Here is a 71,769-nt window from a genome sequence, read left to right as displayed (position 1 = left end):
GTGTGCTGCACCTTTCTCTGCAAACACAGAGCGACTCTGAAAGGCCTGCGAGGCTGGATTTTGCATACAGGGCCCAGAGCACCGTGGGGGTACAGAGTCTCCTGAAATCGAAACGGTTGCTGACACGAGGTGGCAAGGACAACGGTAAAGACTGTTCCCCGTAAACTGACACAGAACAGCAACTTAGGGCTCACGGAGCTGTTGCACTCTTTCACTTAGGCAAGGCAAGTCAAGCTCTTCCTTCGAGGCTATTGCTCACATTGAGCTTCACATTTGCTATAGAGCAGAGCAGGATGAGCTTGCAACTAGGAAGTGCAAGCACAATGCTTCTTTCCACAAAACTAACTCATGGTCTACGCTGAGTCATGCTGGCATATACTGCAAGAGCTGCCCTTACAATTCTTTTCAGGTAGCTTTCATGCCTTATGAACGGAGCTTTCAAAATTGGCAAAAAAGCCTTTGGGATCACACTCTCGTTTCGCTGTTGACTTCCAGCCTTAGTACAAGCTGAGTCTAGCAAGTGCAAAGAGACACAATTAACCCACTGGGCCCTTCGCTGATTCACGTTTTTCTATACCCGCTATTCTGGGTATAGCGAACTGCCTAAAGGAAGGACGCTGGAGGATGTCCAAGAGGCCTCTGCGTCGTCCTTAGGCCTGCCGTTTTACACCATGAACTGTGCTTCTGTGGAATTTGGCACGCACGCTGATAATCTCCTAGGGGAATTTCTTACCTCACATAAGAGGTGTTGGAAGGAAATAGAAACAGAGTGCTTTGTTCTGTTGAGCTTACCTAGGGCAAGGGCGACCACGTCCTTGGCGAGTTAGGGATTCTTTAACTGTTTTCCCGAAGCAGTTTAGAGGTCGGAAAATCAAACCGTCCCAAGGAAAAGTGCCGTGTGCTGCACATTTCTCTGCAAGCACAGAGCGACTCTGAAAGGCCTGCGATGCTGGATTTTGCATACAGGGCCCAGAGCACCGTGGGGGTACAGAGTGTCCTGAAAACGAAATGGTTGCTGACACGAGGTGGCAAGGAGAACGGTAAAGCCTCTTCCCCGTCAACTGACACAGAACAGCAATTTAGGGCTCACGGAGCTGTTGCACTCTTTCACTTAGGCAAGGCAAGTCAAGCTCTTCCTTCGAGGCTAGTGCTCACATTGAGCTTCACATTTGCTATAGAGCAGAGCAGGATGAGCTTGCAACTAGGAAGTGCAAGCACAATGCTTCTTTCCACAAAACTAACTCATGGTCTACGCTGAGTCATGCTGGCATATACTGCAAGAGCTGCCCTTACAATGCTTTTCAGGTAGCTTTCATGCCTTATGAACGGAGCTTTCAAAATTGGCAAAAAAGCCTTTGGGATCACACTCCCGTTTCGCTGTTGACTTCCAGCCTTAGTACAGGCTGAGTCTAGCAAGTCCAAAGAGTCACAACTAAAACACTGGGCCCTTCGCTGATTCACGTTTTTCTATACCCGCTATTCTGGGTATAGCGAACTGCCTAAAGGAAGGACGCTGGAGTATGTCCAAGAGGCCTCTGCATCTTCCTTAGGCCTGCCGTTTTACACCATGAACTGTGCTTCTGTGGAATTTGGAACGCACGCTGATAATCTCCTAAGGGAATTTCTTACCTCACATAAGATGTGTTGGAAGGAAATAGAAACAGAGTGCTTTGATCTGTTGAGCTTACCTAAGGCAAGGGCGACCACGTCCTTGGCGAGTTAGGGATTCTTGAACTGTGTTCCCGAAGCTGTTTAGAGGTCGGAAAATCAAACCGTCCCAAGGAAAAGTGCCGTGTGCTGCACCTTTCTCTGCAAACACAGAGTGACTCTGAAAGGCCTGAGCTGCTGGATTTTGCATACAGGGCCCAGAGCACCGTGGGGGTACAGAGTGTTCTGAAACCGAAACGGTTGCTGACACGAGGTGGCAAGCAGAACGGTAAAGCCTCTTCCCCGTCAACTGACACAGAACAGCAATTTAGGGCTCACGGAGCTGTTGTGCACTCTTTCACTTAGGCAAGGCAAGTCAAGCTCTTCCTTCGAGGCTAGTGCTCACATTGAGCTTCACATTTGCTATAGAGCAGAGCAGGATGAGCTTGCAACTAGGAAGTGCAAGCACAATGCTTCTTTCCACAAAACTAACTCATGGTCTACGCTGAGTCATGCTGGCATATACTGAAAGAGCTGCCCTTACAATGCTTTTCAGGTAGCTTTCACGCCTTATGAACGGAGCTTTCAAAATTGGCAAAAAAGCCTTTGGGATCACACTCCCGTTTCGCTGTTGACTTCCAGTCTTAGTACAGGCTGAGTCTAGCAAGTCCAAAGAGACACAGTTAACCCACTGGGCCCTTCGCTGATTCACGTTTTTCTATACCCGCTATTCTGGGTATAGCGAACTGCCTAAAGGAAGGACGCTGGAGGATGTCCAAGAGGCCTCTGCATCTTCCGTACGCCTGTCGTTTTACACCATGAACTGTGCTTCTGTGGAATTTGGAACGCACGCTGATAATCTCCTAGGGGAATTTCTTACCTCACATAAGAGGTGTTGGAAGGAAATAGAAACAGAGTGCTTTGTTCTGTTGAGCTTACCTAGGGCAAGGGCGACCACGTCCTTGGCGAGTTAGGGATTCTTGAACTGTGTTCCCGAAGCTGTTTAGAGGTCGGAAAATCAAACCGTCCCAAGGAAAAGTGCCGTGTGCTGCACATTTCTCTGCAAACACAGAGCGACTCTGAAAGACCTGCGATGCTGAATTTTGCATACAGGGCCCAGAGCACCGTGGGGGTACAGAGTGTTCTTAAACCGAAACGGTTGCTGACACGAGGTGCCAAGGACAACGGTAAAGACTCTTCCCCGTAAACTGACACAGAACAGCAACTTAGGGCTCACGGAGCTGTTGCACTCTTTCACTTAGGCAAGGCAAGTCAAGCTCTTCCTTCGAGGCTAGTGCTCACATTGAGCTTCACATTTGCTATAGAGCAGAGCAGGATGAGCTTGCAACTAGGAAGTGCAAGCACAATGCTTCTTTCCACAAAACTAACTCATGGTCTACGCTGAGTCATGCTGGCATATACTGAAAGAGCTGCCCTTACAATGCTTTTCAGGTAGCTTTCACGACTTATGAACGGAGCTTTCAAAATTGACAAAAAAGCCTTTGGGATCACACTCCCGTTTCACTGTTGACTTCCAGCCTTAGTACAAGCTGAGTCTAGCAAGTGCAAAGAGACACAATTAACCCACTGGGCTCTTCGCTGATTCAGGTTTTTCTATACCCGCTGTTCTGGGTATAGCGAACTGCCTAAAGGAAGGACGCTGGAGGATGTCCAAGAGGCCTCTGCATCTTCCGTACGCCTGTCGTTTTACACCATGAACTGTGCTTCTGTGGAATTTGGAACGCACGCAGATAATCTCCTAGGGGAATTTCTTACCTCACATAAGAGGTGTTGGAAGGAAATAGAAACAGAGTGCTTTGTTCTGTTGAGCTTACCTAGGGCAAGGGCGACCACGTCTTGGTGAGTTAGGGATTCTTGAACTGTGTTCCCGAAGCTGTTTAGAGGTCGGAAAATCAAACCGTCCCAAGGAAAAGTGCCGTGTGCTGCACCTTTCTCTGCAAACACAGAGCGACTCTGAAAGGCCTGCGCTGCTGGATTTTGCATACAGGGCCCAGAGCACCGTGGGGGTACAGAGTGTTCTGAAACCGAAACGGTTGCTGACACGAGGTGGCAAGCAGAACGGTAAAGCCTCTTCCCCGTCAACTGAAACAGAACAGCAATTTAGGGCTCACGGAGCTGTTGCACTCTTTCACTTAGGCAAGGCAAGTCAAGCTATTCCTTCGAGGCTAGTGCTCACATTGAGCTTCACATTTGCTATAGAGCAGAGCAGGATGAGCTTGCAACTAGCAAGTGCAAGCACAGTGCTTCTTTCCACAAAACTAACTCATGGTCTACGCTGAGTCATGCTGGCATATACTGCAAGAGCTGCCCTTACAATGCTTTTCAGGTTGCTTTCACGCCTTATGAACGGAGCTTTCAAAATTGGCAAAAAAGCCTTTGGGATCACACTCCCGTTTCGCTGTTGACTTCCAGTCTTAGTACAGCCTGAGTCTAGCAAGTCCAAAGAGACACAATTAAACCCACTAGGCCCTTCGCTGATTCACGTTTTTCTATACCCGCTATTCTGGGTATAGCGAACTGCCTAAAGGAAGGACGCTGGAGGATATCCAAGAGGCCTATGCATCTTCCGTACGCCTGTCGTTTTACACCATGAACTGTGCTTCTGTGGAATTTGCAACGAACGCTGATAATCTCCTAGGGGAATTTCTTACCTCACATAAGAGGTGTTGGAAGGAAATAGAAACAGAGTGCTTTGTTCTGTTGAGCTTACCTAGGGCAAGGGCGACCACGTCCTTGGCGAGTTAGGGATTCTTGAACTGTGTTCCCGAAGCTGTTTAGAGGTCGGAAAATCAAACCGTACCAAGGAAAAGTGCCGTGTGCTGCACCTTTCTCTGCAAACACAGAGCGACTCTGAAAGGCCTGCGATGCTGGATTTTGCATACAGGGCCCAGAGCACCGTGGGGGTACAGAGTGTTCTGAAACCGAAACGGTTGCTGACACGAGGTGGCAAGGAGAACGGTAAAGACTCTTCCCCGTAAACTGACACAGAACAGCAACTTAGGGCTCACGGAGCTGTTGCACTCTTTCACTTAGGCAAGGCAAGTCAAGCTCTTCCTTCGAGGCTAGTGCTCACATTGAGCTTCACATTTGCTATAGAGCAGAGCAGGATGAGCTTGCAACTAGGAAGTGCAAGCACAATGCTTCTTTCCACAAAACTAACTCATGGTCTACGCTGAGTCATGCTGGCATATACTGCAAGAGCTGCCCTTACAATGCTTTTCAGGTTGCTTTCACGCCTTATGAACGGAGCTTTCAAAATTGGCAAAAAAGCCTTTGGGATCACACTCCCGTTTCGCTGTTGACTTCCAGCCTTAGTACAGGCTGAGTCTAGCAAGTCCAAAGAGTCACAACTAAAACACTGGGCCCTTCGCTGATTCACGTTTTTCTATACCCGCTATTCTGGGTATAGCGAACTGCCTAAAGGAAGGACGCTGGATTATGTCCAAGAGGCCTCTGCATCTTCCTTAGGCCTGCCGTTTTACACCATGAACTGTGCTTCTGTGGAATTTGGAACGCACGCTGATAATCTCCTAGGGGAATTTCTTACCTCACATAAGAGGTGTTGGAAGGAAATAGAAACAGAGTGCTTTGATCTGTTGAGCTTACCTAAGGCAAGGGCGACCACGTCCTTGCCGAGTTAGGGATTCTTGAACTGTGTTCCCGAAGCTGTTTAGAGGTCGGAAAATCAAACCGTCCCAAGGAAAAGTGCCGTGTGCTGCACCTTTCTCTGCAAACACAGAGCGACTCTGAAAGGCCTGAGCTGCTGGATTTTGCATACAGGGCCCAGAGCACCGTGGGGGTACAGAGTGTTCTGAAACCGAAACGGTTGCTGACACGAGGTGGCAAGCAGAACGGTAAAGCCTCTTCCCCGTCAACTGACACAGAACAGCAATTTAGGGCTCACGGAGCTGTTGTGCACTCTTTCACTTAGGCAAGGCAAGTCAAGCTTTTCCTTCGAGGCTAGTGCTCACATTGAGCTTCACATTTGCTATAGAGCAGAGCAGGATGAGCTTGCAACTAGGAAGTGCAAGCACAATGCTTCTTTCCACAAAACTAACTCATGGTCTACGCTGAGTCATGCTGGCATATACTGAAAGAGCTGCCCTTACAATGCTTTTCAGGTAGCTTTCACGCCTTATGAACGGAGCTTTCAAAATTGGCAAAAAAGCCTTTGGGATCACACTCCCATTTCACTGTTGACTTCCAGTCTTAGTACAGGCTGAGTCTAGCAAGTCCAAAGAGGCACAATTAACCCACTGGGCCCTTCGCTGATTCACGTTTTTCTATACCCGCTATTCTGGGTATAGCGAACTGCCTAAAGGAAGGACGCTGGAGGATGTCCAAGAGGCCTCTGCATCTTCCGTACGCCTGTCGTTTTACACCATGAACTGTGCTTCTGTGGAATTTGGAACGCACGCTGATAGTCTCCTAGGGGAATTTCTTACCTCACATAAGAGGTGTTGGAAGGAAATAGAAACAGAGTGCTTTGTTCTGTTGAGCTTACCTAGGGCAAGGGCGACCACGTCCTTGGCGAGTTAGGGATTCTTGAACTGTGTTCCCGAAGCTGTTTAGAGGTCGGAAAATCAAACCGTCCCAAGGAAAAGTGCCGTGTGCTGCACCTTTCTCTGCAAACACAGAGCGACTCTGAAAGGCCTGCGATGCTGGATTTTGCATACAGGGCCCAGAGCACCGTTGGGGTACAGAGTCTCCTGAAATCGAAACGGTTGCTGACACGAGGTGGCAAGCAGAACGGTAAAGCCTCTTACCCGTCAACTGACACAGAACAGCAACTTAGGGCTCACGGAGCTGTTGCACTCTTTCACTTAGGCAAGGCAAGTCAAGCTCTTCCTTCGAGGCTATTGCTCACATTGAGCTTCACATTTGCTATAGAGCAGAGCAGGATGAGCTTGCAACTAGGAAGTGCAAGCACAATGCTTCTTTCCACAAAACTAACTCATGGTCTACGCTGAGTCATGCTGGCATATACTGCAAGAGCTGCCCTTACAATGCTTTTCAGGTAGCTTTCACGCCTTATGAACGGAGCTTTCAAAATTGGCAAAAAAGCCTTTGGGATCACACTCTCGTTTCGCTGTTGACTTCCAGCCTTAGTACAAGCTGAGTCTAGCAAGTGCAAAGAGACACAATTAACCCACTGGGCCCTTCGCTGATTCACGTTTTTCTATACCCGCTATTCTGGGTATAGCGAACTGCCTAAAGGAAGGACGCTGGAGGATGTCCAAGAGGCCTCTGCATCTTCCGTACGCCTGTCGTTTTACACCATGAACTGTGCTTCTGTGGAATTTGGAACGCACGCAGATAATCTCCTAGGGGAATTTCTTACCTCACATAAGAGGTGTTGGAAGGAAATAGAAACAGAGTGCTTTGTTCTGTTGAGCTTACCTAGGGCAAGGGCGACCACGTCTTGGTGAGTTAGGGATTCTTGAACTGTGTTCCCGAAGCTGTTTAGAGGTCGGAAAATCAAACCGTCCCAAGGAAAAGTGCCGTGTGCTGCACCTTTCTCTGCAAACACAGAGCGACTCTGAAAGGCCTGCGCTGCTGGATTTTGCATACAGGGCCCAGAGCACCGTGGGGGTACAGAGTGTTCTGAAACCGAAACGGTTGCTGACACGAGGTGGCAAGCAGAACGGTAAAGCCTCTTCCCCGTCAACAGAAACAGAACAGCAATTTAGGGCTCACGGAGCTGTTGCACTCTTTCACTTAGGCAAGGCAAGTCAAGCTCTTCCTTCGAGGCTAGTGCTCACATTGAGCTTCACATTTGCTATAGAGCAGAGCAGGATGAGCTTGCAACTAGCAAGTGCAAGCACAGTGCTTCTTTCCACAAAACTAACTCATGGTCTACGCTGAGTCATGCTGGCATATACTGCAAGAGCTGCCCTTACAATGCTTTTCAGGTTGCTTTCACGCCTTATGAACGGAGCTTTCAAAATTGGCAAAAAAGCCTTTGGGATCACACTCCCGTTTCGCTGTTGACTTCCAGTCTTAGTACAGCCTGAGTCTAGCAAGTCCAAAGAGACACAATTAACCCACTAGGCCCTTCGCTGATTCACGTTTTTCTATACCCGCTATTCTGGGTATAGCGAACTGCCTAAAGGAAGGACGCTGGAGGATGTCCAAGAGGCCTCTGCGTCTTCCTTAGGCCTGCCGTTTTACACCATGAACTGTGCTTCTGTGGAATTTGGAACGCACGCTGATAATCTCCTAGGGGAATTTCTTACCTCACATAAGAGGTGTTGGAAGGAAATAGAAACAGAGTGCTTTGTTCTGTTGAGCTTACCTAGGGCAAGGGCGACCACGTCCTTGGCGAGTTAGGGATTCTTGAACTGTTTTCCCGAAGCTGTTTAGAGGTCGGAAAATCAAACCGTCCCAAGGAAAAGTGCCGTGTGCTGCACCTTTCTCTGCAACACAGAGCGACTCTGAAAGGCCTGCGATGCTGGATTTTGCATACAGGGCCCAGAGCACCGTGGGGGTACAGAGTGTCCTGAAAACGAAATGGTTGCTGACACGAGGTGGCAAGGAGAACGGTAAAGCCTCTTCCCCGTCAACTGACACAGAACAGCAATTTAGGGCTCACGGAGCTGTTGCACTCTTTCACTTAGGCAAGGCAAGTCAAGCTCTTCCTTCGAGGCTAGTGCTCACATTGAGCTTCACATTTGCTATAGAGCAGAGCAGGATGAGCTTGCAACTAGGAAGTGCAAGCACAATGCTTCTTTCCACAAAACTAACTCATGGTCTACGCTGAGTCATGCTGGCATATACTGCAAGAGCTGCCCTTACAATGCTTTTCAGGTAGCTTTCATGCCTTATGAACGGAGCTTTCAAAATTGGCAAAAAAGCCTTTGGGATCACACTCCCGTTTTGCTGTTGACTTCCAGCCTTAGTACAGGCTGAGTCTAGCAAGTCCAAAGAGTCACAAATAAAACACTGGGCCCTTCGCTGATTCACGTTTTTCTATACCCGCTATTCTGGGTATAGCGAACTGCCTAAAGGAAGGACGCTGGAGTATGTCCAAGAGGCCTCTGCATCTTCCTTAGGCCTGCCGTTTTACACCATGAACTGTGCTTCTGTGGAATTTGGAACGCACGCTGATAATCTCCTAGGGGAATTTCTTACCTCACATAAGAGGTGTTGGAAGGAAATAGAAACAGAGTGCTTTGATCTGTTGAGCTTACCTAAGGCAAGGGCGACCACGTCCTTGGCGAGTTAGGGATTCTTGAACTGTGTTCCCGAAGCTGTTTAGAGGTGGGAAAATCAAACCGTCCCAAGGAAAAGTGCCGTGTGCTGCACCTTTCTCTGCAAACACAGAGCGACTCTGAAAGGCCTGCGCTGCTGGATTTTGCATACGGGGCCCAGAGCACCGTGGGGGTACAGAGTGTTCTGAAACCGAAACGGTTGCTGACACGAGGTGGCAAGCAGAACGGTAAAGCCTCTTCCCCGTCAACAGAAACAGAACAGCAATTTAGGGCTCACGGAGCTGTTGCACTCTTTCACTTAGGCAAGGCAAGTCAAGCTCTTCCTTCGAGGCTAGTGCTCACATTGAGCTTCACATTTGCTATAGAGCAGAGCAGGATGAGCTTGCAACTAGCAAGTGCAAGCACAGTGCTTCTTTCCACAAAACTAACTCATGGTCTACGCTGAGTCATGCTGGCATATACTGCAAGAGCTGCCCTTACAATGCTTTTCAGGTTGCTTTCACGCCTTATGAACGGAGCTTTCAAAATTGGCAAAAAAGCCTTTGGGATCACACTCCCGTTTCGCTGTTGACTTCCAGTCTTAGTACAGCCTGAGTCTAGCAAGTCCAAAGAGACACAATTAACCCACTAGGCCCTTCGCTGATTCACGTTTTTCTATACCCGCTATTCTGGGTATAGCGAACTGCCTAAAGGAAGGACGCTGGAGGATGTCCAAGAGGCCTCTGCGTCGTCCTTAGGCCTGCCGTTTTACACCATGAACTGTGCTTCTGTGGAATTTGGAACGCACGCTGATAATCTCCTAGGGGAATTTCTTACCTCACATAAGAGGTGTTGGAAGGAAATAGAAACAGAGTGCTTTGTTCTGTTGAGCTTACCTAGGGCAAGGGCGACCACGTCCTTGGCGAGTTAGGGATTCTTGAACTGTTTTCCCGAAGCTGTTTAGAGGTCGGAAAATCAAACCGTCCCAAGGAAAAGTGCCGTGTGCTGCACCTTTCTCTGCAACACAGAGCGACTCTGAAAGGCCTGCGATGCTGGATTTTGCATACAGGGCCCAGAGCACCGTGGGGGTACAGAGTGTCCTGAAAACGAAATGGTTGCTGACACGAGGTGGCAAGGAGAACGGTAAAGCCTCTTCCCCGTCAACTGACACAGAACAGCAATTTAGGGCTCACGGAGCTGTTGCACTCTTTCACTTAGGCAAGGCAAGTCAAGCTCTTCCTTCGAGGCTAGTGCTCACATTGAGCTTCACATTTGCTATAGAGCAGAGCAGGATGAGCTTGCAACTAGGAAGTGCAAGCACAATGCTTCTTTCCACAAAACTAACTCATGGTCTACGCTGAGTCATGCTGGCATATACTGCAAGAGCTGCCCTTACAATGCTTTTCAGGTAGCTTTCATGCCTTATGAACGGAGCTTTCAAAATTGGCAAAAAAGCCTTTGGGATCACACTCCCGTTTTGCTGTTGACTTCCAGCCTTAGTACAGGCTGAGTCTAGCAAGTCCAAAGAGTCACAAATAAAACACTGGGCCCTTCGCTGATTCACGTTTTTCTATACCCGCTATTCTGGGTATAGCGAACTGCCTAAAGGAAGGACGCTGGAGTATGTCCAAGAGGCCTCTGCATCTTCCTTAGGCCTGCCGTTTCACACCATGAACTGTGCTTCTGTGGAATTTGGAACGCACGCTGATAATCTCCTAGGGGAATTTCTTACCTCACATAAGAGGTGTTGGAAGGAAATAGAAACAGAGTGCTTTGATCTGTTGAGCTTACCTAAGGCAAGGGCGACCACGTCCTTGGCGAGTTAGGGATTCTTGAACTGTGTTCCCGAAGCTGTTTAGAGGTGGGAAAATCAAACCGTCCCAAGGAAAAGTGCCGTGTGCTGCACCTTTCTCTGCAAACACAGAGCGACTCTGAAAGGCCTGAGCTGCTGGATTTTGCATACAGGGCCCAGAGCACCGTGGGGGTACAGAGTGTTCTGAAACCGAAACGGTTGCTGACACGAGGTGGCAAGCAGAACGGTAAAGCCTCTTCCCCGTCAACTGACACAGAACAGCAATTTAGGGCTCACGGAGCTGTTGTGCACTCTTTCACTTAGGCAAGGCAAGTCAAGCTCTTCCTTCGAGGCTAGTGCTCACATTGAGCTTCACATTTGCTATAGAGCAGAGCAGGATGAGCTTGAAACTAGGAAGTGCAAGCACAATGCTTCTTTCCACAAAACTAACTCATGGTCTACGCTGAGTCATGCTGGCATATACTGAAAGAGCTGCCCTTACAATGCTTTTCAGGTAGCTTTCACGCCTTATGAACGGAGCTTTCAAAATTGGCAAAAAAGCCTTTGGGATCACACTCCCGTTTCGCTGTTGACTTCCAGTCTTAGTACAGGCTGAGTCTAGCAAGTCCAAAGAGACACAGTTAACCCACTGGGCCCTTCGCTGATTCACGTTTTTCTATACCCGCTATTCTGGGTATAGCGAACTGCCTAAAGGAAGGACGCTGGAGGATGTCCAAGAGGCCTCTGCATCTTCCGTACGCCTGTCGTTTTACACCATGAACTGTGCTTCTGTGGAATTTGGAACGCACGCTGATAATCTCCTAGGGGAATTTCTTACCTCACATAAGAGGTGTTGGAAGGAAATAGAAACAGAGTGCTTTGTTCTGTTGAGCTTACCTAGGGCAAGGGCGACCACGTCCTTGGCGAGTTAGGGATTCTTGAACTGTGTTCCCGAAGCTGTTTAGAGGTCGGAAAATCAAACCGTCCCAAGGAAAAGTGCCGTGTGCTGCACCTTTCTCTGCAAACACAGAGCGACTCTGAAAGGCCTGCGATGCTGGATTTTGCATACAGGGCCCAGAGCACCGTGGGGGTACAGAGTGTTCTGAAACCGAAACGGTTGCTGACACGAGGTGGCAAGGACAACGGTAAAGACTCTTCCCCGTAAACTGACACAGAACAGCAACTTAGGGCTCACGGAGCTGTTGCACTCTTTCACTTAGGCAAGGCAAGTCAAGCTCTTCCTTCGAGGCTAGTGCTCACATTGAGCTTCACATTTGCTATAGAGCAGAGCAGGATGAGCTTGCAACTAGGAAGTGCAAGCACAATGCTTCTTTCCACAAAACTAACTCATGGTCTACGCTGAGTCATGCTGGCATATACTGAAAGAGCTGCCCTTACAATGCTTTTCAGGTAGCTTTCACGACTTATGAACGGAGCTTTCAAAATTGACAAAAAAGCCTTTGGGATCACACTCCCGTTTCGCTGTTGACTTCCAGCCTTAGTACAAGCTGAGTCTAGCAAGTGCAAAGAGACACAATTAACCCACTGGGCTCTTCGCTGATTCAGGTTTTTCTATACCCGCTATTCTGCGTATAGCGAACTGCCTAAAGGAAGGACGCTGGAGGATGTCCAAGAGGCCTCTGCATCTTCCGTACGCCTGTCGTTTTACACCATGAACTGTGCTTCTGTGGAATTTGGAACGCACGCAGATAATCTCCTAGGGGAATTTCTTACCTCACATAAGAGGTGTTGGAAGGAAATAGAAACAGAGTGCTTTGATATGTTGAGCTTACCTAAGGCAAGGGCGACCACGTCCTTGGCGAGTTAGGGATTCTTGAACTGTGTTCCCGAAGCTGTTTAGAGGTCGGAAAATCAAACCGTCCCAAGGAAAAGTGCCGTGTGCTGCACCTTTCTCTGCAAACACAGAGCGACTCTGAAAGGCCTGAGCTGCTGGATTTTGCATACAGGGCCCAGAGCACCGTGGGGGTACAGAGTGTTCTGAAACCGAAACGGTTGCTGACACGAGGTGGCAAGCAGAACGGTAAAGCCTCTTCCCCGTCAACTGACACAGAACAGCAATTTAGGGCTCACGGAGCTGTTGTGCACTCTTTCACTTAGGCAAGGCAAGTCAAGCTCTTCCTTCGAGGCTAGTGCTCACATTGAACTTCACATTTGCTATAGAGCAGAGCAGGATGAGCTTGCAACTAGGAAGTGCAAGCACAATGCTTCTTTCCACAAAACTAACTCATGGTCTACGCTGAGTCATGCTGGCATATACTGCAAGAGCTGCCCTTACAATGCTTTTCAGGTAGCTTTCACGCCTTATGAACGGAGCTTTCAAAATTGGCAAAAAAGCCTTTGGGATCACACTCCCGTTTCGCTGTTGACTTCCAGTCTTAGTACAGGCTGAGTCTAGCAAGTCCAAAGAGACACAGTTAACCCACTGGGCCCTTCGCTGATTCACGTTTTTCTATACCCGCTATTCTGGGTATAGCGAACTGCCTAAAGGAAGGACGCTGGAGGATGTCCAAGAGGCCTCTGCATCTTCCGTACGCCTGTCGTTTTACACCATGAACTGTGCTTCTGTGGAATTTGGAACGCACGCTGATAATCTCCTAGGGGAATTTCTTACCTCACATAAGAGGTGTTGGAAGGAAATAGAAACAGAGTGCTTTGTTCTGTTGAGCTTACCTAGGGCAAGGGCGACCACGTCTTGGTGAGTTAGGGATTCTTGAACTGTGTTCCCGAAGCTGTTTAGAGGTCGGAAAATCAAACCGTCCCAAGGAAAAGTGCCGTGTGCTGCACCTTTCTCTGCAAACACAGAGCGACTCTGAAAGGCCTGCGATGCTGGATTTTGCATACAGGGCCCAGAGCACCGTGGGGGTACAGAGTGTCCTGAAACCGAAACGGTTGCTGACACGAGGTGGCAAGCAGAACGGTAAAGCCTCTTCCCCGTCAACAGAAACAGAACAGCAATTTAGGGCTCACGGAGCTGTTGCACTCTTTCACTTAGGCAAGGCAAGTCAAGCTCTTCCTTCGAGGCTAGTGCTCACATTGAGCTTCACATTTGCTATACAGCAGAGCAGGATGAGCTTGCAACTAGCAAGTGCAAGCACAGTGCTTCTTTCCACAAAACTAACTCATGGTCTACGGTGAGTCATGCTGGCATATACTGCAAGAGCTGCCCTTACAATGCTTTTCAGGTTGCTTTCACGCCTTATGAACGGAGCTTTCAAAATTGGCAAAAAAGCCTTTGGGATCACACTCCCGTTTCGCTGTTGACTTCCAGTCTTAGTACAGCCTGAGTCTAGCAAGTCCAAAGAGACACAATTAACCCACTAGGCCCTTCGCTGATTCACGTTTTTCTATACCCGCTATTCTGGGTATAGCGAACTGCCTAAAGGAAGGACGCTGGAGGATATCCAAGAGGCCTATGCATCTTCCGTACGCCTGTCGTTTTACACCATGAACTGTGCTTCTGTGGAATTTGGAACGCACCCTGATAATCTCCTAGGGGAATTTCTTACCTCACATAAGAGGTGTTGGAAGGAAATAGAAACAGAGTGCTTTGTTCTGTTGAGCTTACCTAGGGCAAGGGCGACCACGTCCTTGGCGAGTTAGGGATTCTTGAACTGTGTTCCCGAAGCTGTTTAGAGGTCGGAAAATCAAACCGTACCAAGGAAAAGTGCCGTGTGCTGCACCTTTCTCTGCAAACACAGAGCGACTCTGAAAGGCCTGCGATGCTGGATTTTGCATACAGGGCCCAGAGCACCGTGGGGGTACAGAGTGTTCTGAAACCGAAACGGTTGCTGACACGAGGTGGCAAGGAGAACGGTAAAGACTCTTCCCCGTAAACTGACACAGAACAGCAACTTAGGGCTCACGGAGCTGTTGCACTCTTTCACTTAGGCAAGGCAAGTCAAGCTCTTCCTTCGAGGCTAGTGCTCACATTGAGCTTCACATTTGCTATAGAGCAGAGCAGGATGAGCTTGAAACTACGAAGTGCAAGCACAATGCTTCTTTCCACAAAACTAACTCATGGTCTACGCTGAGTCATGCTGGCATATACTGCAAGAGCTGCCCTTACAATGCTTTTCAGGTTGCTTTCACGCCTTATGAACGGAGCTTTCAAAATTGGCAAAAAAGCCTTTGGGATCACACTCCCGTTTCGCTGTTGACTTCCAGCCTTAGTACAGGCTGAGTCTAGCAAGTCCAAAGAGTCACAACTAAAACACTGGGCCCTTCGCTGATTCACGTTTTTCTATACCCGCTATTCTGGGTATAGCGAACTGCCTAAAGGAAGGACGCTGGATTATGTCTAAGAGACCTCTGCATCTTCCTTAGGCCTGCCGTTTTACACCATGAACTGTGCTTCTGTGGAATTTGGAACGCACGCTGATAATCTCCTAGGGGAATTTCTTACCTCACATAAGAGGTGTTGGAAGGAAATAGAAACAGAGTGCTTTGATCTGTTGAGCTTACCTAAGGCAAGGGCGACCACGTCCTTGGCGAGTTAGGGATTCTTGAACTGTGTTCCCGAAGCTGTTTAGAGGTCGGAAAATCAAACCGTCCCAAGGAAAAGTGCCGTGTGCTGCACCTTTCTCTGCAAACACAGAGCGACTCTGAAAGGCCTGCGATGCTGGATTTTGCATACAGGGCCCAGAGCACCGTGGGGGTACAGAGTGTTCTGAAACCGAAACGGTTGCTGACACGAGGTGGCAAGCAGAACGGTAAAGCCTCTTCCCCGTCAACTGACACAGAATAGCAATTTAGGGCTCACGGAGCTGTTGTGCACTCTTTCACTTAGGCAAGGCAAGTCAAGCTCTTCCTTGGAGGCTAGTGCTCACATTGAGCTTCACATTTGCTATAGAGCAGAGCAGGATGAGCTTGAAACTAGGAAGTGCAAGCACAATGCTTCTTTCCACAAAACTAACTCATGGTCTACGCTGAGTCATGCTGGCATATACTGAAAGAGCTGCCCTTACAATGCTTTTCAGGTAGCTTTCACGCCTTATGAACGGAGCTTTCAAAATTGGCAAAAAAGCCTTTGAGATCACACTCCCATTTCGCTGTTGACTTCCAGTCTTAGTACAGGCTGAGTCTAGCAAGTCCAAAGAGACACAGTTAACCCACTGGGCCCTTCGCTGATTCACGTTTTTCTATACCCGCTATTCTGGGTATAGCGAACTGCCTAAAGGAAGGACGCTGGAGGATGTCCAAGAGGCCTCTGCATCTTCCGTACGCCTGTCGTTTTACACCATGAACTGTGCTTCTGTGGAATTTGGAACGCACGCTGATAGTCTCCTAGGGGAATTTCTTACCTCACATAAGAGGTGTTGGAAGGAAATAGAAACAGAGTGCTTTGATCTGTTGAGCTTACCTAAGGCAAGGGCGACCACGTCCTTGGCGAGTTAGGGATTCTTGAACTGTGTTCCCGAAGCTGTTTAGAGGTCGGAAAATCAAACCGTCCCAAGGAAAAGTGCCGTGTGCTGCACCTTTCTCTGCAAACACAGAGCGACTCTGAAAGGCCTGCGATGCTGGATTTTGCATACAGGGCCCAGAGCACCGTGGGGGTACAGAGTCTCCTGAAATCGAAACGGTTGCTGACACGAGGTGGCAAGGACAACGGTAAAGACTGTTCCCCGTAAACTGACACAGAACAGCAACTTAGGGCTCACGGAGCTGTTGCACTCTTTCACTTAGGCAAGGCAAGTCAAGCTCTTCCTTCGAGGTTATTGCTCACATTTAGCTTCACATTTGCTATAGAGCAGAGCAGGATGAGCTTGCAACTAGGAAGTGCAAGCACAATGCTTCTTTCCACAAAACTAACTCATGGTCTACGCTGAGTCATGCTGGCATATACTGCAAGAGCTGCCCTTACAATGCTTTTCAGGTAGCTTTCACGCCTTATGAACGGAGTTTTCAAAATTGGCAAAAAAGCCTTTGGGATCACACTCTCGTTTCGCTGTTGACTTCCAGCCTTAGTACAAGCTGAGTCTAGCAAGTGCAAAGAGACACAATTAACCCACTGGGCCGTTCGCTGATTCACGTTTTTCTATACCCGCTATTCTGGGTATAGCGAACTGCCTAAAGGAAGGACGCTGGAGGATGTCCAAGAGGCCTCTGCATCTTCCGTACGCCTGTCGTTTTACACCATGAACTGTGCTTCTGTGGAATTTGGAACGCACGCTGATAATCTCCTAGGGGAATTTCTTACCTCACATAAGAGGTGTTGGAAGGAAATAGAAACAGAGTGCTTTGTTCTGTTGAGCTTACCTAGGGCAAGGGCGACCACGTCTTGGTGAGTTAGGGATTCTTGAACTGTGTTCCCGAAGCTGTTTAGAGGTCGGAAAATCAAACCGTCCCAAGGAAAAGTGCCGTGTGCTGCACCTTTCTCTGCAAACACAGAGCGACTCTGAAAGGCCTGCGCTGCTGGATTTTCCATACAGGGCCCAGAGCACCGTGGGGGTACAGAGTGTTCTGAAACCGAAACGGTTGCTGACACGAGGTGGCAAGCAGAACGGTAAAGCCTCTTCCCCGTCAACAGAAACAGAACAGCAATTTAGGGCTCACGGAGCTGTTGCACTCTTTCACTTAGGCAAGGCAAGTCAAGCTCTTCCTTCGAGGCTAGTGCTCACATTGAGCTTCACATTTGCTATAGAGCAGAGCAGGATGAGCTTGCAACTAGGAAGTGCAAGCACAGTGCTTCTTTCCACAAAACTAACTCATGGTTTACGCTGAGTCATGCTGGCATATACTGAAAGAGCTGCCCTTACAATGCTTTTCAGGTAGCTTTCACGCCTTATGAACGGAGCTTTCAAAATTGGCAAAAAAGCCTTTGGGATCACACTCCCGTTTCGCTGTTGACTTCCAGTCTTAGTACAGCCTGAGTCTAGCAAGTCCAAAGAGACACAATTAACCCACTTGGCCCTTCGCAGATTCACGTTTTTCTATACCCGCTATTCTGGGTATAGCGAACTGCCTAAAGGAAGGACGCTGGAGGATGTCCAAAAGGCCTATGCATCTTCCGTACGCCTGTCGTTTTACACCACGAACTGTGCTTCTGTGGAATTTGGAACGCACGCTGATAATCTCCTAGGGGAATTTCTTACCTCACATAAGAGGTGTTGGAAGGAAATAGAAATAGAGTGCTTTGTTCTGTTGAGCTTACCTAGGGCAAGGGCGACCACGTCCTTGGCGAGTTAGGGATTCTTGAACTGTTTTCCCGAAGCTGTTTAGAGCCGGAAAATCAAACCGTCCCAAGGAAAAGTGCCGTGTGCTGCACCTTTCTCTGCAAACACAGAGCGACTCTGAAAGGCCTGCGCTGCTGGATTTTGCATACAGGGCCCAGAGCACCGTGGGGGTACAGAGTGTCCTGAAAACGAAATGGTTGCTGACACGAGGTGGCAAGGAGAACGGTAAAGCCTCTTCCCCGTCAACTGACACAGAGCAGCAATTTAGGGCTCACGGAGCTGTTGCACTCTTTCACTTAGGCAAGGCAAGTCAAGCTCTTCCTTCGAGGCTAGTGCTCACATTGAGCTTCACATTTGCTATAGAGCAGAGCAGGATGAGCTTGCAACTAGGAAGTGCAAGCACAATGCTTCTTTCCACAAAACTAACTCATGGTCTACGCTGAGTCATGCTGGCTTATACTGCAAGAGCTGCCCTTACAATGCATTTCAGGTAGCTTAAATGCCTTATGAACGGAGCTTTCAAAATTGGCAAAAAAGCCTTTGGGATCACACTCCCGTTTCGCTGTTGACTTCCAGCCTTAGTACAGGCTGAGTCTAGCAAGTCCAAAGAGTCACAACTAAAACCCTGGGCCCTTCGCTGATTTACGTTTTTCTATACCCGCTATTCTGGGTATAGAGAACTGCCTAAAGGAAGGACGCTGGATTATGTCCAAGAGGCCTCTGCATCTTCCTTAGGCCTGCCGTTTTACACCATGAACTGTGCTTCTGTGGAATTTGGAACGCACGCTGATAATCTCCTAGGGGAATTTCTTACCTCACATAAGAGGTGTTGGAAGGAAATAGAAACAGAGTGCTTTGATCTGTTGAGCTTACCTAAGGCAAGGGCGACCACGTCCTTGGCGAGTTAGGGATTCTTGAACTGTGTTCCCGAAGCTGTTTAGAGGTCGGAAAATCAAACCGTCCCAAGGAAAAGTGCCGTGTGCTACACCTTTCTCTGCAAACACAGAGCGACTCTGAAAGGCCTGAGCTGCTGGATTTTGCATACAGGGCCCAGAGCACCGTGGGGGTACAGAGTGTCCTGAAACCGAAACGGTTGCTGACACGAGGTGGCAAGCAGAACGGTAAAGCCTCTTCCCCGTCAACTGACACAGAACAGCAATTTAGGGCTCACGGAGCTGTTGTGCACTCTTTCACTTAGGCAAGGCAAGTCAAGCTTTTCCTTCGAGGCTAGTGCTCACATTGAGCTTCACATTTGCTATAGAGCAGAGCAGGATGAGCTTGAAACTAGGAAGTGCAAGCACAATGCTTCTTTCCACAAAACTAACTCATGGTCTACGCTGAGTCATGCTGGCATATACTGCAAGAGCTGCCCTTACAATGCTTTTCAGGTAGCTTTCACGCCTTATGAACGGAGCTTTCAAAATTGGCAAAAAAGCCTTTGGGATCACACTCTCGTTTCGCTGTTGACTTCCAGCCTTAGTACAAGCTGAGTCTAGCAAGTGCAAAGAGACACAATTAACCCACTGGGCCCTTCGCTGATTCACGTTTTTCTATACCCGCTATTCTGGGTATAGCGGACTGCCTAAAGGAAGGACGCTGGAGGATGTCCAAGAGGCCTCTGCGTCTTCCTTAGGCCTGCCGTTTTACACCATGAACTGTGCTTCTGTGGAATTTGGAACGCACGCTGATAATCTCCTAGGGGAATTTCTTACCTCACATAAGAGGTGTTGGAAGGAAATAGAAACAGAGTGCTTTGATCTGTTGAGCTTACCTAGAGCAAGGGCGACCACGTCCTTGGCGAGTTAGGGATTCTTGAACTGTTTTCCCGAAGCTGTTTAGAGGTCGGAAAATCAAACCGTCCCAAGGAAAAGTGCCGTGTGCTGCACTTTTCTCTGCAAACACAGAGCGACTCTGAAAGGCCTGCGATGCTGGATTTTGCATACAGGGCCCAGAGCACCGTGGGGGTACAGAGTGTCCTGAAAACGAAATGGTTGCTGACACGAGGTGGCAAGGAGAACGGTAAAGCCTCTTCCCCGTCAACTGACACAGAACAGCAATTTAGGGCTCACGGAGCTGTTGCACTCTTTCACTTAGGCAAGGCAAGTCAAGCTCTTCCTTCGAGGCTAGTGCTCACATTGAGCTTCACATTTGCTATAGAGCAGAGCAGGATGAGCTTGCAACTAGGAAGTGCAAGCACAATGCTTCTTTCCACAAAACTAACTCATGGTCTACGCTGAGTCATGCTGGCATATACTGAAAGAGCTGCCCTTACAATGCTTTTCAGGTAGCTTTCATGCCTTATGAACGGAGCTTTCAAAATTGGCAAAAAAGCCTTTGGGATCACACTCCCGTTTCGCTGTTGACTTCCAGCCTTAGTACAGGCTGAGTCTAGCAAGTCCAAAGAGTCACAACTAAAACACTGGGCCCTTCGCTGATTCACGTTTTTCTATACCCGCTATTATGGGTATAGCGAACTGCCTAAAGGAAGGACGCTGGAGTATGTCCAAGAGGCCTCTGCATCTTCCTTAGGCCTGCCGTTTTACACCATGAACTGTGCTTCTGTGGAATTTGGAACGCACGCTGATAATCTCCTAGGGGAATTTCTTACCTCACATAAGAGGTGTTGGAAGGAAATAGAAACAGAGTGCTTTGATCTGTTGAGCTTACCTAAGGCAAGTGCGACCACGTCCTTGGCGAGTTAGGGATTCTTGAACTGTGTTCCCGAAGCTGTTTAGAGGTCGGAAAATCAAACCGTCCCAAGGAAAAGTGCCGTGTGCTGCACCTTTCTCTGCAAACACAGAGCGACTCTGAAAGGCCTGCGATGCTGAATTTTGCATACAGGGCCCAGAGCACCGTGGGGGTACAGAGTCTTCTGAAATCGAAACGGTTGCTGACATGAGGTGGCAAGGACCACTGTAAAGACTGTTCCCCGTAAACTGACACAGAACAGCAACTTAGGGCTCACGGAGCTGTTGCACTCTTTCACTTAGGCAAGGCAAGTCAAGCTCTTCCTTCGAGGCTATTGCTCACATTGAGCTTCACATTTGCTATAGAGCAGAGCAGGATGAGCTTGCAACTAGGAAGTGCAAGCACAATGCTTCTTTCCACAAAATTAACTCATGGTCTACGCTGAGTCATGCTGGCATATACTGAAGGAGCTGCCCTTACAATGCTTTTCAGGTAGCTTTCACGCCTTATGAACGGAGCTTTCAAAATTGGCAAAAAAGCCTTTGGGATCACACTCCCGTTTCGCTGTTGACTTCCAGCCTTAGTAGAAGCTGAGTCTAGCAAGTCCAAAGACACACAATTAACCCACTGGGCCCTTCGCTGATTCACGTTTTTCTATACCCGCTATTCTGGGTATAGCGAACTGGCTAAAGGAAGGACGCTGGAGGATGTCCAAGAGGCCTCTGCATCTTCCGTACGCCTGTCGTTTTACACCATGAACTGTGCTTCTGTGGAATTTGGAACGCACGCAGATAATCTCCTAGGGTAATTTCTTACCTCACATAAGCTGTGTTGGAAGGAAATAGAAACAGAGTGCTTTGTTCTGTTGAGCTTACCTAGGGCAAGAGCGACCACGTCTTGGTGAGTTAGGGATTCTTGAACTGTGTTCCCGAAGCTGTTTAGAGGTCGGAAAATCAAACCGTCCCAAGGAAAAGTGCCGTGTGCTGCACCTTTCTCTGCAAACACAGAGCGACTCTGAAAGGCCTGCGATGCTGGATTTTGCATACAGGGCCCAGAGCACCGTGGGGGTACAGAGTGTTCTGAAACCGAAACGGTTGCTGACACGAGGTGGCAAGCAGAACGGTAAAGCCTCTTCCCCGTCAACTGAAACAGAACAGCAATTTAGGGCTCACGGAGCTGTTGCACTCTTTCACTTAGGCAAGGCAAGTCAAGCTCTTCCTTCGAGGCTAGTGCTCACATTGAGCTTCACATTTGCTATAGAGCAGAGCAGGATGAGCTTGCAACTAGGAAGTGCAAGCACAGTGCTTCTTTCCACAAAACTAACTCATGGTTTACGCTGAGTCATGCTGGCATATACTGAAAGAGCTGCCCTTACAATGCTTTTCAGGTAGCTTTCACGCCTTATGAACGGAGCTTTCAAAATTGGCAAAAAAGCCTTTGGGATCACACTCCCGTTTCGCTGTTGACTTCCAGTCTTAGTACAGCCTGAGTCTAGCAAGTCCAAAGAGACACAATTAACCCACTGGGCCCTTCGCAGATTCACGTTTTTCTATACCCGCTATTCTGGGTATAGCGAACTGCCTAAAGGAAGGACGCTGGAGGATGTCCAAGAGGCCTATGCATCTTCCGTACGCCTGTCGTTTTACACCATGAACTGTGCTTCTGTGGAATTTGGAACGCACGCTGATAATCTCCTAGGGGAATTTCTTACCTCACATAAGAGGTGTTGGAAGGAAATAGAAACAGAGTGCTTTGTTCTGTTGAGCTTACCTAGGGCAAGGGCGACCACGTCCTTGGCGAGTTAGGGATTCTTGAACTGTTTTCCCGAAGCTGTTTAGAGGTCGGAAAATCAAACCGTCCCAAGGAAAAGTGCCGTGTGCTGCACCTTTCTCTGCAAACACAGAGCGACTCTGAAAGGCCTGCGATGCTGGATTTTGCATACAGGGCCCAGAGCACCGTGGGGGTACAGAGTGTCCTGAAAACGAAATGGTTGCTGACACGAGGTGGCAAGGAGAACGGTAAAGCCTCTTCCCCGTCAACTGACACAGAACAGCAATTTAGGGCTCACGGAGCTGTTGCACTCTTTCACTTAGGCAAGGCAAGTCAAGCTCTTCCTTCGAGGCTAGTGCTCACATTGAGCTTCACATTTGCTATAGAGCAGAGCAGGATGAGCTTGCAACTAGGAAGTGCAAGCACAATGCTTCTTTCCACAAAACTAACTCATGGTCTACGCTGAGTCATGCTGGCATATACTGAAAGAGCTGCCCTTACAATGCTTTTCAGGTAGCTTTCATGCCTTATGAACGGAGCTTTCAAAATTGGCAAAAAAGCCTTTGGGATCACACTCCCATTTCGCTGTTGACTTCCAGTCTTAGTACAGGCTGAGTCTAGCAAGTCCAAAGAGACACAATTAACCCAGTGGGCCCTTCGCTGATTCACGTTTTTCTATACCCGCTATTCTGGGTATAGCGAACTGCCAAAAGGAAGGACGCTGGAGGATGTCCAAGAGGCCTATGCATCTTCCGTACGCCTGTCGTTTTACACCATGAACTGTGCTTCTGTGGAATTTGGAACGCACGCTGATACTCTCCAAAGGAATTTCTTACCTCACATAAGAGGTGTTGGAAGGAAAGAGAAACAGAGTGATTTGTTCTGTTGAGCTTACCTAGGGCAAGGGCGACCACGTCCTTGGCGAGTTAGGGATTCTTGAACTGTGTTCCCGAAGCTGTTTAGAGGTCGGAAAATCAAACCGTCCCAAGGAAAAGTGCCGTGTGCTGCACCTTTCTCTGCAAACACAGAGCGACTCTGAAAGGCCTGCGATGCTGGATTTTGCATAGAGGGCTCAGAGCACTGTGGGGGTACAGAGTGTTCTGAAACCGAAATGGTTTCTGACACGAGGTGGCAAGCAGAACGGTATAGCCTCTTCCCCGTCAACTGACACAGAACAGCAATTTAGGGCTCACGGAGCTGTTGCACTCTTTCACTTAGGCAAGGCAAGTCAAGCTCTTCCTTCGAGGCTAGTGCTCACATTGAGCTTCACATTTGCTATAGAGCAGAGCAGGATGAGCTTGAAACTAGGAAGTGCAAGCACAATGCTTGTTTCCACAAAACTAACTCATGGTCTACGCTGAGTCATGCTGGCATATAATGAAAGAGCTGCCCTTACAATGCTTTTCAGGTAGCTTTCACGCCTTATGAACGGAGCTTTCAAAATTGGCAAAAAAGCCTTTGGGATCACACTCCCGTTTCGCTGTTGACTTCCAGTCTTAGTGCAGGCTGAGTCTAGCAAGTCCAAAGAGACACAGTTAACCCACTGGGCCCTTCGCTGATTCACGTTTTTCTATACCCGCTATTCTGGGTATAGCGAACTGCCTAAAGGAAGGACGCTGGAGGATGTCCAAGAGGCCTCTGCATCTTCCGTACGCCTGTCGTTTTACACCATGAACTGTGCTTCTGTGGAATTTGGAACGCACGCTGATAGTCTCCTAGGGGAATTTCTTACCTCACATAAGAGGTGTTGGAAGGAAATAGAAACAGAGTGCTTTGTTCTGTTGAGCTTACCTAGGGCAAGGGCGACCACGTCCTTGGCGAGTTAGGGATTCTTGAACTGTGTTCCCGAAGCTGTTTAGAGGTCGGAAAATCAAACCGTCCCAAGGAAAAGTGCCGTGTGCTGCACCTTTCTCTGCAAACACAGAGCGACTCTGAAAGGCCTGCGATGCTGGATTTTGCATACAGGGCCCAGAGCACCGTGGGGGTACAGAGTGTTCTGAAACCGAAACGGTTGCTGACACGAGGTGGCAAGCAGAACGGTAAAGCCTCTTCCCCGTCAACTGAAACAGAACAGCAATTTAGGGCTCACGGAGCTGTTGCACTCTTTCACTTAGGCAAGGCAAGTCAAGCTCTTCCTTCGAGGCTAGTGCTCACATTGAGCTTCACATTTGCTATAGAGCAGAGCAGGATGAGCTTGCAACTAGGAAGTGCAAGCACAGTGCTTCTTTCCACAAAACTAACTCATGGTTTACGCTGAGTCATGCTGGCATATACTGAAAGAGCTGCCCTTACAATGCTTTTCAGGTAGCTTTCACGCCTTATGAACGGAGCTTTCAAAATTGGCAAAAAAGCCTTTGGGATCACACTCTCGTTTCGCTGTTGGCTTCCAGTCTTAGTACAGCCTGAGTCTAGCAAGTCAAAAGAGACACAATTAACCCACTAGGCCCTTCGCAGATTCACGTTTTTCTATACCCGCTATTCTGGGTATAGCGAACTGCCTAAAGGAAGGACGCTGGAGGATGTCCAAGAGGCCTATGCATCTTCCGTACGCCTGTCGTTTTACACCATGAACTGTGCTTCTGTGGAATTTGGAACGCACGCTGATAATCTCCTAGGGGAATTTCTTACCTCACATAAGAGGTGTTGGAAGGAAATAGAAACAGAGTGCTTTGTTCTGTTGAGCTTACCTAGGGCAAGGGCGACCACGTCCTTGGCGAGTTAGGGATTCTTGAACTGTTTTCCCGAAGCTGTTTAGAGGTCGGAAAATCAAACCGTCCCAAGGAAAAGTGCCGTGTGCTGCACCTTTCTCTGCAAACACAGAGCGACTCTGAAAGGCCTGCGATGCTGGATTTTGCATACAGGGCCCAGAGCACCGTGGGGGTACAGAGTGTTCTGAAACCGAAACGGTTGCTGACACGAGGTGGCAAGCAGAACGGTAAAGCCTCTTCCCCGTCAACTGACACAGAACAGCAATTTAGGGCTCACGGAGCTGTTGCACTCTTTCACTTAGGCAAGGCAAGTCAAGCTCTTCCTTCGAGGCTAGTGCTCACATTGAGCTTCACATTTGCTATAGAGCAGAGCAGGATGAGCTTGCAACTAGGAAGTGCAAGCACAATGCTTCTTTCCACAAAACTAACTCATGGTCTACGCTGAGTCATGCTGGCATATACTGCAAGAGCTGCCCTTACAATGCTTTTCAGGGAGCTTTCATGCCTTATGAACGGAGCTTTCAAAATTGGCAAAAAAGCCTTTGGGATCACACTCCCGTTTCGCTGTTGACTTCCAGTCTTAGTACAGGCTGAGTCTAGCAAGTCCAAAGAGTCACAACTAAAACACTGGGCCTTTCGCTGATTCACGTTTTTCTATACCCGCTATTCTGGGTATAGTGAACTGCCTAAAGGAAGGACGCTGGAGTATGTCCAAGAGGCCTCTGCATCTTCCTTAGGCCTGCCGTTTTACACCATGAACTGTGCTTCTGTGGAATTTGGAACGCACGCTGATAATCTCCTAGGGGAATTTCTTACCTCACATAAGAGGTGTTGGAAGGAAATAGAAACAGAGTGCTTTGATCTGTTGAGCTTACCTAAGGCAAGGGCGACCACGTCCTTGGCGAGTTAGGGATTCTTGAACTGTGTTCCCGAAGCTGTTTAGAGGTCGGAAAATCAAACCGTCCCAAGGAAAAGTGCCGTGTGCTGCACCTTTCTCTGCAAACACAGAGCGACTCTGAAAGGCCTGAGCTGCTGGATTTTGCATACAGGGCCCAGAGCACCGTGGGGGTACAGAGTGTTCTGAAACCGAAACGGTTGCTGACACGAGGTGGCAAGCAGAACGGTAAAGCCTCTTCCCCGTCAACTGACACAGAACAGCAATTTAGGGCTCACGGATCTGTTGTGCACTCTTTCACTTAGGCAAGGCAAGTCAAGCTCTTCCTTCGAGGCTAGTGCTCACATTGAGCTTCACATTTGCTATAGAGCAGAGCAGGATGAGCTTGAAACTAGGAAGTGCAAGCACAATGCTTCTTTCCACAAAACTAACTCATGGTCTACGCTGAGTCATGCTGGCATATACTGAAAGAGCTGCCCTTACAATGCTTTTCAGGTAGCTTTCACGCCTTATGAACGGAGCTTTCAAAATTGGCAAAAAACCCTTTGGGATCACACTCCCGTTTCGCTGTTGACTTCCAGCCTTAGTACAAGCTGAGTCTAGCAAGTGCAAAGAGACACAATTAACCCACTGGGCCCTTCGCTGATTCACGTTTCTCTATACCCGCTATTCTGGGTATAGCGAACTGCCTAAAGGAAGGACGCTGGAGGATGTCCAAGAGGCCTCTGCATCTTCCGTACGCCTGTCGTTTTACACCATGAACTGTGCTTCTGTGGAATTTGGAACGCACGCAGATAATCTCCTAGGGGAATTTCTTACCTCACATAAGAGGTGTTGGAAGGAAATAGAAACAGAGTGCTTTGTTCTGTTGAGCTTACCTAGGGCAAGGGCGACCACATCTTGGTGAGTTAGGGATTCTTGAACTGTGTTCCCGAAGCTGTTTAGAGGTCGGAAAATCAAACCGTCCCAAGGAAAAGTGCCGTGTGCTGCACCTTTCTCTGCAAACACAGAGCGACTCTGAAAGGCCTGCGCTGCTGGATTTTGCATACAGGGCCCAGAGCACCGTGGGGGTACAGAGTGTTCTGAAACCGAAACGGTTGCTGACACGAGGTGGCAAGCAGAACGGTAAAGCCTCTTCCCCGTCAACTGAAACAGAACAGCAATTTAGGGCTCACGGAGCTGTTGCACTCTTTCACTTAGGCAAGGCAAGTCAAGCTCTTCCTTCGAGGCTAGTGCTCACATTGAGCTTCACATTTGCTATAGAGCAGAGCAGGATGAGCTTGCAACTAGGAAGTGCAAGCACAGTGCTTCTTTCCACAAAACTAACTCATGGTTTACGCTGAGTCATGCTGGCATATACTGAAAGAGCTGCCCTTACAATGCTTTTCAGGTAGCTTTCACGCCTTATGAACGGAGCTTTCAAATTTGGCAAAAAAGCCTTTGGGATCACACTCCCGTTTCGCTGTTGACTTCCACCCTTAGTACAGGCTCAGTGTAGCAAGTCCAAAGAGACACAATTAACCCAGTGGGCCCTTCGCTGATTCACGTTTTTCTATACCCGCTATTCTGGGTATAGCGAACTGCCAAAAGGAAGGACGCTGGAGGATGTCCAAGAGGCCTATGCATCTTCCGTACGCCTGTCGTTTTACACCATGAACTGTGCTTCTGTGGAATTTGGAACGCACGCTGATACTCTCCAAAGGAATTTCTTACCTCACATAAGAGGTGTTGGAAGGAAAGAGAAACAGAGTGCTTTGTTCTGTTGAGCTTACCTAGGGCAAGGGCGACCACGTCATTGGCGAGTTAGGGATTCTTGAACTGTGTTCCCGAAGCTGTTTAGAGGTCGGAAAATCAAACCGTCCCAAGGAAAAGTGCCGTGTGCTGCACCTTTCTTTGCAAGCACAGAGCGACTCTGAAAGGCCTGCGATGCTGGATTTTGCATACAGGGCCCAGAGCACCGTGGGGGTACAGAGTGTTCTGAAACCGAAACGGTTGCTGACACGAGGTGGCAAGGAGAACGGTAAAGACTCTTCCCCGTAAACTGACACAGAACAGCAACTTAGGGCTCACGGAGCTGTTGCACTCTTTCACTTAGGCAAGGCAAGTCAAGCTCTTCCTTCGAGGCTAGTGCTCACATTGAGCTTCACATTTGCTATAGAGCAGAGCAGGATGAGCTTGAAACTAGGAAGTGCAAGCACAATGCTTCTTTCCACAAAACTAACTCATGGTCTACGCTGAGTCATGCTGGCATATACTGAAAGAGCTGCCCTTACAATGCTTTTCAGGTTGCTTTCACGCCTTATGAACGGAGCTTTCAAAATTGGCAAAAAAGCCTTTGGGATCACACTCCCGTTTCGCTGTTGACTTCTAGCCTTAGTACAAGCTGAGTCTAGCAAGTCCAAAGAGACACAATTAACCCACTGGGCCCTTCGCTGATTCACGTTTTTCTATACCCGCTATTCTGGGTATAGCGAACTGCCTAAAGGGAGGACGCTGGAGGATGTCCAAGAGGCCTCTGCATCTTCCATACGCCTGTCGTTTTACACCATGAACTGTGCTTCTGTGGAATTTGGAACGCACGCAGATAATCTCCTAGGGGAATTTCTTACCTCACATAAGAGGTGTTGGAAGGAAAGAGAAACAGAGTGATTTGTTCTGTTGAGCTTACCTAGGGCAAGGGCGACCACGTCCTTGGCGAGTTAGGGATTCTTGAACTGTGTTCCCGAAGCTGTTTAGAGGTCGGAAAATCAAACCATCCCAAGGAAAAGTGCCGTGTGCTGCACCTTTCTCTGCAAACACAGAGCGACTCTGAAAGGCCTGCGATGCTGGATTTTGCATAGAGGGCTCAGAGCACTGTGGGGGTACAGAGAGTTCTGAAACCGAAATGGTTTCTGACACGAGGTGGCAAGCAGAACGGTATAGCCTCTTCCCCGTCAACTGACACAGAACAGCAATTTAGGGCTCACGGAGCTGTTGCACTCTTTCACTTAGGCAAGGCAAGTCAAGCTCTTCCTTCGAGGCTAGTGCTCACATTGAGCTTCACATTTGCTATAGAGCAGAGCAGGATGAGCTTGAAACTAGGAAGTGCAAGCACAATGCTTCTTTCCACAAAACTAACTCATGGTCTACGCTGAGTCATGCTGGCATATAATGAAAGAGCTGCCCTTACAATGCTTTTCAGGTAGCTTTCACGCCTTATGAACGGAGCTTTCAAAATTGGCAAAAAAGCCTTTGGGATCACACTCCCGTTTCGCTGTCGACTTCCAGTCTTAGTACAGGCTGAGTCTAGCAAGTCCAAAGGGACACAATTAACTCACTGGGCCCTTCGCTGATTCACGTTTTTCTATACCCGCTATTCTCGGTATAGCGAACTGCCTAAAGGAAGGACGCTGGAGGATGTCCAAGAGGCCTCTGCATCCTCCGAACGCCTGTCGTTTTACACCACGGACTGTGCTTCTGTGGAATTGGGAACGCACGCTGATACTCTCCAAAGGAATTTCTTACCTCACATAAGAGGTGTTGGAAGGAAAGAGAAACAGAGTGATTTGTTCTGTTGAGCTTACCTAGGGCAAGGGCGACCACGTCCTTGGCGAGTTAGGGATTCTTGAACTGTGTTCCCGAAGCTGTTTAGAGGTCGGAAAATCAAACCGTCCCAAGGAAAAGTGCCGTGTGCTGCACCTTTCTCTGCAAACACAGAGCGACTCTGAAAGGCCTGCGATGCTGGATTTTGCATAGAGGGCTCAGAGCACTGTGGGGGTACAGAGTGTTCTGAAACCGAAACGGTTGCTGACACGAGGTGGCAAGCAGAACGGTATAGCCTCTTCCCCGTCAACTGACACAGAACAGCAATTTAGGGCTCACGGAGCTGTTGCACTCTTTCACTTAGGCAAGGCAAGTCAAGCTCTTCCTTCGAGGCTAGTGCTCACATTGAGCTTCACATTTGCTATAGAGCAGAGCAGGATGAGCTTGCAACTAGGAAGTGCAAGCACAATGCTTCTTTCCACAAAACTAACTCATGGTCTACGCTGAGTCATGCTGGCATATACTGCAAGAGCTGCCCTTACAATGCTTTTCAGGTAGCTTTCATGCCTTATGAACGGAGCTTTCAAAATTGGCAAAAAAGCCTTTGGGATCACACTCCCGTTTCGCTGTCGACTTCCAGTCTTAGTACAGGCTGAGTCTAGCAAGTCCAAAGGGACACAATTAACTCACTCGGCCCTTCGCTGATTCACGTTTTTCTATACCCGCTATTCTCGGTATAGCGAACTGCCTAAAGGAAGGACGCTGGAGGATGTCCAAGAGGCCTCTGCATCCTCCGAACGCCTGTCGTTTTACACCACGGACTGTGCTTCTGTGGAATTTGGAACGCACGCTGATACTCTCCAAAGGAATTTCTTACCTCACATAAGAGGTGTTGGAAGGAAATAGAAACAGAGTGCTTTGTTCTGTTGAGCTTACCTAGGGCAAGGGCGACCACATCTTGGTGAGTTAGGGATTCTTGAACTGTGTTCCCGAAGCTGTTTAGAGGTCGGAAAATCAAACCGTCCCAAGGAAAAGTGCCGTGTGCTGCACCTTTCTCTGCAAACACAGAGCGACTCTGAAAGGCCTGCGCTGCTGGATTTTGCATACAGGGCCCAGAGCACCGTCGGGGTACAGAGTGTTCTGAAACCGAAACGGTTGCTGACACGAGGTGGCAAGCAGAACGGTAAAGCCTCTTCCCCGTCAACTGAAACAGAACAGCAATTTAGGGCTCACGGAGCTGTTGCACTCTTTCACTTAGGCAAGGCAAGTCAAGCTCTTCCTTCGAGGCTAGTGCTCACATTGAGCTTCACATTTGCTATAGAGCAGAGCAGGATGAGCTTGCAACTAGGAAGTGCAAGCACAGTGCTTCTTTCCACAAAACTAACTCATGGTTTACGCTGAGTCATGCTGGCATATACTGAAAGAGCTGCCCTTACAATGCTTTTCAGGTAGATTTCACGCCTTATGAACGGAGCTTTCAAAATTGGCAAAAAAGCCTTTGGGATCACACTCCCGTTTCGCTGTTGACTTCCAGTCTTAGTACAGCCTGAGTCTAGCAAGTCCAAAGAGACACAATTAACCCACTAGGCCCTTCGCAGATTCACGTTTTTCTATACCCGCTATTCTGGGTATAGCGAACTGCCTAAAGGAAGGACGCTGGAGTATGTCCAAGAGGCCTCTGCATCTTCCTTAGGCCTGCCGTTTTACACCATGAACTGTGCTTCTGTGGAATTTGGAACGCACGCTGATAATCTCCTAGGGGAATTTCTTACCTCACATAAGAGGTGTTGGAAGGAAATAGAAACAGAGTGCTTTGATCTGTTGAGCTTACCTAAGGCAAGGGCGACCACGTCCTTGGCGAGTTAGGGATTCTTGAACTGTGTTCCCGAAGCTGTTTAGAGGTCGGAAAATCAAACCGTCCCAAGGAAAAGTGCCGTGTGCTGCACCTTTCTCTGCAAACACAGAGCGACTCTGAAAGGCCTGAGCTGCTGCATTTTGCATACAGGGCCCAGAGCACCGTGGGGGTACAGAGTGTTCTGAAACCGAAACGGTTGCTGACACGAGGTGGCAAGCAGAACGGTAAAGCCTCTTCCCCGTCAACTGACACAGAACAGCAATTTAGGGCTCACGGAGCTGTTGTGCACTCTTTCACTTAGGCAAGGCAAGTCAAGCTCTTCCTTCGAGGCTAGTGCTCACATTGAGCTTCACATTTGCTATAGAGCAGAGCAGGATGAGCTTGAAACTAGGAAGTGCAAGCACAATGCTTCTTTCCACAAAACTAACTCATGGTCTACGCTGAGTCATGCTGGCATATACTGAAAGAGCTGCCCTTACAATGCTTTTCAGGTAGCTTTCACGCCTTATGAACGGAGCTTTCAAAATTGGCAAAAAAGCCTTTGGGATCACACTCCCGTTTCGCTGTTGACTTCCAGCCTTAGTACAAGCTGAGTCTAGCAAGTGCAAAGAGACACAATTAACCCACTGGGCCCTTCGCTGATTCACGTTTCTCTATACCCGCTATTCTGGGTATAGCGAACTGCCTAAAGCAAGGACGCTGGAGGATGTCCAAGAGGCCTCTGCATCCTCCGTACGCCTGTCGTTTTACACCAGGAACTGTGCTTCTGTGGAATTTGGAACGCACGCTGATAATCTCCTCGGGGAATTTCTTACCTCACATAAGAGGTGTTGGAAGGAAATAGAAACAGAGTGCTTTGTTCTGTTGAGCTTACCTAGGGCAAGGGCGACCACGTCCTTGGCGAGTTAGGGATTCTTGAACTGTGTTCCCGAAGCTGTTTAGAGGTCGGAAAATCAACCGTCCCAAGGAAAAGTGCCGTGTGCTGCACCTTTCTCTGCAAACACAGAGCGACTCTGAAAGGCCTGCGATGCTGGATTTTGCATACAGGGCCCAGAGCACCGTGGGGGTACAGAGAGTTCTGAAACCGAAACGGTTGCTGACACGAGGTGGCAATCAGAACGGTAAAGCCTCTTCCCTGTCAAGTGACACAGAACAGCAATTTAGGGCTCACGGAGCTGTTCCACTCTTTCACTTAGGCAAGGCAAGTCAAGCTCTTCCTTCGAGGCTATTGCTCACATTGAGCTTCACATTTGCTATAGAGCAGAGCAGGATGAGCTTGCAACTAGGAAGTTCAAGCACAATGCTTCTTTCCACAAAACTAACTCATGGTCTACGCTGAGTCATGCTGGCATATACTGAAAGAGCTGCCCTTACAATGCTTTTCATGTAGCTTTCACGCCTTATGAACGGAGCTTTCAAAATTGGCAAAAAAGCCTTTGGGTTCACACTCCCGTTCGGCTGTTGACTTCCAGCCTTAGTACAGTCTGAGTCTAGCAAGTCCAAAGAGACACAACTAACCCACTGGGCCCTTCGCTGATTCACGTTTTTCTATACCCGCTATTCTGGGTATAGCGAACTGCCTAAAGGAAGGACGCTGGAGGATGTCCAAGAGGCCTCTGCATCTTCCTTAGGCATGCCGTTTTACACCATGAACTGTGCTTCTGTGGAATTTGGAACGCACGCTGATAATCTCCTCAGGGAATTTCTTACCTCACATAAGAGGTGTTGGAAGGAAATAGAAACAGAGTGCTTTGTTTGGTTGAGCTTACCTAGGGCAAGGGCGACCACGTCCTTGGCAAGTTAGGGATTCTTGAACTGTGTTCCCGAAGCTGTTTAGAGTTCGGAAAATCAAACCGTCCCAAGGAAAAGTGCCGTGTGCTGCACATTTCTCTGCAAACACAGAGCGACTCTGAAAGGCCTGCGATGCTGGATTTTGCATACAGGGCCCAGAGCACCGTGGGGGTACAGAGAGTTCTGAAACCGAAACGGTTGCTGACACGAGGTGGCAAGCAGAACCGTAAAGCCTCTTCCCCGTCAACTGACACAGAACATCCATTTAGGGCTCACGGAGCTGTTGCACTCTTTCACTTAGGCAAGGCAAGTCAAGCTCTTCCTTCGAGGCTAGTGCTCACATTGAGCTTCACATTTGCTATAGAGCAGAGCAGGATGAGCTTGCAACTAGGAAGTGCAAGCACAATGCTTCTTTCCACAAAACTAACTCATGGTCTACGCTGAGTCATGCTGGCATATACTGAAAGAGCTGCCCTTACAATGCTTTTCAGGTAGCTTTCACGCCTTATGAACGGAGCTTTCAAAATTGGCAAAAAAGCCTTTGGGATCACACTCCCGTTTCGCTGTTGACTTCCAGCCTTAGTACAGGCTGAGTCTAGCAAGTCCAAAGAGACACAACTAACCCACTGGGCCCTTCGCTGAATCACGTTTTTCTATACCCGCTATTCTGGGTATAACGAACTGCCTAAAGGAAGGACGCTGGAGGATGTCCAAGAGGCCTCTGCATCTTCCGTACGCCTGTCGTTTTACACCACGGACTGTGCTTCTGTGGAATTTGGAACACACGCTGATAATCTCCTAGGGGAATTTCTTACCTCACATAAGAGGTGTTGGAAGGAAATAGAAACAGAGTGCTTTGTTCTGTTGAGCTTACCTAGGGCAAGGGCGACCACGTCCTTGGCGAGTTAGGGATTCTTGAACTGTGTTCCCGAAGCTGTTTAGAGGTCTGAAAATCAAACCGTCCCAAGGAAAAGTGCCGGGTTCTGCACCTGTCTCTGCAAACACAGAGCGACTCTGAAAGGCCTGCGATGCTGGATTTTGCATACAGGGCCCAGAGCACCGTGGTGGTACAGAGTGTTCTGAAACCGAAACGGTTGCTGACACGAGGTGGCAAGCAGCACGGTAAAGCCTCTTCCCCGTCAACTGACACAGAACAGCAATTTAGGGCTCACGGAGCTGTTGCACTCTTTCACTTAGGCAAGGCAAGTCAAGCTCTTCCTTCGAGGCTATTGCTCACATTGAGCTTCACATTTGCTATAGAGCAGAGCAGGATGAGCTTGCAACTAGGAAGTGCAAGCACAATGCTTCTTTCCACAAAACTAACTCATGGTCTACGCTGAGTCATGCTGGCATATACTGAAAGAGCTGCCCTTACAATGCTTTTCAGGTAGCTTTCATGCCTTATGAACGGAGCTTTCAAAATTGGCAAAAAAGCCTTTGGGATCACACTCCCGTTTCGCTGTTGACTTCCAGCCTTAGTACAGGCTGAGTCTAGCAAGTCCAAAGAGACACAACTAAAACACTGGGCCCTTCGCTGATTCACGTTTTTCTATACCCGCTATTCTGGGTATAGCGAACTGCCTAAAGGAAGGACGCTGGAGTATGTCCAAGAGGCCTCTGCATCTTCTTTAGGCCTGCCGTTTTACACCATGAACTGTGCTTCTGTGGAATTTCGAACGCACGCTGATAATCTCCTAGGGGAATTTCTTACCTCACATAAGAGGTGTTGGAAGGAAATAGAAACAGAGTGCTTTGTTCGGTTGAGCTTACCTAGGGCAAGGGCGACCACGTCCTTGGCGAGTTAGGGATTCTTGAACTGTGTTCCCGAAGCTGTTTAGAGGTCTGAAAATCAAACCGTCCCAAGGAAAAGTGCCGTGTGCTGCACCTTTCTCTGCAAACACAGAGCGACTCTGAAAGGCCTGCGATGCTGGATTTTGCATAAAGGCCCAGAGCACCGTGGGGGTACAGAGTGTTCTGAAACCGAAACGGTTGCTGACACGAGGTGGCAAGCAGAACGGTAAAGCCTCTTCCCCGTCAACTGACACAGAACAGCAATTTAGGGCTCACGGAGCTGTTGCACTCTTTCACGTAGGCAAGGCAAGTCAAGCTCTTCCTTCGAGGCTAGTGCTCACATTGAGCTTCACATTTGCTATAGAGCAGAGCAGGATGAGCTTGCAACTAGGAAGTGCAAGCACAATGCTTCTTTCCACAAAACTAACTCATGGTCTACGCTGAGTCATGCTGGCATATACTGAAAGAGCTGCCCTTACAATGCTTTTCAGGTAGCTTTCACGCCTTATGAACAGAGCTTTCAAAATTGGCAAAAAAGCCTTTGGGATCACACTCCCGTTTCGCTGTTGACTTCCAGCCTAAGTACAGGCTGAGTCTAGCAAGTCCAAAGAGACACAATTAACCCACTGGGCCCTTCGCTGATTCACGTTTTTCTATACCCGCTATTCTGGGTATAGCGAACTGCCTAAAGGAAGGACGCTGGAGGATGTCCAAGAGGCCTCTGCATCCTCCGTGTGCCTGTCGTTTTACACCACGGACTGTGCTTCTGTGGAATTTGGAACGCACGCTGATAATCTCCTCGGGGAATTTCTTACCTCACATAAGAGGTGTTGGAAGGAAATAGAAACAGAGTGCTTTGTTTTGTTGAGCTTACCTAGGGCAAGGGCGACCACGTCCTTGGCGAGTTAGGGATTCTTGAACTGTGTTCACGAAGCTGTTTAGAGGTCGGAAAATCAAACCGTCCCAAGGAAAAGTGCCGTGTGCTGCACCTTTCTCTGCAAACACAGAGCGACTCTGAAAGGCCTGTGATGCTGGATTTTGCATACAGGGCCCAGATCACCGTGGGGGTACAGAGAGTTCTGAAACCGAAACGGTTGCTGACACGAGGTGGCAAGCAGAACGGTAAAGCCTCTTTCCCGTCAACTGACACAGAACATCCATTTAGGGCTCACGGAGCTGTTGCACTCTTTCACTTAGGCAAGGCAAGTCAAGCTCTTCCTTCGAGGCTATTGCTCACATTGAGCTTCACATTTGCTATAGAGCAGAGCAGGATGAGCTTGCAACTAGGAAGTGCAAGCACAATGCTTCTTTCCACAAAACTAACTCATGGTCTACGCTGAGTCATGCTGGCATATACTGAAAGAGCTGCCCTTACAATGCTTTTCAGGTTGCTTTCACGCCTTATGAACGGAGCTTTCAAAATTGGCAAAAAAGCCTTTGGGATCACCCTCCCGTTCGGCTGTTGACTTCCAGCCTTAGTACAGGCTGAGTCTAGCAAGTCCAAAGAGACACAACTAACCCACTGGGCCCTTCGCTGATTCACGTTTTTCTATACCCGCTATTCTGGGTATAGCGAACTGCCTAAAGGAAGGACGCTGGAGTATGTCCAAGAGGCCTCTGCATCTTCCTTAGGCCTGCCGTTTTACACCATGAACTGTTCTTCTGTGGAATTTGGAACGCACGCTGATAATCTCCTAGGGGAATTTCTTACCTCACATAAGAGGTGTTGGAAGGAAATAGAAACAGAGTGCTTTGTTTTGTTGAGCTTACCTAGGGCAAGGGCGACCACGTCCTTGGCGAGTTAGGGATTCTTGAACTGTGTTCCCGAAGCTGTTTAGAGGTCGGAAAATCAAACCGTCCCAAGGAAAAGTGCCGTGTGCTGCACCTTTCTCTGCAAACACAGAGCGACTCTGAAAGGCCTGCGATGCTGGATTTTGCATACAGGGCCCAGAGCACCGTGGGGGTACAGAGAGTTCTGAAACCGAAACGGTTGCTGACACGAGGTGGCAAGCAGAACCGTAAAGCCTCTTCCCCGTCAACTGACACAGAACATCCATTTAGGGCTCAAGGAGCTGTTGCACTCTTTCACTTAGGCAAGGCAAGTCAAGCTCTTCCTTCAAGGCTAGTGCTCACATTGAGCTTCACATTTGCTATAGAGCAGAGCAGGATGAGCTTGCAACTAGGAAGTGCAAGCACAATGCTTCTTTCCACAAAACTAACTCATGGTCTACGCTGAGTCATGCTGGCATATACTGAAAGAGCTGCCCTTACAATGCTTTTCAGGTAGCTTTCACGCCTTATGAACGGAGCTTTCAAAATTGGCAAAAAAGCCTTTGGGATCACACTCCCGTTTCGCTGTTGACTTCCAGCCTTAGTACAGGCTGAGTCTAGCAAGTCCAAAGAGACACAACTAACCCACTGGGCCCTTCGCTGATTCACGTTTTTCTATACCCGCTATTCTGGGTATAACAAACTGCCTAAAGGAAGGACGCTGGAGGATGTCCAAGAGGCCTCTGCATCTTCCGTACGCCTGTCGTTTTACACCACGGACTGTGCTTCTGTGGAATTTGGAACACACGCTGATAATCTCCTAGGGGAATTTCTTACCTCACATAAGAGGTGTTGGAAGGAAATAGAAACAGAGTGCTTTGTTCTGTTGAGCTTACCTAGGGCAAGGGCGACCACGTCCTTGGCGAGTTAGGGATTCTTGAACTGTGTTCCCGAAGCTGTTTAGAGGTCTGAAAATCAAACCGTCCCAAGGAAAAGTGCCGGGTTCTGCACCTGTCTCTGCAAACACAGAGCGACTCTGAAAGGCCTGCGATGCTGGATTTTGCATACAGGGCCCAGAGCACCGTGGGGGTACAGAGTGTTCTGAAACCGAAACGGTTGCTGACACGAGGTGGCAAGCAGCACGGTAAAGCCTCTTCCCCGTCAACTGACACAGAACAGCAATTTAGGGCTCACGGAGCTGTTGCACTCTTTCATTAGGCAAGGCAAGTCAAGCTCTTCCTTCGAGGCTATTGCTCACATTGAGCTTCACATTTGCTATAGAGCAGAGCAGGATGAGCTTGCAACTAGGAAGTGCAAGCACAATGCTTCTTTCCACAAAACTAACTCATGGTCTACGCTGAGTCATGCTGGCATATACTGAAAGAGCTGCCCTTACAATGCTTTTCAGGTAGCTTTCATGCCTTATGAACGGAGCTTTCAAAATTGGCAAAAAAGCCTTTGGGATCACACTCCCGTTTCGCTGTTGACTTCCAGCCTTAGTACAGGCTGAGTCTAGCAAGTCCAAAGATACACAACTAAAACACTGGGCCCTTCGCTGATTCACGTTTTTCTATACCCGCTATTCTGGGTATAGCGAACTGCCTAAAGGAAGGGCGCTGGAGTATGTCCAAGAGGCCTCTGCATCTTCTTTAGGCCTGCCGTTTTACACCATGAACTGTGCTTCTGTGGAATTTCGAACGCACGCTGATAATCTCCTAGGGGAATTTCTTACCTCACATAAGAGGTGTTGGAAGGAAATAGAAACAGAGTGCTTTGTTCTGTTGAGCTTACCTAGGGCAAGGGCGACCACCTCCTTGGCGAGTTAGGGATTCTTGAACTGTGTTCCCGAAGCTGTTTAGAGGTCTGAAAATCAAACCGTCCCAAGGAAAAGTGCCGTGTGCTGCACCTTTCTCTGCAAACACAGAGCGACTCTGAAAGGCCTGCGATGCTGGATTTTGCATAAAGGCCCAGAGCACCGTGGGGGTACAGAGTGTTCTGAAACCGAAACGGTTGCTGACACGAGGTGGCAAGCAGAACGGTAAAGCCTCTTCCCCGTCAACTGACACAGAACAGCAATTTAGGGCTCACGGAGCTGTTGCACTCTTTCACGTAGGCAAGGCAAGTCAAGCTCTTCCTTCGAGGCTAGTGCTCACATTGAGCTTCACATTTGCTATAGAGCAGAGCAGGATGAGCTTGCAACTAGGAAGTGCAAGCACAATTCTTCTTTCCACAAAACTAACTCATGGTCTACGCTGAGTCATGCTGGCATATACTGAAAGAGCTGCCCTTACAATGCTTTTCAGGTAGCTTTCACGCCTTATGAACAAAGCTTTCAAAATTGGCAAAAAAGCCTTTGGGATCACACTCCCGTTTCGCTGTTGACTTCCAGCCTTAGTACAGGCTGAGTCTAGCAAGTCCAAAGAGACACAATTAACCCACTGGGCCCTTCGCTGATTCACGTTTTTCTATACCCGCTATTCTGGGTATAGCGAACTGCCTAAAGGAAGGACGCTGGAGGATGTCCAAGAGGCCTCTGCATCCTCCGTGTGCCTGTCGTTTTACACCACGGACTGTGCTTCTGTGGAATTTGGAACGCACGCTGATAATCTCCTCGGGGAATTTCTTACCTCACATAAGAGGTGTTGGAAGGAAATAGAAACAGAGTGCTTTGTTTTGTTGAGCTTACCTAGGGCAAGTGCGACCACGTCCTTGGCGAGTTAGGGATTCTTGAACTGTGTTCACGAAGCTGTTTAGAGGTCGGAAAATCAAACCGTCCAAAGGAAAAGTGCCGGGTTCTGCACCTGTCTCTGCAAACACAGAGCGACTCTGAAAGGCCTGCGATGCTGGATTTTGCATACAGGGCCCAGAGCACCGTGGGGGTACAGAGTGTTCTGAAACCGAAACGGTTGCTGACACGAGGTGGCAAGCAGAACGGTAAAGCCTCTTCCCCGTCAACTGACACAGAACAGCAATTTAGGACTCACGGAGCTGTTCCACTCTTTCACTTAGGCAAGGCAAGTCAAGCTCTTCCTTCGAGGCTAGTGCTCACATTGAGCTTCACATTTGCTATAGAGCAGAGCAGGATGAGCTTGCAACTAGGAAGTGCAAGCACAATGCTTCTTTCCACAAAACTAACTCATGGTCTACGCTGAGTCATGCTGGCATATACTGCAAGAGCTGCCCTTACAATGCTTTTCAGGGAGCTTTCACGCCTTATGAACGGAGCTTTCAAAATTGGCAAAAAAGCCTTTGGGATCACCCTCCTGTTTCCCGGTTGACTTCCAGCCTTAGTACAGGCTGAGTCTAGCAAGTCCAAAGAGGCACAATTAACCCACTGGGCCCTTCGCTGATTCACGTTTTTCTATATCCGCTATTCTGGGTATAGCGAACTGCCTAAAGGAAGGACGCTGGAGGATGTTCAAGAGGCCTCTGCATCTTCCGTACGCCTGTCGTTATACACCTCGCACTGTGCTTCTGTGGAATTTGGAACGCACGCTGATAATCTCCTAGGGGAATTTCTTACCTCACATAAGAGGTGTTGGAAGGAAATAGAAACAGAGTGCTTTTTTCTGTTGAGCTTACCTAGGGCAAGGGCGACCACGTCCTTGGCTCGTTAGGGATTCTTGAACTGTGTTCCCGAAGCTGTTTAGAGGTCGGAAAATCAAACCGTCCCAAGGAAAAGTGCCGTGTGCCGCACCTTTCTCTGCAAACACAGAGCGACTCTGAAAGGCCTGCGATGCTGGATTTTGCATACAGGGCCCAGAGCTCCGTGGGGGTACAGAGTGCTCTGAAACCGAAACGGTTGCTGACACGAGGTGGCAAGCAGAACGGTAAAGCCTCTTCCCCGTCAACTGACACAGAACTGCAATTTAGGGCTCACGGAGCTGTTGCACTCTTTCACTTAGGCAAGGCAAGTCAAGCTCTTCCTTCGAGGCTAGTGCTCACATTGAGCTTCACATTTGCTATAGAGCAGAGCAGGATGAGCTTGCAACTAGGAAGTGCAAGCACAATGCTTCTTTCCACAAAACTAACTCATGGTCTACGCTGAGTCATGCTGGCATATACTGAAAGAGCTGCCCTTACAATGCTTTTCAGGTTGCTTTCACGCCTTATGAACGGAGCTTTCAAAATTGGCAAAAAAGCCTTTGGGATCACACTCCCGTTTCACTGTTGACTTCCAGCCGTAGTACAGGCTGAGTCTTGCAAGTCCAAAGAGGCACAATTAACCCACTGGGCCCTTCGCTGATTCACGTTTTTCTATACCCGCTATTCTGGGTATAGCGAACTGCCTAAAGGAAGGACGCTGGAGGATGTCCAAGAGGCCTCTGCATCTTCCGTACGCCTGTCGTTTTACACCTCGCACTGTGCTTCTGTCGCATTTGGAACACACGCTGATAATCTCCTAGGGGAATTTCTTACCTCACATAAGAGGTGTTGGAAGGAAATAGAAACAGATTGCTTTGTTCTGTTGAGCTTAACTAGGGCAAGGGCGACCACGTCCTTTGCGAGTTAGGGATTCTTGAACTGTGTTCCCGAAGCTGTTTAGAGGTCGGAAAATCAAACCGTCCCAAGGAAAAGTGCCGTGTGCTGCACCTTTCTCTGCAAACACAGAGCGACTCTGAAAGGCCTGCGATGCTGGATTTTGCATACAGGGCCCAGAGCACCGTGGGGGTACAGAGTGTTCTGAAACCGAAACGGTTGCTGACACGAGGTGGCAAGGAGAACGGTAAAGCCTCTTCCCCTTAAACTCACACAGAACAGCAACTTAGGGCTCACGGAGCTGTTGCACTCCTTCACTTAGGCAAGGCAAGTCAAGCTCTTCCTTCGAGGCTAGTGCTCACATTGAGCTTCACATTTGCTATAGAGCAGAGCAGGATGAGCTTGCAACTAGGAAGTGCAAGCACAATGCTTCTTTCCACAAAACTAACTCATGGTCTACGCTGAGTCATGCTGGCATATACTGAAAGAGCAGCCCTTACAATGCTTTTTAGGTTTCTTTCACGCCTTATGAACGGAGCTTTCAAAATTGGCAAAAAAGCCTTTGGGATCACAATCCCGTTTCGCTGTTGACTTCCAGCCTTAGTACAGGCTGAGTCTAGCAAGTCCAAAGAGACACAATTAACCCACTGGGTCCTTCGCTGATTCACGTTTTTCTGTACCCGCTATTCTGGGTATAGCGAACTGCCTAAAGGAAGGACGCTGGAGGATGTCCAAGAGGCCTCTGCATTCTCCGTACGCCTGTCATTTTATACCATGAACTGTGCTTCTGTGGAATTTGGAACGCACGCTGATAATCTCCTAGGGGAATTTCTTACCTCACATAAGAGGTGTTGGAAGGAAATAGAAACAGAGTGCTTTGTTCTGTTGAGCTTAACAAGGGCAAGGGCGAACACGTCTTGGATAGTTAGGGATTCTTGAACTGTGTGCCCGAAGCTGTTTAGAGGTTGGAAAATCAAACCGTCCCAAGGAAAAGTGCCGTGCGCTGCACCTTTCTCTGCAAACACAGAGCGACTCTGAAAGGCCTGCGATGCTGGATTTTGCATACAGGGCCCAGAGCACCGTGGGGGTACAGAGTGTTCTGAAACCGAAACGGTTGCTGACACGAAGTGGCAAATAGAACGGTAAAGCCTCTTCCCCGTCAACTGACACAGAACAGCAATTTAGGGCTCACGGAGCTGTTGCACTCTTTCATTTAGGCAAGGCAAGTGAAGCTCCTCCTTCGAGGCTATTGCTCACATTGAGCTTCACACTTGCTATAGAGCAGAGCAGGATGAGCTTGCAACTAGGAAGTGCAAGCACAATGCTTCTTTCCAAAAAATTAACTCATGGTCTACGCTGAGTCATGCTGGCATATACTGAAAGAGCTGCCCTTACAATGCTTTTCAGGTTGCTTTCACGCCTTATGAACGGAGATTTCAAAATTGGCAAAAAAGCCTTTGCGATCACATTCCCGTTTCGCTGTTGACTTCCAGCCTTAGTACAGGCTGAGTCTAGCAAGTCAAAAGAGGCACAATTAACCCACTGGGCCCTTCGCTGATTCACGTTTTTCTATACCCGCTATTCTGGGTATAGCGACCTGCCTAAAGGAAGGACGCTGGAGGATGTCCAAGAGGCCTCTGCATCTTCCGTACGCCTGTCGTTTTACACCTCGCACTGTGCTTTTGTCGCATTTGGAACCCACGCTGATAATCTCCTAGGGGAATTTCTTACCTCACATAAGAGGTGTTGGAAGGATATAGAAACAGAGTGCTTTGTTCTGTTGAGCTTACCTAGGGCAAGGGCGACCACGTCCTTGGCGAGTTAGGGATTCTTGAACTGTGTTCCCGAAGCTGTTTAGAGGTCGGAAAATCAAACCGTCCCAAGGAAAAGTGCCGTGTGCTGCACCTTTCTCTGCAAACACAGAGCGACTCTGAAAGGCCTGCGATGCTGGATTTTGCATACAGGGCCCAGAGCTCCGTGGGGGTACAGAGTGTTCTGAAACCGAAACGGTTGCTGACACGAGGTGGCAAGGAGAACGGTAAAGCCTCTTCCCCGTAAACTCACACAGAACAGCAATTTAGGGCTCACGGAGCTGTTGCACTCTTTCACTTAGGCAAGGCAAGTCAAGCTCTTCCTTTGAGGCTAGTGCCCACATTGAGCTTCACATTTGCTATAGAGCAGAGCAGGATGAGCTTGCAACTAGGAAGTGCAAGCACAATGCTTCTTTCCACAAAACTAACTCATGGTCTACGCTGAGTCATGCTGGCATATACTGAAAGAGCTGCCCTTACAATGCTTTTCAGGTTGCTTTCACGCCTTATGAACGGAGCTTTCAAAATTGGCAAAAAAGCCTTTGGGATCACACTCCCGTTTCGCTGTTGACTTCCAGCCTTAGTACAGGCTGAGTCTAGCAAGTCCAAAGAGACACAATTAACCCACTGGGTCCTTCGCTGATTCACGTTTTTCTATACCCGCTATTCTGGGTATAGCGAACTTCCTAAAGGAAGGACGCTGGAGGATGTCCAAGAGGCCTCTGCATCTTCCGTTCGCCTGTCGTTTTACACCTCGCACTGTGCTTCTGTAGCATTTGGAACGCACGCTGATAATCTCCTAGGGGAATTTCTTACCTCACATAAGAGGTGTTTGAAGGAAATAGAAACAGATTGCTTTGTTCTGTGGAGCTTACCTAGGGCAAGGGCGACCACGTCCTTGGCGAGTTAGGGATTCTTGAACTGTGTTCCCAAAGCTGTTTAGAGGTCGGAAAATCAAACCGTCCCAAGGAAAAGTGCCGTGTGCTGCACCTTTCTCTGCAAACACAGAGCGACTCTGAAAGGCCTGCGATGCTGGATTTTGCATACAGGGCCCAGAGCACCGTGGGGGTACAGAGTGTTCTGAAACCGAAACGGTTGCTGACACGAGGTGGCAAGGAGAACGGTAAAGCCTCTTCCCCGTCACCTGACACAGAAGAGCAATTTAGGGCTCACGGAGCTGTTGCACTCTTTCACTTAGGCAAGGCAAGTCAAGCTCTTCCTTCGAGGCTAGTGCCCACATTGAGCTTCACATTTGCTATAGACCAGAGCAGGATGAGCTTGCAACTAGGAAGTGCAAGCACAATGCTTCTTTCCACAAAACTAACTCATAGACTACGCTGAGTCATGCTGGCATATACTGAAAGAGCTGCCCTTACAATGCTTTTCAGGTAGCTTTCACGCCTTATGAACGGAGCTTTCAAAATTGGCAAAAAAGCCTTTGGGATCACACTCCCGTTTCGCTGTTGACTTCCAGCCTTAGAACAGGCTGAGTCTAACAAGTCCAAAGAGACACAACTAACCCACTTGGCCCTTCGCTGATTCACGTTTTTCTATACCCGCTATTCTGGGTATAGCGAACTGCCTAAAGGAAGGACGCTGGAGGATGTCCAAGAGGCCTCTGCATTCTCCGTACGCCTGTCATTTTATACCATGAACTGTGCTTCTGTGGAATTTGGAACGCACGCTGATAATCTCCTAGGGGAATTTCTTACCTCACATAAGAGGTGTTGGAAGGAAATAGAAACAGAGTGCTTTGTTCTGTTGAGCTTAACAAGGGCAAGGGCGAACACGTCTTGGATAGTTAGGGATTCTTGAACTGTGTGCCCGAAGCTGATTAGAGTTTGGAAAATCAAACCGTCCCAAGGAAAAGTGCCGTGCGCTGCACCTTTCTCTGCAAACACAGAGCGACTCTGAAAGGCCTGCGATGCTGGATTTTGCATAAAGGGCCCAGAGCACCGTGGGGGTACAGAGTGTTCTGAAACCGAAACGGTTGCTGACACGAAGTGGCAATAGAACGGTAAAGCCTCTTCCCCGTCAACTGACACAGAACAGCAATTTAGGGCTCACGGAGCTGTTGCACTCTTTCATTTAGGCAAGGCAAGTGAAGCTCCTCCTTCGAGGCTATTGCTCACATTGAGCTTCACACTTGCTATAGAGCAGAGCAGGATGAGCTTGCAACTAGGAAGTGCAAGCACAATGCTTCTTTCCACAAAACTAACTCATGGTCTACGCTGAGTCATGCTGGCATATACTAAAAGAGCTGCCGTTACAATGCTTTTCAGGTAGCTTTCACGCCTTATGAACGGAGCTTTTAAAATTGGCAAAAGAGCCTTTGGGATCACACTCCCGTTTCGCTGTTGACTTCCAGCCTTAGTACAGGCTGAGTCTAGCAAGTGCAAAGAGACACAACTAACCCAATGGGCCCTTCGCTGATTCACGTTTTTCTATACCCGCTATTTTGGGTATAGCGACCTGCCTAAAGGAAGGACGCTGGAGGATGTCCAAGAGGCCTCTGCATCTTCCGTACGCCTGTCGTTTTACACCTCGCACTGTGCTTTTGTCGCATTTGGAACGCACGCTGATAATCTCCTAGGGGAATTTCTTACCTCACATAAGAGGTGTTGGAAGGAAATAGAAACAGAGTGCTTTGTTCTGTTGAGCTTACCTAGTTCAATGGCGACCACGTCCTTGGCGAGTTAGGGATTCTTGAACTGTGTTCCCGAAGCTCTTTAGAGGTCGGAAAATCAAACCGTCCCAAGGAAAAGTGCCGTGTGCTGCACCTTTCTCTGCAAACACAGAGCGACTCTGAAAGGCCTGCGATGCTGGATTTTGCATACAGGGCCCAGAGCACCATGGGGGTACAGAGTGTTCTGAAACCGAAACGGTTGCTGACACGAGGTGGCAAGAAGAACGGTAAAGCCTCTTCCCCGTAAACTCACACAGAACAGCAACTTAGGGCTCACGGAGCTGTTGCACTCTTTCACTTAGGCAAGGCAAGTGAAGCTCTTCCTTCGAGGCTATTGCTCACATTGAGCTTCACATTTGCTATAGAGCAGAGCAGGATGAGCTTGCAACTAGGAAGTGCAAGCACAATGCTTCTTTCCACAAAACTAACTCATGGTCTACGCTGAGTCATGCTGGCATATACTGAAAGAGCTGCCCTTACAATGCTTTTCAGGTTGCTTTCACGCCTTATGAACGGAGCTTTCAAAATTGGCAAAAAAGCCTTTGGGATCACACTCCCGTTTCGCTGTTGACTTCCAGCCGTAGTACAGGCTGAGTCTAGCAAGTGCAAAGAGACACAACTAACCCAATGGGCCCTTCGCTGATTCACGTTTTTCTATACCCGCTATTCTGGGTATAGCGAACTGCCTAAAGGAAGGACGCTGGAGTATGTCCAAGAGGCCTCTGCATTCTCCGTATGCCTGTCATTTTATACCATGAACAGTGCTTCTGTGGAATTTCGAACGCACGCTTATAATCTCCTAGGGGAATTTCTTACCTCACATAAGAGGTGTTGGAAGGAAATAGAAACAGAGTGCTTTGTTCTGTTGAGCTTAACAAGGGCAAGGGCGACCACTTCCTTGGCGAGTTAGGGATTCTTGAACTGTGTTCCCGAAACTGTTTAGAGGTCGGAAAATCAAACCGTCCCAAGGAAAAGTGCCGTGTGCTGCACCTTTCTCTGCAAACACAGAGCGACTCTGAAAGGCCTGCAATGCTGGATTTTGCATACAGGGCCCAGAGCTCCGTGGGGGTACAGAGTGTTCTGAAACCGAAACGGTTGCTGACACGAGGTGTCAAGGAGAACGGTAAAGCCTCTTCCCCGTCAACTGACACAGAACAGCAATTTAGGGCTCACGGAGCTGTTGCACTCTTTCAATTAGGCAAGGCAAGTCAAGCTCTTCCTTCGAGGCTAGTGCCCACATTGAGCTTCACATTTGCTATAGAGCAGAGCAGGATGAGCTTGCAACTAGGAAGTGCAAGCACAATGCTTCTTTCCACAAAACTAACTCATGGTCTACGCTGAGTCATGCTGGCATATACTGAAAGAGCTGCCCTTACAATGCTTTTCAGGTAGCTTTCACGCCTTATGAACGGAGCTTTCAAAATTGGCAAAAAAGCCTTTGGGATCACACTCCCGTTTCGCTGTTGACTTCCAGCCTTAGAACAGGCTGAGTCTAACAAGTCCAAAGAGACACAACTAACCCACTTGGCCCTTCGCTGATTCACGTTTTTCTATACCCGCTATTCTGGGTATAGCGAACTGCCTAAAGGAAGGACGCTGGAGGATGTCCAAGAGGCCTCTGCATTCTCCGTACGCCTGTCATTTTATACCATGAACTGTGCTTCTGTGGAATTTGGAACGCACGCTGATAATCTCCTAGGGGTATTTCTTACCTCACATAAGAGGTGTTGGAAGGAAATAGAAACAGAGTGCTTTGTTCTGTTGAGCTTAACAAGGGCAAGGGCGAACACGTCTTGGATAGTTAGGGATACTTGAACTGTGTGCCCGAAGCTGTTTAGAGGTTGGAAAATCAAACTGTCCCAAGGAAAAGTGCCGTGCGCTGCACCTTTCTCTGCAAACACAGAGCGACTCTGAAAGGCCTGCGATGCTGGATTTTGCATACAGGGCCCAGAGCACTATGGGGGTACAGAGTGTTCTGAAACCGAAACGGTTGCTGACACGAGGTGGCAAGGAGAACGGTAAAGCCTCTTCCCCGTCAACTCACACAGAACAGCAACTTAGGGCTCACGGAGCTGTTGCACTCTTTCACTTAGGCAAGGCAAGTGAAGCTCTTCCTTCGAGGCTATTGCTCACATTGAGCTTCACATTTGCTATAGAGCAGAGCAGGATGAGCTTGCAACTAGGAAGTGCAAGCACAATGCTTCTTTACACAAAACTAACTCATGGTCTACGCTGAGTCATGCTGGCATATACTGAAAGAGCTGCCCTTACAATGCTTTTCAGGTTGCTTTCACGCCTTATGAACGGAGATTTCAAAATTGGCAAAAAAGCCTTTGGGATCACACTCCCGTTTCGCTGTTGACTTCCAGCCTTAGTACAGGCTGAGTCTAGCAAGTGCAAAGAGACACAACTAACCCAATGGGCCCTTCGCTGATTCACGTTTTTCTATACCTGCTATTCTGGGTATAGCGACCTGCCTAAAGGAAGGACGCTGGAGGATGTCCAAGAGGCCTCTGCATCTTCCGTACGCCTGTCGTTTTACACCTTGCACTGTGCTTTTGTCGCATTTGGAACGCACGCTGATAATCTCCTAGGGGAATTTCTTACCTCACATAAGAGGTGTTGGAAGGAAATAGAAACAGAGTGCTTTGTTCTGTTGAGCTTACCTAGGGCAAGGGCGACCACGTCCTTGGCGAGTTAGGGATTCTTGAACTGTGTTCCCGAAGCTGTTTAGAGGTCGGAAAATCAAACCATCCCAAGGAAAAGTGCCGTGTGCTGCACCATTCTCTGCAAACACAGAGCGACTCTGAAAGGCCTGCGATGCTGGATTTTGCATACAGGGCCCAGAGCACCATGGGGGTACAGAGTGTTCTGAAACCGAAACGGTTGCTGACACGAGGTGTCAAGGAGAACGGTAAAGCCTCTTCCCCGTAAACTCACACAGAACAGCAATTTAGGGCTCACGGAGCTGTTGCACTCTTTCACTTAGGCAAGGCAAGTCAAGCTCTTCCTTCGAGGCTAGTGCCCACATTGAGCTTCACATTTGCTATAGAGCAGAGCAGGATGAGCTTGCAACTAGGAAGTGCAAGCACAATGCTTCTTTCCACAAAATTAACTCATAGTCTACGCTGAGTCATGCTGGCATATACTGAAAGAGCTGCCCTTACAATGCTTTTCAGGTAGCTTTCACGACTTATGAACGGAGCTTTCAAAATTGGCAAAAAAGCCTTTGGGATCACACTCCCGTTTCCCTGTTGACTTCCAGCCTTAGTACAGGCTGAGTCTAACAAGTCCAAAGAGACACAACTAACCCACTTGGCCCTTCGCTGATTCACGTTTTTCTATACCCGCTATTCTGGGTATAGCGAACTGCCTAAAGGAAGGACGCTGGAGTATGTCCAAGACGCCTCTGCATTCTCCGTACGCCTGTCATTTTATACCATGAACTGTGCTTCTGTGGAATTTCGAACGCACGCTGATAATCTCCTAGGGGAATTTCTTACCTCACATAAGAGGTGTTGGAAGGAAATAGAAACAGAGTGCTTTGTTCTGTTGAGCTTAACAAGGGCAAGGGCGAACACGTCCTTGGCTAGTTAGGGATTCTTGAACTTGTGCCCGAAGCTGTTTAGAGGTTGGAAAATCAAACCGTCCCAAGGAAAAGTGCCGTGTGCTGCACCTTTCTCTGCAAACACAGAGCGACTCTGAAAGGCCTGCGATGCAGGATTTTGCATACAGGGCCCAGAGCACCGTGGGGGTACAGAGTGTTCTGAAATCGAAACGGTTGCTGACACGAAGTGGCAAATAGAACGGTAAAGCCTCTTCCCCGTAAACTGACACAGAACAGCAATTTAGGGCTCATAGAGCTGTTGCACTCTTTCACAAAGGCAAGGCAAGTCAAGCTCTTCCTTCGAGGCTAGTGCTCACATTGAGCTTCACATTTGCTATAGAGCAGAGCAGGATGAGCTTGCAACTAGGAAGTGCAAGCACAATGCTTCTTTCCACAAAACTAACTCATGGTCTACGCTGAGTCATGCTGGCATATACTGAAAGAGCTGCCCTTACAATGCTTTTCAGGTTGCTTTCACGCCTTATGAACGGAGCTTTCAAAATTGGCAAAAAAGCCTTTGGGATCACACTCCCGTTTTGCTGTTGACTTCCAGCCTTAGTACAGGCTGAGTCTAGCAAGTCCAAAGAGACACAACTAACCCACTGGGCCCTTCGCTGATTCACGTTTTTCTATACCCGCTATTCTGGGTATAGCGAACTGCCTAAAGGAAGGACGCTGGAGGATGTCCAAGAGGCCTCTGCATCTTCCGTACGCCTGTCGTTTTACACCTCGCACTGTGCTTCTGTCGCATTTGGAACACACGCTGATAATCTCCTAGGGGAATTTCTTACCTCACATAAGAGGTGTTGGAAGGAAATAGAAACAGAGTGCTTTGTTCTGTTGAGCTTACTTAGGGCAAGGGCGACCACTTCCTTGGCGAGTTAGGGATTCTTGAACTGTGTTCCCGAAACTGTTTAGAGGTCGGAAAATCAAACCGTCCCAAGGAAAAGTGCCGTGTGCTGCACCTTTCTCTGCAAACACAGAGCGACTCTGAAAGGCCTGCAATGCTGGATTTTGCATACAGGGCCCAGAGCTCCGTGGGGGTACAGAGTGTTCTGAAACCGAAACGGTTGCTGACACGAGGTGGCAAGGAGAACGGCAAAGCCTCTTCCCCGTCAACTGACACAGAACAGCAATTTAGGGCTCACGGAGCTGTTGCACTCTGTCACTTAGGCAAGGCAAGTCAAGCTCTTCCTTCGAGGCTAGTGCTCACATTGAGCTTCACATTTGCTATAGAGCAGAGCAGGATGAGTTTGCAACTAGGAAGTGCAAGCACAATGCTTCTTTCCACAAAACTAACTCATGGTCTACGCTGAGTCATGCTGGCATATACTGAAAGAGCTGCCCTTACAATGCTTTTCATGTAGCTTTCACGCCTTATGAACGGAGCTTTCAAAATTGGCAAAAAAGCCTTTGGGATCACACTCCCGTTTCGCTGTTGACTTCCAGCCTTAGTACAGGCTGAGTCTAGCAAGTCCAAAGAGACACAATTAACCCACTGGGCCCTTCGCTGATTCACGTTTTTCTATACCCGCTATTCTGGGTATAGCGAACTGCCTAAAGGAAGGACGCTGGAGGATGTCCAAGAGGCCTCTGCATCTTCCGTACGCCTGTCATTTTACACCACGGACTGTGATTCTGTGGAATTTGGAACGCACGCTGATACTCTCCTAGGGGAATTTCTTACCTCACATAAATGGTGTTGGAAGGAAATAGAAACAGAGTACTTTTCTCTGTTGAGCTTACCTAGGGCAAGGGCGACCACGTCCTTGGCGAGTTAGGGATTCTTGAACTGTGTTCCCGAAGCTGTTTAGAGGTCGTAAAATCAAACCGTCCCAAGGAAAAGTGCCGTGTGCTGCACCTTTCTCTGCAAACACAGAGCGACTCTGAAAGGCCTGCGATGCTGGATTTTGCATACAGGGCCGAGAGCACCGTGGGGGTACAGAGTGTTCTGAAACCGAAACGGTTGCTGACACGAGGTGGCAAGGAGAACGGTAAAGACTCTTCCCAGTCAACTGACACGGAACAGCAACTTAGGGCTCACGGAGCTGTTGCACTCTTTCACTTAGGCAAGGCAAGTCAAGCTCTTCCTTCGAGGCTAGTGCTCACATTGAGCTTCACATTTGCTATAGAGCAGAGCAGGATGAGCTTGCAACTAGGAAGTGCAAGCACAATGCTTCTTTCCACAAAACTAACTCATGGTCTACGCTGAGTCATGCTGGCATATACTGAAAGAGCTGCCCTTACACTGCTTTTCAGGTAGCTTTCACGCCTTATGAACGGAGCTTTCAAAATTGGCAAAAAAGCCTTTGGGATCACACTCCCGTTTCGCTGTTGACTTCCAGCCTTAGTACAGGCTGAGTTTACCAAGTCCAAAGAGACTCAATTAACCCACTGGGCCCTTCGCTGATTCACGTTTTTCTATACCCGCTATTCTGGGTATAGCGAACTGCCTAAAGGAAGGTCGCTGGAGGATGTCCAAGAGGGCTCTGCATCTTCCGTATGCCTGTCGTTTTACACCATGAATTGTGCTTCTGTGGAATTTGGAACGCACGCTGATAATCTCCTAGGGGAATTTCTTACCTCACATAAGAGGTGTTGGAAGGAAATAGAAACAGAGTACTTTTCTCTGTTGAGCTTACCTAGGGCAAGGGCGACCACGTCCTTGGCGAGTTAGGGATTCTTGAACTGTGTTCCCGAAGCTGTTTAGAGGTCGGAAAATCAAACCGTCCCAAGGAAAAGTGCCGTGTGCTGCACCTTTCTCTGCAAACACAGAGCGACTCTGAAAGGCCTGCGATGCTGGATTTTGCATACAGGGCCCAGAGCTCCGTGGGGGTACAGAGTGTTCTGAAACCGAAACGGTTGCTGACACGAGGTGTCAAGGAGAACGGTAAAGCCTCTTCCCAGTCAACTGACACAGAACAGCAATTTAGGGCTCACGGAGCTGTTGCACTCTTTCACTTAGGCAAGGCAAGTCAAGCTCTTCCTTCGAGGCTAGTGCCGACATTGAGCTTCACATTTGCTATAGAGCAGAGAAGGATGAGCTTGCAACTAGGAAGTGCAAGCACAATGCTTCTTTCCACAAAACTAACTCATAGTCTACGCTGAGTCATGCTGGCATATACTGAAAGAGCTGCCCTTACAATGCTTTTCAGGTAGCTTTCACGCCTTATGAACGGAGCTTTCAAAATTGGCAAAAAAGCCTTTGGGATCACACTCCCATTTCGCTGTTGACTTCCAGCCTTAGAACAGGCTGAGTCTAACAAGTCCAAAGAGACACAACTAACCCACTTGGCCCTTCGCTTATTCACGTTTTTCTATACCCGCTATTCTGGGTATAGCGAACTGCCTAAAGGAAGGACGCTGGAGGATGTCCAAGAGGCCTCTGCATTCTCCGTACGCCTGTCATTTTATACCATGAACTGTGCTTCTGTGGAATTTGGAACGCACGCTGATAATCTCCTAGGGGAATTTCTTACCTCACATAAGAGGTGTTGGAAGGAAATAGAAACAGAGTGCTTTGTTTTGTTGAGCTTAACAAGGGCAAGGGCGAACACGTCTTGGATAGTTAGGGATTCTTGAACTGTGTGCCCGAAGCTGTTTAGAGGTTGGAAAATCAAACCGTCCCAAGGAAAAGTGCCGTGCGCTGCACCTTTCTCTGCAAACACAGAGCGACTCTGAAAGGCCTGCGATGCTGGATTTTGCATACAGAGCCCAGAGCACCGTGGGGGTACAGAGGGTTCTGAAACTGAAACGGTTGCTGACACGAAGTGGCAAATAGAACGGTAAAGCCTCTTCCCCGTCAAATGACACAGAACAGCAATTTAGGGCTCACGGAGCTGTTGCACTCTTTCATTTAGGCAAGGCAAGTCAAGCTCTTCCTTCGAGGCTATTGCTCACATTGAGCTTCACATTTGCTATAGAGCAGAGCAGGATGAGCTTGCAACTAGGAAGTGCAAGCACAATGCTTCTTTCCACAAAACTAACTCATGGTCTACGCTGAGTCATGCTGGCATATACTGAAAGAGCTGCCCTTACAATGCTTTTCAGGTTGCTTTCACGCCTTATGAACGGAGCTTTCAAAATTGGCAAAAAAGCCTTTGGGATCACACTCCCGTTTCGCTGTTGACTTCCAGCCTTAGTACAGGCTGAGTCTAGCAAGTGCAAAGAGACACAACTAACCCAATGGGCCCTTCGCTGATTCACGTTTTTCTATACCCGCTATTCTGGGTATAGCGACCTGCCTAAAGGAAGGACGCTGGAGGATGTCCAAGAGGCCTCTGCATCTTCCGTACGCCTGTCGTTTTACACCTCGCACTGTGCTTTTGTCGCATTTGGAACGCACGCTGATAATCTCCTAGGGGAATTTCTTACCTCACATAAGAGGTGTTGGAAGGAAATAGAAACAGAGTGCTTTGTTCTGTTGAGCTTACCTAGGGCAAGGGCGACCACGTCCTTGGCGAGTTAGGGATTCTTGAACTGTGTTCCCGAAGCTGTTTAGAGGTCGGAAAATCAAACCGTCCCAAGGAAAAGTGCCGTGTGCTGCACCTTTCTCTGCAAACACAGAGCGACTCTGAAAGGCCTGTGATGCTGGATTTTGCATACAGGGCCCAGAGCACCATGGGGGTACAGAGTGTTCTGAAACCGAAACGGTTGCTGACACGAGGTGTCAAGGAGAACGGTAAAGCCTCTTCCCCGTAAACTCACACAGAACAGCAATTTAGGGCTCACGGAGCTGTTGCACTCTCTCACTTAGGCAAGGCAAGTCAAGCTCTTCCTTCGAGGCTAGTGCCCACATTGAGCTTCACATTTGCTATAGAGCAGAGCAGGATGAGCTTGCAACTAGGAAGTGCAAGCACAATGCTTCTTTCCACAAAATTAACTCATAGTCTACGCTGAGTCATGCTGGCATATACTGAAAGTGCTGCCCTTACAATGCTTTTCAGGTAGCTTTCACGCCTTATGAACAGAGCTTTCAAAATTGGCAAAAAAGCCTTTGGGATCACACTCCCGTTTCCCTGTTGACTTCCAGCCTTAGTACAGGCTGAGTCTAACAAGTCCGAAGAGACACAACTAACCCACTTGGCCCTTCGCTGATTCACGTTTTTCTATACCCGCTATTCTGGGTATAGCGAAATGCCTAAAGGAAGGACGCTGGAGTATGTCCAAGAGGCCTCTGCATTCTCCGTACGCCTGTCATTTTATACCATGAACTGTGCTTCTGTGGAATTTCGAACGCACGCTGATAATCTCCTAGGGGAATTTCTTACCTCACATAAGAGGTGTTGGAAGGAAATAGAAACAGAGTGCTTTGTTCTGTTGAGCTTAACAAGGGCAAGGGCGAACACGTCCTTGGCTAGTTAGGGATTCTTGAACTTGTGCCCGAAGCTGTTTAGAGGTTGGAAAATCAAACCGTCCCAAGGAAAAGTGCCGTGTGCTGCACCTTTCTCTGCAAACACAGAGCGACTCTGAAAGGCCTGCGATGCTGGATTTTGCATACAGGGCCCAGAGCACCGTGGGGGTACAGAGTGTTCTGAAATCGAAACGGTTGCTGACACGAAGTGGCAAATAGAACGGTAAAGCCTCTTCCCCGTAAACTGACACAGAACAGCAATTTAGGGATCATAGAGCGGTTGCACTCTTTCACATAGGCAAGGCAAGTCAAGCTCTTCCTTCGAGGCTAGTGCTCACATTGAGCTTCACATTTGCTATAGAGCAGAGCAGGATGAGCTTGCAACTAGGAAGTGCAAGCACAATGCTTCTTTCCACAAAACTAACTCATGGTCTACGCTGAGTCATGCTGGCATATACTGAAAGAGCTGCCCTTACAATGCTTTTCAGGTTGCTTTCACGCCTTATGAACGGAGCTTTCAAAATTGGCAAAAAAGCCTTTGGGATCACACTCCCGTTTTGCTGTTGACTTCCAGCCTTAGTACAGGCTGAGTCTAGCAAGTCCAAAGAGACACAACTAACCCACTGGGCCCTTCGCTGATTCACGTTTTTCTATACCCGCTATTCTGGGTATAGCGAACTGCCTAAAGGAAGGACGCTGGAGGATGTCCAAGAGGCCTCTGCATCTTCCGTACGCCTGTCGTTTTACACCTCGCACTGTGCTTCTGTCGCATTTGGAACACACGCTGATAATCTCCTAGGGGAATTTCTTACCTCACATAAGAGGTGTTGGAAGGAAATAGAAACAGAGTGCTTTGTTCTGTTGAGCTTACCTAGGGCAAGGGCGACCACTTCCTTGGCGAGTTAGGGATTCTTGAACTGTGTTCCCGAAACTGTTTAGAGGTCGGAAAATCAAACCGTCCCAAGGAAAAGTGCCGTGTGCTGCACCTTTCTCTGCAAACACAGAGCGACTCTGAAAGGCCTGCAATGCTGGATTTTGCATACAGGGCCCAGAGCTCCGTGGGGGTACAGAGTGTTCTGAAACCGAAACGGTTGCTGACACGAGGTGTCAAGGAGAACGGTAAAGCCTCTTCCCCGTCAACTGACACAGAACAGCAATTTAGGGCTCACGGAGCTGTTGCACTCTGTCACTTAGGCAAGGCAAGTCAAGCTCTTCCTTCGAGGCTAGTGCTCACATTGAGCTTCACATTTGCTATAGAGCAGAGCAGGATGAGTTTGCAACTAGGAAGTGCAAGCACAATGCTTCTTTCCACAAAACTAACTCATGGTCTACGCTGAGTCATGCTGGCATATACTGAAAGAGCTGCCCTTACAATGCTTTTCAGGTAGCTTTCACGCCTTATGAACGGAGCTTTCAAAATTGGCAAAAAAGCCTTTGGGATCACACTCCCGTTTCGCTGTTGACTTCCAGCCTTAGTACAGGCTGAGTCTAGCAAGTCCAAAGAGACACAATTAACCCACTGGGCCCTTCGCTGATTCACGTTTTTCTATACCCGCTATTCTGCGTATAGCGAACTGCCTAAAGGAAGGACGCTGGAGCATGTCCAAGAGGACTCTGCATCTTCCGTACGCCTGTCGTTTTACACCACGGACTGTGATTCTGTGGAATTTGGAACGCACGCTGATACTCTCCTAGGGGAATTTCTTACCTCACATAAATGGTGTTGGAAGGAAATAGAAACAGAGTACTTTTGTCTGTTGAGCTTACGTAGGGCAAGGGCGACCACGTCCTTGGCGAGTTAGGGATTCTTGAACTGTGTTCCCGAAGCTGTTTAGAGGTCGGAAAATCAAACCGTCCCAAGGAAAAGTGCCGTGTGCTGCACCTTTCTCTGCAAACACAGAGCGACTCTGAAAGGCCTGCGATGCTGGATTTTGCATACAGGGCCCAGAGCACCGTGGGGGTACAGAGTGTTCTGAAACCGAAACGGTTGCTGACACGAGGTGGCAAGCAGAACGGTAAAGCCTCTTCCCCGTCAACTGACACAGAACAGCAATTTAGGGCTCACGGAGCTGTTGCATTCTTTCACTTAGGCAAGGCAAGTCAAGCTCTTCCTTCGAGGCTAGTGCTCACATTGAGCTTCACATTTGCTATAGAGCAGAGCAGGATGAGCTTGCAACTAGGAAGTGCAAGCACAATGCTTCTTTCCACAAAACTAACTCATGGTCTACGCTGAGTCATGCTGGCATATACTGAAAGAGCTGCCCTTACAATGCTTTTCAGGTAGCTTTCACGCCTTATGAACGGAGCTTTCAAAATTGGCAAAAAAGCCTTTGGGATCACACTCCCGTTTCGCTGTTGACTTCCAGCCTTAGTACAGGCTGAGTCCAGCAAGTCCAAAGAGACACAACTAACCAACTGGGCCCTTCGCTGATTCACGTTTTTCTCTACCCGCTATTCTGGGTATAGCGAACTGCCTAAAGGAAGGACGCTGGAGGATGGCCAAGAGGCCTCTGCATCTTCCTTAGGCCTGCCGTTTTACACCATGAACTGTGCTTCTGTGGAATTTGGAACGCACGCTGATAATCTCCTAGGGGAATTTCTTACCTCACATAAGAGGTGTTGGAAGGAAATAGATACAGAGTACTTTTTTCTGTTGATCTTACATAGGGCAAGGGCGACCACGTCCTTGGCGAGTTAGGGATTCTTGAACTGTGTTCCCGAAGCTGTTTAGAGGTCGGAAAATCAAACCGTCCCAAGGAAAAGTGCCGTGTGCTGCACCTTTCTCTGCAAAAACAGAGCGACTCTGAAAGGCCTGCGATGCTGGATTTTGCATACAGGGCCCAGACCACCGTGGGTGTACAAAGTGTTCTGAAACCGAAACGGTTGCTGACACGAGGTGGTAAGCAGAACGGTAAAGCCTCTTCCCCGTAAACTGACACAGAACAGCAATTTAGGGCTCACGGAGCTGTTGCACTCTTTCACTTAGGCAAGGCAAGTCAAGCTCTTCCTTCGAGGCTAGTGCTCACATTGAGCTTCACATTTGCTATAGAGCAGAGCAGGATGAGCTTGCAACTAGGAAGTGCAAGCACAATGCTTCTTTCCACAAAACTAACTCATGGTCTACGCTGAGTCATGCTGGCATATACTGAAAGAGCTGCCCTTACAATGCTTTTCAGGTAGCTTTCACGCCTTATGAACGGAGCTTTCAAAATTGCCAAAAATCCTTTGGGATCACACTCCCGTTTCGCTGTTGACTTCCAGCCTTAGTACAGGCTGAGTCTAGCAAGTCCAAAGAGGCACAATTAACCCACTGGGCCCTTCGCTGATTCAGGTTTTTCTATACCCGCTATTCTGGGTATAGCGAACTGCCTAAAGGAAGGACGCTGGAGGATGTCCAAGAGGACTCTGCATCTTCCGTACGCCTGTCGTTTTACACCTCGCACTGTGCTTCTGTCGCATTTGGAACACACGCTGATAATTTCCTAGGGGAATTTCTTACCTCACATAAGAGGTGTTGGAAGGAAATAGAAACAGAGTGCTTTGTTCTGTTGAGCTTACCTAGGGCTAGGGCGACCACTTCCTTGGCGAGTTAGGGATTCTTGAACTGTGTTCCCGAAGCTGTTTAGAGGTCGGAAAATCAAACCGTCCCAAGGAAAAGTGCCGTGTGCTGCACCTTTCTCTGCAAACACAGAGCGACTCTGAAAGGCCTGCGATGCTGGATTTTGAATACAGGGCCCAGACCACCGTGGGGGTACAGAGTGTTCTGAATCCGAAACGGTTGCTGACACGAGGTGGCAAACAGAACGGTAAAACCTCTTCCCCGTCAACTGACACAGAACAGCAACTTAGGGCTCACGGAGCTGTTGCACTCTTTCACTTATGCAAGGCAAGTCAAGCTCTTCCTTCGAGGCTAGTGCTCACATTGAGCTTCACATTTGCTATAGAGCAGAGCAGGATGAGCTTGCAACTAGGAAGTGCAAGCACAATGCTTCTTTCCACAAAACTAACTCATGGTCTACGCTGAGTCATGCTGGCATATACTGAAAGAGCTGCCCTTACAATGCTTTTCAGGTAGCTTTCACGCCTTATAAACGGAGCTTTCAAAATTGGCAAAAAAGCCTTTGGGATCACACTCCCGTTTCGCTGTTGACTTCCAGCCTTAGTACAGGCTGAGTCTAGCAAGTCCGAGGAGACACAACTAACCCACTGGGCCCTTCGCTGATTCACGTTTTTCTATACCCGCTATTCTGGGTATAGCGAACTGCCTAAAGGAAGGACGCTGGTGGATGTCATATAGGCCTCTGCATCTTCCGTACGCCTGTCATTTTACACCTCGCACTGTGCTTCTGTGGCATTTGGAACACACGCTGATAATCTCCTAGTGGAATTTCTTACCTCACATAAGAGGTGTTGGAAGGAAATAGAAACAGATTGCTTTGTTCTGTTGAGCTTACCTAGGGCAAGGGCGACCACCTCCTTGGCGAGTTAGGGATTCTTGAACTGTGTTCCCGAAGCTGTTTAGAGGTCGGAAAATCAAACCGTCCCAAGGAAAAGTGCCGTGTGCTGCACCTTTCTCTGCAAACACAGAGCAACTCTGAAAGGCCTGCGATGCTGGATTTTGAATACAGGGCCCAGAGCTCCGTGGGGGTACAGAGTGTTCTGAAACCGAAACGGTTGCTGACACGAGGTGGCAAGCAGAACGGTAAAGCCTCTTCCCCGTCAACTGACACAGAACAGCAATTTAGGGCTCACGGAGCTGTTGTACTCTTTCACTTAGGCAAGGCAAGTCAAGCTCTTCCTTCGAGGCTATTGCTCACATTGAGCTTCACATTTGCTATAGAGCAGAGCAGGATGAGCTTGCAACTAGGAAGTGCAAGCACAATGCTTCTTTCCACAAAACTAACTCATGGTCTACGCTGAGTCATGCTGGCATATACTGAAAGAGCTGCCCTTACAATGCTTTTCAGGTAGCTTTCACGCCTTATGAACGGAGCTTTCAAAATTGGCAAAAAAGCCTTTGGGATCACACTCCCGTTTCGCTGTTGACTTCCAGCCTTAGTACAGGCTGAGTCTAAGAAGTCCAAAGAGACACATCTAACTCACTGGGCCCTTCGCTGATTCACGTTTTTCTATACCCGCTATTCTGGGTATAGCGAACTGCCTAAAGGAAGGACGCTGTAGGATGTCCAAGAGGCCTCTGCATCTTCCGTACGCCTCTCGTTGTACACCATGAACTGTGCTTTTGTGGAATTTGGAACGCACGCTGATAATCTCCTAGGGGAATTTCTTACCTCACATAAGAGGTGTTGGAAGGAAATAGAAAGAGAGTGCTTTGTTCTGTTGAGCTTACCTAGGGCAAGGGTGACCACGTCCTTGGCGAGTTAGGGATTCTTGAACTGTGTTCCCGAAGCTGTTTAGATTTCGGAAAATCAAACCGTCCCAAGGAAAAGTGCCGTGTGCTGCACCTTTCTCTGCAAACACAAAGCGACTCTGAAAGGCCTGTGATGCTGGATTTTGCATACAGGGCCCAGAGCACCCTGAGGGTACAGAGAATTCTGAAACCGAAACGGTTGCTGACACGAGGTGGCAAGCAGAACGGTAAAGCCTCTTCCCGGTCACTGACACAGAACAGCAATTTAGGGCTCTCGGAGCTGTTGCAATCTTTCACTTAGGCAAGGCAAGTCAAGCTCTTCCTTCGAGGCTAGTGCTCACATTGAGCTTCACATTTGCTATAGAGCAGAGCAGGATGAGCTTGCAACTAGGAAGTGCAAGCACAATGCTTCTTTCCACAAAACTAACTCATGGTCTACGCTGAGTCATGCTGGCATATACTGAAAGAGCTGCCCTTACAATGCTTTTCAGGTAGCTTTCACCCCTTATGAACGGAGCTTTCAAAATGGGCAAAAAAGCCTTTGGGATCACACTCCCGTTTCGCTGTTGACTTCCAGCCTTAGTACAGGCTGAGTCTAGCAAGTCCAAAGAGACACAATTAACCCACTGGGCCCTTCGCTGATTCACGTTTTTCTATACCCGGTATTCTGGGTATAGCAAACTGCCTAAAGGAAGGACGCTGGAGGATGTCCAAGAGGCCTCTGCATCTTCCGTACGCCTGTCGTTTTACACCATGAACTGTGCTTCTTTTGAATTTGGAACGCACGCTGATAATCTCCTAGGGGAATTTCTTACCTCACATAAGAGGTGTTGGAAGGAAATAGAAACAGAGTACTTTTTTCTGTTGAGCTTACCTAGGGCAAGGGCGACCACGTCCCTGGCGAGTTAGGGATTCTTGAACTGTGTTCCCGAAGCTCTTTAGAGGTCGGAAAATCAAACCGTCCCAAGGAAAAGTGCCGTGTGCTGCACCTTTCTCTGCAATCACAGAGCGACTCTGAAAGGCCTGCGATGCTGGATTTTGCATACAGGTCCCAGAGCACCGTGGGGGTACAGAGTGTTCTGAAACCGAAAGGGTTGCTGACACGAGGTGGCAAGCAGAAGGGTAAAGCCTCTTCCCCGTCAACTGACACAGAACAGCAATTTAGGTCTCACGGAGCTGTTGCACTCTTTCACTTAGGCAAGGCAAGTCAAGCTGTTCCTTCGAGGCTATTGCTCACATTGAGCTTCACATTTGCTATAGAGCAGAGCAGGATGAGCTTGCAACTAGGAAGTGCAAGCACAATGCTTCTTTCCACAAAACTAACTCATGGTCTACGTTGAGTCATGCTGGCATATACTGAAAGAGCTGCCCTTACAATGCTTTTTAGGTAGCTTTCACGCCTTATGAACGGAGCATTCAAAATTGGCAAAAAAGCCTTTGAGATCACACTCCCGTTTCGCTGTTGACTTCCAGCCTTAGTACAGGCTGAGTCTAGCAAGTCCAAAGAGACACAAGTAACCCACTGGGCCCTTCGCTGATTCACGTTTTTCTATACCCGCTATTCTGGGTATAGCGAACTGCCTAAAGGAAGGACGCTGGAGGATGTCCAAGAGGCCTCTGCATCTTCCGTACGCCTCTCGTTGTACACCATGAACTGTGCTTCTGTGGAATTTGGAACGCACGCTGATAATCTCCTAGGGGAATTTCTTACCTCACATAAGAGGTGTTGGAAGGAAATAGAAAGAGAGTGCTTTGTTCTGTTGAGCTTACCTAGGGCAAGGGCGACCACGTCCTTGGCGAGTTAGGGATTCTTGAACTGTGTTCCCGAAGCTGTTTAGAGGTTGGAAAATCAAACCGTCCCAAGGAAAAGTGCCGTGTGCTGCACCTTTCTCTGCAAACACAGAGCGACTCTGAAAGGCCTGCGATGCTGGATTTTGCATACAGGGCCCAGAGCTCCGTGGGGGTACAGAGTGTTCTGAAACCGAAACGGTTGCTGACACGAGGTGGCAAGCAGAACGGTAAAGCCTCTTCCCCGTCAACTGACACAGAACAGCAATTTAGGGCTCACGGAGCTGTTGCACTCTTTCACTTAAGCAAGGCAAGTCAAGCTCTTCCTTCGAGGCTAGTGCTCACATTGAGCTTCACATTTGCTATAGAGCACAGCAGGATGAGCTTGCAACTAGGAAGTGCAAGCACAATGCTTCTTTCCACAAAACTAACTCATGGTCTACGCTGAGTCATGCTGGCATATACTGAAAGAGCTGCCCTTACAATGCTTTTCAGGTAGCTTTCACGCCTTATGAACGGAGCTTTCAAAATTGGCAAAAAAGCCTTTGGGATCACACTCCCGTTTCGCTGTTCACTTCCAGCCTTAGTACAGGCTGAGTCTAACAAGTCCAAAGAGACACAACTAACCCACTGGGCCCTTCGCTGATTCACGTTTTTCTATACCCGCTATTCTGGGTATAGCGAACTGCCTAAAGGAACGACGCTGGAGGATGTCCAAGAGGCCTCTGCATCTTTCTTAGGCCTGCCGTTTTACACCACGAACTGTGCTTCTGTGGAATTTGGAACGCACGCTGATAATCTCCTAGGGGAATTTCTTACCTCACATAAGAGGTGTTGGAAGGAAATAGAAACAGATTGCTTTGTTCTGTTGAGCTTACCTAGGGCAAGGGCGACCACCTCCTTGGCGAGTTAGGGATTCTTGAACTGTGTTCCCGAAGCTGTTTAGAGGTCGGAAAATCAAACCGTCCCAAGGAAAAGTGCCGTGTGATGCACCTTTCTCTGAAAAAAAAGAGCGACTCTGAAAGGCCTGCGATGCTGGATTTTGCATACAGGGCCCACAGCTCCGTGGGGGTACAGAGTGTTCTGAAACCGAAACGGTTGCTGACACGAGGTGCCAAGCAGAACGGGAAAGCCTCTTCCCCGTCAACTGACACAGAACAGCAATTTAGGGCTCACGGAGCTGTTGCACTCTTTCACTTAGGCAAGGCAAGTCAAGCTCTTCCTTCGAGGCTAGTGCTCACATTGAGCTTCACATTTGCTATAGAGCAGAGCAGGATGAGCTTGCAACTAGGAAGTGCAAGCACAATGCTTCTTTCCACAAAACCAACTCATGGTCTACGCTGAGTCATGCTGGCATATACTGAAAGAGCTGCCCTTACAATGCTTTTCAGGTTGCTATCACGCCTTATGAACGGAGCTTTCAAAATTGGCAAAAAAGCCTTTGGGATCACACTCCGGTTTCGCTGTTGAATTAAAGCCTTAGTACAGGCTGAGTTTAGCAAGTCCAAAGAGGCACAATTAACCCACTGGGCCCTTCGCTGATTCACGTTTTTCTATACCCGCTATTCTGGGTATAGCGAACTGCCTAAAGGAAGGACGCTGGAGGATTTCCAAGAGGCCTCTGCATCTTCCGTACGCCTGTCGTTTTACACCACGGACTGTGCTTCTGTGGAATTTGGAACGCACGCTGATACTCTCCTAGGGGAATTTCTTACCTCACATAAGAGGTGTTGGAAGGAAATAGGAACAGAGTACTTTTTTCTGTTGAGCTTACCTAGGGCAAGGGCGACCACATCCTTGGCGAGTTAGGGATTCTTGAACTGTGTTCCCGAAGCTGTTTAGAGGTCGGAAAATCAAACCGTCCCAAGGAAAAGTGCCGTGTGCTGCACCTTTCTCTGCAAACACAGAGCGACTCTGAAAGGCCTGCGATGCTGGATTTTGCATACAGGGCCCAGAGCACCGTGGGGGTACAGAGTGTTCTGAAACCGAAACGGTTGCTGACACGAGGTGGCAAGCAGAACGGTAAAGCCTCTTCCCCGTCAACTGACACAGAACAGCAATTTAGGGCTCACGGAGCTGTTGCACTCTTTCACTTAGGCAAGGCAAGTCAAGCTTTTCCTTCGAGGCTAGTGCTCACATTGAGCTTCACATTTGCTATAGAGCAGAGCAGGATGAGCTTGCAACTAAGAAGTGCAAGCACAATGCTTCTTTCCACAAAACTAACTCATGGTCTACGCTGAGTCATGCTGGCATATACTGAAAGAGCTGCCCTTACAATGCTTTTCAGGTAGCTTTCACTCCTTATGAACGGAGCTTTCAAAATTGGCAAAAAAGCCTTTGGGATCACACTCCCGTTTCGCTGTTGACTTCCAACCTTAGTACAGGCTGAGTCTAGCAAGTCCAAAGAGACACAACTAACCCACTGGGCCCTTCGCTGATTCACGTTTTTCTATACCCGCTATTCTGGGTATAGCGAACTGCCTAAAGGAACGACGCTGGAGGATGTCCAAGAGGCCTCTGCATCTTCCTGAGGCCTGCCGTTTTACATCATGAACTGTGCTTCTGTGGAATTTGGAACGCACGCTGATAATCTCCTAGGGGAATTTCTTACCTCACATAAGAGGTGTTGGAAGGAAATAGAAACAGAGTGCTTTGTTCTGTTGAGCTTACCTAGGGCAAGGGCGACCACGTCCTTGGCGAGTTAGGGATTCTTGAACTGTGTTCCCGAAGCTGTTTAGAGGTCGGAAAATCAAACCGTCCCAAGGAAAAGTGCCGTGTGCTGCACCTTTCTCTGCAAACACAGAGCGACTCTGAAAGGCCTGCGATGCTGGATTTTGCATACAGGGCCCAGAGCACTGTGGGGGTACAGAGTGTTCTGAAACCGAAACGGTTGCTGACACGAGGTGGCAAGCAGAACGGTAAAGCCTCTTCCCCGTCAACTGACACAGAACAGCAATTTAGGGCTCACGGAGCTGTTGCACTCTTTCACTTAGGCAAGGAAAGTCAAGCTCTTCCTTCGAGGCTAGTGCTCACATTGAGCTTCACATTTGCTATAGAGCAGAGCAGGATGAGCTTGCAACTAGGAAGTGCAAGCACAATGCTTCTTTCCACAAAACTAACTCATGGTCTACGCTGAGTCATGCTGGCATATACTGAAAGAGCTGCCCTTACAATGCTTTTCAGGTAGCTTTCACGCCTTATGAACGGAGCTTTCAAAATTGGCAAAAAAGCCTTTGGGATCACACTCCCGTTTCGCTGTTGACTTCCAGCCTTAGTACAGGCTGAGTCTAACAAGTCCAAAGAGACACAACTAACCCACTGGGCCCTTCGCTGATTCACGTTTTTCTATACCCGCTATTCTGGGTATAGCGAACTGCCTAAAGGAACGACGCTGGAGGATGTCCAAGAGGCCTCTGCATCTTTCTTAGGCCTGCCATTTTACAACACGAACTGTGCTTCTGTGGAATTTGGAACGCACGCTGATAATCTCCTAGGGGAATTTCTTACCTCACATAAGAGGTGTTGGTAGGAAATAGAAACAGATTGCTTTGTTCTGTTGAGCTTACCTAGGGCAAAGGCGACCACGTCCTTGGCGAGTTAGGGATTCTTGAACTGTGTTCCCGAAGCTGTTTAGAGGTCGGAAAATCAAACCGTCCCAAGGAAAAGTGCCGTGTGCTGCACCTTTCTCTGAAAAAAAAGAGCGACTCTGAAAGGCCTGCGATGCTGGATTTTGCATACAGGGCCCACAGCTCCGTGGGGGTACAGAGTGTTCTGAAACCGAAACGGTTGCTGACACGAGGTGGCAAGCAGAACGGGAAAGCCTCTTCCCCGTCAACTGACACAGAACAGCAATTTAGGGCTCACGGAGCTGTTGCACTCTTTCACTTAGGCAAGGCAAGTCAAGCTCTTCCTTCGAGGCTAGTGCTCACATTGAGCTTCACATTTGCTATAGAGCAGAGGAGGATGAGCTTGCAACTAGGAAGTGCAAGCACAATGCTTCTTTCCACAAAACCAACTCATGGTCTACGCTGAGTCATGCTGGCATATACTGAAAGAGCTGCCCTTACAATGCTTTTCAGGTTGCTATCACGCCTTATGAACGGAGCTTTCAAAATTGGCAAAAAAGCCTTTGGGATCACACTCCGGTTTCGCTGTTGAATTAAAGCCTTAGTACAGGCTGAGTTTAGCAAGTCCAAAGAGGCACAATTAACCCACTGGGCCCTTCGCTGATTCACGTTTTTCTATACCCGCTATTCTGGGTATAGCGAACTGCCTAAAGGAAGGACGCTGGAGGATTTCCAAGAGGCCTCTGCATCTTCCGTACGCCTGTCGTTTTACACCACGGACTGTGCTTCTGTGGAATTTGGAACGCACGCTGATACTCTCCTAGGGGAATTTCTTACCTCACATAAGAGGTGTTGGAAGGAAATAGAAACAGAGTGCTTTGTTCTGTTGAGCTTACCTAGGGCAAGGGCGACCACGTCCTTGGCGAGTTAGGGATTCTTGAACTGTGTTCCCGAAGCTGTTTAGAGGTCGGAAAATCAAACCGTCCCAAGGAAAAGTGCCGTGTGCTGCACCTTTCTCTGCAAACACAGAGCGACTCTGAAAGGCCTGCAATGCTGGATTTTGCATACAGGGCCCAGAGCACCGTGGGGGTACAGAGTGTTCTGCAACCGAAATAGTTGCTGACACGAGGTGGTAAGGAGAACGGTAAAGCCTCTTCCCCGTCAACTGACACAGAACAGCAATTTAGGGCTCACGGAGGTGTTGCACTCTTTCAGTTAGGCAAGGCAAGTCAAGCTCTTCATTCGAGGCTAGTGCTCACATTGAGCTTCACATTTGCTATAGAGCACAGCAGGATGAGCTTGCAACTAGGAAGTGCAAGCACAATGCTTCTTTCCACAAAACTAACTCACGGTCTACGCTGAGTCATGCTGGCATATACTGAAAGAGCTGCCCTTACAATGCTTTTCAGGTAGCTTTCACGCCTTACGAATGGAGCCTTCAAAATTGGCAAAAAAGGCTTTGGGATCACACTCCCGTTTCGCTGTTGACTTCCAGCCTTAGTACAGGCTGAGTCTAGCAAGTCCAAAGAGACACAATTAACCCACTGGGCCCTTCGCTGATTCACGTTTTTCTATACCCGCTATTCTGGGTATAGCGAACTGCCTAAAGGAAGGACGCTGGAGGATGTCCAAGAGGCCTCTGCATCTTCCGTACGCCTGTCGTTTTACACCACGGACTTTGCTTCTGTGGAATTTGGAACGCACGCTGATACTCTCCTAGGGGAATTTCTTACCTCACATAAGACGTGTTGGAAGGAAATAGAAACAGAGTACTTGTTTCTGTTGAGCTTACCTAGGGCAAGGGCGACCACGTCCTTGGCGAGTTAGGGATTCTTGAACTGTGTTCCCGAAGCTGTTTAGAGGTCGGAAAATCAAACCGTCCCAAGGAAAAGTGCCGTGTGCTGCACCTTTCTCTGCAAACACAGAGCGACTCTGAAAGGCCTGCGATGCTAGATTTTGCATACAGGGCCGAGAGCACCGTCGGGGTACAGAGTGTTCTGAAACCGAAACGGTTGCTGACACGAGGTGGCAAGCAGAACGGTAAAGCCTCTTCCCCGTCAACTGACACAGAACAGCAATTTAGGGCTCACGGAGCTGTTGCACTCTTTCACTTAGACAAGGCAAGTCAAGCTCTTCCTTCGAGGCTAGTGCTCACATTGCGCTTCACATTTGCTATAGAGCAGAGCAGGATGAGCTTGCAACTAGGAAGTGCAAGCACAATGCTTCTTTCCCCAAAACTAACTCATGGTCTACGCTGAGTCATGCTGGCATATACTGAAAGAGCTGCCCTTACAATGCTTTTCAGGTTGCTTTCACGCCTTATGAACGGAGCTTTCAAAATTGGCAAAAAAGCCTTTGGGATCACACTCCGGTTTCGTTGTTGACTTCCAGCCTTAGTACAGGCTGAGTCTAGCAAGTCCAAAGAGGCACAATTAACCCACTGGGCCCTTCGCAGATTCACGTTTTTCTATACCCGCTTTTCTGGGTATAGCGAACTGCCTAAAGGAAGGACGCTTGAGGATTTCCAAGAGGCCTCTGCATCTTCCGTACGCCTGTCGTTTTACACCACGGAATGTGCTTCTGTGGAATTTGGAACGCACGCTGATACTCTCCTAGTGGAATTTCTTACCTCACATAAGACGTGTTGGAAGGAAATAGAAACAGAGTACTTTTTTCTGTTGAGCTTACCTAGGGCAAGGGCGACCACATCCTTGGCGAGTTAGGGATTCTTGAACTGTGTTCCCGAAGCTGTTTAGAGGTCGGAAAATCAAACCGTCCCAAGGAAAAGTGCCGTGTGCTGCACCTTTCTCTGCAAACACAGAGCGACTCTGAAAGGCCTGCGATGCTGGATTTTGCATACAGGGCCCAGAGCACCGTGGGGGTACAGAGTGTTCTGAAACCGAAACGGTTGCTGACAAGAGGTGGCAAGCAGAACGGTAAAGCCTCTTCCCCGTCAACTGACACAGAACAGCAATTTAGGGCTCACGGAGCTGTTGCACTCTTTCACTTAGGCAAGGCAAGTCAAGCTTTTCCTTCGAGGCTAGTGCTCACATTGAGCTTCACATTTGCTATAGAGCAGAGCAGGATGAGCTTGCAACTAAGAAGTGCAAGCACAATGCTTCTTTCCACAAAACTAACTCATGGTCTACGCTGAGTCATGCTGGCATATACTGAAAGAGCTGCCCTTACAATGCTTTTCAGGTAGCTTTCACTCCTTATGAACGGAGCTTTCAAAATTGGCAAAAAAGCCTTTGGGATCACACTCCCGTTTCGCTGTTGACTTCCAACCTTAGTACAGGCTGAGTCTAGCAAGTCCAAAGAGACACAACTAACCCACTGGGCCCTTCGCTGATTCACGTTTTTCTATACCCGCTATTCTGGGTATAGCGAACTGCCTAAAGGAAGGACGCTGGAGGACGTCCAAGAGGCCTCTGCATCTTCCTTAGGCCTGTCGTTTTACACCATGAACTGTGCTTCTGTGGAATTTGGAACGCACGCTGATAATCTCCTAGGGGAATTTCTTACCTCACATAAGAGGTGTTGGAAGGAAATAGAAACAGAGTGCTTTGTTCTGTTGAGCTTACCTAGGGCAAGGGCGACCACGTCCTGGGCGAGTTAGGGATTCTTGAACTGTGTTCCCGAAGCTGTTTAGAGGTCGGAAAATCAAACCGTCCCAAGGAAAAGTGCCGTGTGCTGCACCTTTCTCTGCAAACACAGAGCGACTCTGAAAGGCCTGCGATGCTGGATTTTGCATACAGGGCCCAGATCTCCGTGGGGGTACAGAGTGTTCTGAAACCGAAACGGTTGCTGACATGAGGTGGCAAGGAGAACGGTAAAGCCTCTTCCCCGTCAACTGACACAGAACAGCAATTTAGGGCTCACGGAGCTGTTGCACTCTTTCACTTAGGCAAGGCAAGTCAAGCTCTTCCTTCGCGGCTAGTGCTCACATTGAGCTTCACATTTGCTATAGAGCAGAGCAGGATGAGCTTGCAACTAGGAAGTGCAAGCACAATGCTTCTTTCCACAAAACTAACTCATGGTCTACGCTGAGTCATGCTGGCATATACTGAAAGAGCTGCCCTTACAATGCATTTCAGGTTGCTTTCACGCCTTATGAACGGAGCCTTCAAAATTGGCAAAAAAGCCTTTGGGATCACACTCCCGTTTCGCTGTTGACTTCCAGCCTTAGTACAGGCTGAGTCTAGCAAGTCCAAAGAGACACAACTAACCCACCGGGCCCTTCGCTGATTCACGTTTTTCTATACCCGCTATTCTGGGTATAGCGAACTTCCTAAAGGAAGGACGCTGGAGGATTTCCAAGAGGCCTCTGCATCTTCCGTACGCCTGTCGTTTTACACCACGGACTGTGCTTATGTGGAATTTGGAACGCACGCTGATACTCTCCTAGGGGAATTTCTTACCTCACATAAGAGGTGTTGGAAGGAAATAGAAACAGAGTGCTTTGTTCTGTTGAGCTTACCTAGGGCAAGGGCGACCACGTCCTTGGCGAGTTAGGGACTCTTGAACTGTGTTCCCGAAGCTGTTTAGAGGTCGGAAAATCAAACCGTCCCAAGGAAAAGTGCCGTGTGCTGCACCTTTCTCTGCAAACACAGAGCGACTCTGAAAGGCCTGCGATGCTGGATTTTGCATACAGGGCCCAGAGCACCGTGGGGGTACAGAGTGTTCTGCAACCGAAATAGTTGCTGACACGAGGTGGTAAGGAGAACGGTAAAGCCTCTTCCCCGTCAACTGACACAGAACAGCAATTTAGGGCTCACGGAGGTGTTGCACTCTTTCAGTTAGGCAAGGCAAGTCAAGCTCTTCATTCGAGGCTAGTGCTCACATTGAGCTTCACATTTGCTATAGAGCACAGCAGGATGAGCTTGCAACTAAGAAGTGCAAGCACAATGCTTCTTTCCACAAAACTAACTCATGGTCTACGCTGAGTCATGCTGGCATATACTGAAAGAGCTGCCCTTACAATGCTTTTCAGGTAGCTTTCACTCCTTATGAACGGAGCTTTCAAAATTGGCAAAAAAGCCTTTGGGATCACACTCCCGTTTCGCTGTTGACTTCCAACCTTAGTACAGGCTGAGTCTAGCAAGTCCAAAGAGACACAACTAACCCACTGGGCCCTTCGCTGATTCACGTTTTTCTATACCCGCTATTCTGGGTATAGCGAACTGCCTAAAGGAAGGACGCTGGAGGACGTCCAAGAGGCCTCTGCATCTTCCTTAGGCCTGTCGTTTTACACCATGAACTGTGCTTCTGTGGAATTTGGAACGCACGCTGATAATCTCCTAGGGGAATTTCTTACCTCACATAAGAGGTGTTGGAAGGAAATAGAAACAGAGTGCTTTGTTCTGTTGAGCTTACCTAGGGCAAGGGCGACCACGTCCTGGGCGAGTTAGGGATTCTTGAACTGTGTTCCCGAAGCTGTTTAGAGGTCGGAAAATCAAACCGTCCCAAGGAAAAGTGCCGTGTGCTGCACCTTTCTCTGCAAACACAGAGCGACTCTGAAAGGCCTGCGATGCTGGATTTTGCATACAGGGCCCAGATCTCCGTGGGGGTACAGAGTGTTCTGAAACCGAAACGGTTGCTGACATGAGGTGGCAAGGAGAACGGTAAAGCCTCTTCCCCGTCAACTGACACAGAACAGCAATTTAGGGCTCACGGAGCTGTTGCACTCTTTCACTTAGGCAAGGCAAGTCAAGCTCTTCCTTCGCGGCTAGTGCTCACATTGAGCTTCACATTTGCTATAGAGCAGAGCAGGATGAGCTTGCAACTAGGAAGTGCAAGCACAATGCTTCTTTCCACAAAACTAACTCATGGTCTACGCTGAGTCATGCTGGCATATACTGAAAGAGCTGCCCTTACAATGCTTTTCAGGTAGCTTTCACTCCTTATGAACGGAGCTTTCAAAATTGGCAAAATGCCTTTGGTATCACACTCCCGTTTCGCTGTTGACTTCCAGCCTTTGTACAGGCTGAGTCTAGCAAGTCCAAAGAGACACAATTAACCCACTGGGCCGTTCGCTGATTCACGTTTTTCTATACCCGCTATTCTGGGTATAGCGAACTGCCTAAAGGAAGGACGCTGGAGGATTTCCAAGAGGCCTCTGCATCTTCCGTACGCCTGTCGTTTTACACCACGGACTGTGCTTATGTGGAATTTGGAACGCACGCTGATACTCTAATAGGGGAATTTCTTACCTCACATAAGAGGTGTTGGAAGGAAATAGAAACAGAGTGCTTTGTTTTGTTGAGCTTACCTAGGGCAAGGGCGACCACGTCCTTGGCGAGTTAGGGACTCTTGAACTGTGTTCCCGAAGCTGTTTAGAGGTCGGAAAATCAAACCGTCCCAAGGAAAAGTGCCGTGTGCTGCACCTTTCTCTGCAAACACAGAGCGACTCTGAAAGGCCTGCAATGCTGGATTTTGCATACAGGGCCCAGAGCACCGTGGGGGTACAGAGTGT

Source organism: Kogia breviceps, chromosome 17, assembly GCF_026419965.1.
Source record: "Kogia breviceps isolate mKogBre1 chromosome 17, mKogBre1 haplotype 1, whole genome shotgun sequence".
In the NCBI taxonomy this organism is placed as follows: domain Eukaryota; kingdom Metazoa; phylum Chordata; class Mammalia; order Artiodactyla; family Physeteridae; genus Kogia; species Kogia breviceps.
This window is presented reverse-complemented; position numbering follows the sequence as displayed.